Source organism: Coptis chinensis, chromosome 2 (assembly GCF_015680905.1).
Source record: "Coptis chinensis isolate HL-2020 chromosome 2, ASM1568090v1, whole genome shotgun sequence".
NCBI lineage: Eukaryota > Viridiplantae > Streptophyta > Magnoliopsida > Ranunculales > Ranunculaceae > Coptis > Coptis chinensis.
The window spans coordinates 56,385,460-56,457,548 of NC_141457.1; the positions used below are offsets into that span (position 1 = coordinate 56,385,460).

A 72,089-nucleotide genomic window follows, 5' to 3' on the forward strand; every position below is an offset into this window, starting at 1 on the left:
TAGTATATTTACATCACAAGTGTAAACTTGGTTTATTTGAATATTAACATGGAATTGATTGAGCTTGTGCAAACTGTCGCTCTTGGGAGTGTGTTACAAGAAATATTGCATGGAAAATATTGTTGATCGTGGAAATTTATTTTGTTTTGTATAACATATATACTATATGGATGTGAAATTATTAGAAAACCTATGATACTATTAGAATAAGATGGACATTTCCTATACTCATGATGATTACGTATTCCATCTTTAGGAGATGTGACGTGAATGCGGGTAGGGTACATTTGATGTTTAGACGCATTTCATCCTTGTGAGATGTGATGTAAACGCGGGTTTGGATATGTTTTATGATGCATTCCATCCTTGTGAGATGTGACGTAAATGCGGGATTAAAATTTATAACAAGGTTCCATCTTTTAGGGGAGGAACTAAATGTCATTTGCCTCACTAAGAGATGTGACGTAAACCTTGGATATGTGGATTCATATGATATTTTATGACGCAATCCATCCTTGTGAGACGTAACTTAAATTTGGGATTAAATTTATGGCAAGGTTCCATCTTTTAGGGGAGGAACTAAATGTCATTTGCCTCACTAAGAGATGTGACGTAAACCTTGGATATGTGGATTCATATGATATTTTATGACGCATTCCATTCTTGTGAGATGTGACGTAAATGCGAGATTAAATTTATGGCAAAGTTCCATCTTTTAGGGGAGGAACTAAATGTCCTTTGCCTCACTAAGAGATGTGACGTAAACTTGGTTATGTGGATTTACATTATATTGGTATTTCACGTGGTTGTTCACACGTGTCCAAGTGTCCGTTGTGTTATTGCATTTCTAGTTGTAGCTTCAACAGAAATGTGAGCACGAAATGGACTTGGGTGTGAATGAGAGTCATGCTTGGGCAGGGCATGTTCCGGCACGAGTTCAAAGTGCGAAAATGGTAAATGGTCCTTTAGGAAATAGAAAAGATGTTTAAGATAATTTAATAAATCGTAGGGTATAGTCTTAATTAAAAAGTGTATTAATAATTTATATAATACTCGAGACATTATTTTTATGTGTTATTGTTATCATTGAATTAACCCTGTTTTGTAGGAGGGTGGGCTACCTAATTCTTTTTGCAGGGATGAAGCCCACTCTAGACTGTTAGACGCTAAGGTACTATATACTTCTTAAAGTTATTATTTAGATAGTTGGTTACAATGTTATATTAAAATTTATGTATTATATTGGTATGTGCTACATGGATTGCACGTTAAGAGAAACTAAGTTTCTCTTGTCAGTTGGTGACAAGGGATTGATGTCTCTAACGTAGCCGAATGATGTAGACGTGGTATACGTAATTTCATGGTGGTAATGTGTATTGTTATGAAAATATGAACTATCATGAGCATTGCATTTAGGACACTCACACCAGCATTTTTAATGCTGACCCCAGTTTGCTTTGCATTCGGGGGTATGTTCCTTATGGAACCTAGACCCTTTGCAGGAACCACAGCAGTAGTAGCTATTTGAGTTGAAAAACCGTGGAGCTACAGTTGGAGTAGCTGGCTTTGCTTAGGAGTTGTTTTTTTTAGAGATTCTACCTTTTTGATTATATGTTAGATTTTGAGTTAATAAGTTGAGACATTCTCGTTTATCTTTATTTCGGTTTGATATTCCTTGACATATCAGGATGATTGAAATATGGAGGTTATTCATTTTGGATTTATGCAAGTATTCTTATTCCTATATTTGTTTTTTTACTGTAATTAAATGCATGTTTATCCGAAAGGTACGATCTCGGTTCACGCCTCGGGATTTGTAGGATTTGGATGACGTGGAAATAGAGTAAATATCTATTTATTGTCGATTCAGATTCTACAAAAAATTAGGGTGTGACAATATGTATATATATATATATATATAACTTAAAATAAGTACGTAAGTAAAACTTCACCTATAAAATGAATTTAAACCCAATTATTTTTGTGGTTATAAAGAACTTACCATAAAGACCATCTCCATAAAATTTCAGCTTATTTGGAAACCTCTAACATAGATAAAAATTGTTGACATTTTTAAAAATAAATCTAACGGTCTAGAAATGTCAAGTTTTTGCAATAATGTTTTGCTAATGTTGGAGGTTTCCAAATGAGCTGAAATTTTATGGAGATGATTTTTATATTGGGTATATCATATCCACAAAATATTAAGATTGAATTCATTTTCTAGGTGAAGTTTTACCTACGTACTTATTTTAAGTTAACTTAAATAGCTACTTTTTAGAGAATGACTATATATATATATATATATATATCGAGCAGGTTCCGTTTACTACACTTTTTATACCATAGTTTATACCACACCCGCTTATAAGATAAATTAAGTGCTAATAATTTCTAAATATAATCTACTAACCATAGATAACATCTCCACAAATATTCATCTCATTTGGAAATCTCTAACCTAATTAAAAGTTGTTGTAAACTTTGATTTTTTTTTAACAGTTTAGATTTTTCGATTTTGCAATCATCTTTTGGCATAGTTAAACATTATCAAATGAGGTGAAATTTTATAAAGGCGATATTTATGGATAGTTGAACACATCCACAAAAAACTAGATTATAATTCATGTTATAGGTAAAGTTGTGGGGGCATGGCATAAACTATGGTATAAAAAGTATGGTAAACGAAACTTGCTCGCGATCGTATATATATATATATATATATATATATATATATATATATATATATAGGGATACACCTACTCCAGTCTCGTCCACTCCCAGCCCACTCCAAATCGTGCCCACTCAAAATCGCGAGATAATCCCAAAATCTAATGGTCGAAATTAAAACAAAACAAAGGATCGAAATAACAAAAACAGAGCTAAAAAACCCTTCATCTCTAGCCCACTCCCCAACAAAGACAAAAACATGTTCCGACCTTCTCAAACCAAATTCTCAAACTTCTTAAACCAAATTCTCAAACCAAAAATCTTATCATATTTTCATTCTATCAACTTTTGAAATAGATACTACTTCCGACCTTCTCAGACCAAATTCTCTATTTCCCAAATAGAGTTCAAGCTGCATTGCTGTCTTCAGGCTTCAGGCGAGTAAAAAAATTTTGGTTTCTACAATGTTGACATTTTTGTTGTATTTTCTGTATTGTTCTAGTTTTTGTTGTTTTGATTATGTAAATGTATTAGATATTAGAGTAAAATTCAAACTCATTCATTGATAAAGTTATTATTGTTTGGAGAGCGTTGAAATCGGGACTTGGACTGGGAGTTTATTACAAATTGAATTAGTGTTTGGATGGGAGGAAATTGTATATGATTGATTGTATTAGCATTTGATTTGTTTAAGCTATTGAAAAATATGTCAGAACTGAAAATGGCCAGCTAAGTACTTGAATAAACTCCCAGTATACTGATAGGCCACTGCAGACCATTTTCAGTTCAGTTCAGTTCATTGGGGTTTTAATAGTTATTTCTATTAGTTTTGGGTTCAGTCTTTTGAAACTTGGATATTTTTTTGCTCGCAATTCTTTTGTTTGATTCGGATTATGGTTGATTTGTTTTGTGCTCATCCATTTATCAGGTAATTTTGTCTTATGCTTTTTTCTTTAATCTTTACCCCATCTTTAATTGTTATTTTGGTGATTCAAATTTCGTTTTAGGAAGTGGGTGTATGGTATTGCTAGTTTAGTTATTTTGGTGATGCAAATTTGGTTTTAGGAAGTGGGTGTATGACATTACTAGTTTAACTGAAAACTAATTGTATATGGGTTATTTACTGTCAATGTTGTCCATAAATTATTTACTGTCAATGTTGTCTATAAATTTTGAAGTTTGTCTAAGTATTAGGTGTGAAATTTGTTTGTTTTGTATTTTTTTGTCTTATTTTTTGTTTTGATTTAGTTTGAAGGTATTGAAAACAATTATAAAGTTACACAGAGGTACTTGATATCCATGCATGTTATCTATATTGAAATGGGGGCCCTTGAAATGGGATTGTTATGATTACACTATCTATTGTGAATTTGGTTCAGTGTGTGCATTGTCATGACCTGATTTTCATTGGTGGTTGTATTGCGTTGTCATGACTAAGTTTGCGAATGAAAAATGAGGTTTCCTTGTGTTATATAGTCAGTTCCATTTGCCAAAGACGATCAATCCTATTTTTGGTTTTGAGTTGTTTATTAATTGAATTAGTAATAGAATATACATATCACGGGGAAACTCAGAAAAGAACTGTTGAATTCATACAAAGAAGGAATTGTTGTCATTTTCCGAAGACGACAACTATTTACCTTGTTAATAATATTTGTTTATTACTATTTTTTTGTAGTAATAATGGCTCATTGATCAAAGAATGAGAAAAGTGTAGCGAAAACCATCTACATAGGCGCTAAGAAATTACTTAATGGCAACAGTAGTAGTTCGGGTCGTGCTGACCCGCCTGAGAAAAAAAGAGGAAGGGGAACGTCGGCATCCGCCCGTAGAGGGTATCGAGAAGCTACTGATCTGAGTAATGTAGAAGGTGTAGGTGATTTGGAGGTAGTAGAAAAAAATAAAAGAAGAAGGAAGAAAGAAATAAGAGCTCCTATTGTTGACGAGGACGTAGATTTAGATTTAGATTTAGATAAGGATATAGATGAAGATGAGGATGTCGATGTCGATTTAGTTTTTCCTAATAATTTAGATGGTGGTGATAGTGAAGAGGAGGATGATGATGGTGATGAGGAAGGGGAAGAGGAGGATGCTGATGGTGATAAGGAAGAGGAAGGGGAAGGGGAAGATGAGGATGGTGAAGAGTCTGGTGACGACGATGAGGAGGGGGACGAAAAGGATAACGATCTAGAGGAGGTTGACGACGATTTGGAGGAGGATGACAATGTGGAAGAAGATGATGATGATGTGGAAGAAGATGATTTGAAAGCGGTAGAGGAAACAATGGAGGCACCGGTGGTACGTCCTGTTCAAACTTTTGTGAGAAAATCGAAGAAAGACAAGGAGTACCAACTAGGCACATATGGTGGCGGCCCGACTAGAGTGCGAGGACGTGTCAATGACCAGCTTTTGTATGACAATGTTGTGCACGTTGCTCGCGATGTTTGGGAGGGGCAGGTAATATTAATATTAATTATTACTTTAATTTTTTTTTTTGACGAAATTAAATATTCTCCTCATTGACTCTTTGTTGTCTTTATTGTTTTAGGAGCGCGGAGTTTTGAAGTGTGGTCAACACCTAACCAAGTTAAATCAATGGAATTTGGAGTCAGAATTTAAAAACTCTCCTAGATTTGAAAACGAGCTTAGAAGGACGGGTTTGTGTGATCTCGTGATGGGAGTATACGAGCATCAGGATTCAGTGTTGGTCTCTGCGTTTGTGGAGAGGTGGCATCTGGAGACCAACACATTTCATATGCCGTTTGGGAAGATGACTATCACTTTGGATGATGTCTCCCAACTCCTAGGAATCTCGATAAAAGGAAGAGCCGTGCAAGGGAACATTGATATGAAGTTGGAACAGACTCAGAATATTCTTAACCGTGCTCTTAATATATCGTTGGGAGCGATTAAGGAGGAGTTGGAAGCCAACCACTTCATATCAAAAGTAAGGTTACAATTCCTGAAGCATCACATGGCTGGGAAGGTGCATGATAGTGCGATTAAACTAAAAGAGGGTGTGAAGCAGGCGTCGACTTTGGTAGAGGTACAACGTGTTGTCAGAGGTTATTTGTTATTCTTTTTTGGATGTACTATTTTCCCCGACAAGTTTGGGATTGCAGTGTGTGTTTGTTACTTGAGGTTGCTGTTGAAGTTTCGTGAGATCGAAGACTATGTGTGGGGTGTAGCAATACTTGCATACTTGTACCTTGGTCTTGGGGCTGCCACAGGTGGCAAAACCAAAGGCATTTTAGGCTATTTCACTCTCCTACAAGTAAAATATTTAGTATTTTCGTTTATATGTTAACACTTTATCTTATTAGTATTTTAATTGTGTGTGTATTTTCTCATCTAGGCATAGATCTACGAGTACTTCTCGTGCTTCAGGCCAATCCCAAACCTGGAGTATGAGTTGGCCCAACCTTGATGTCGCAGGCACTCAATTGCCGCTCTGCACTATGTTAACACAAAACATGCATTGCAGTGTTTATGAAATTTCTTGATGAGACAACTTGTTTGATGGTAAGTATATGAGCTTGTTTAATATTTTGTTGATTAATTGATGGTTGGAGTATGTGATTACTGATTTATTGAACTTCTCATATGATAGGTTGAATGGTGGCCCTACAACAATGTTAGAGCTTTACGCCCGGTGGATGATATTGTTTATTTTGAGGGCTTTATATGCTTTTTTGGTGTTGTGGAGCTTTATGCTATTTGTAGGGCGGTCCGTCAGTTGGGTCACCTGTTGCTTATACCCGCTAATCCTCTACAGCCAAATGTCGCGACGAGAACTACCAACGGATGCGGGTATGAGGCCAAATGGAATCTTGCTTCGGCATATTGGACCATATGGGAGAATCACGTGATCCAACCCCAAAATCGAGGACCCCTGGCAAGTTATCCATGGGAGTGTGAGTTTGGCTACATGGAATAGTATGAAATGAATACTCACATTTGAATGATAAATCCTCAGCTTCCTATTCATTTCTCCCTATAGACATTTTCTAGTTCCCTAGGAACTCGACTGGTGAGTTTTGTGCTTTTTAGAATTGTAGTTCCGCTCTTTTAAAACTGTATATGCTAAATTAGGTTTGTATTTATTTTTACAGAGCAATGTTCTCGACGAAACTACTCTCATGCTTGAGAAAGGTCTGCAATTGGGTGGGCCTGCGATTCAGGAAGAAGCAAGGAGATCGTTCCACGAAGTGAAAAGCTTGACCCGGTGCAAGTTTATTGGTGGGCATTACCGTCATGATCGTGTCTAAAGTTGGAGCTTTGAAGTTGGATTAGGGTTTTGTATATAGATTAGGGTTTGGTTAGAGATTATGGTTTGAAGTTGGATTAGGGTTTGGTTGGATTAGGGTTTGAAGTTGGAATTTGAAGTTGGAATTTATATGTTTGAAGTTATTTTATATGAATTTCGAATTTGAAGTGATGTATATGAATTTGAATATGAAAATGTTCGTTTGAATTTGAAGTTGAATTTGAATTTGAATATGAATATGAATTTGAACGTGAATTTGAGTTTTAGTTGGAATATGGTTTGATGTATATGAATATGATTTGATTTTGAACGTGAATTTGAGTTTAAATTTGAATATAGTTGTATGTATATGAATATGAAGTTGAAGTTATGTGCGTATATGAATTTGGTTTGGATATGAAATGAACTAAATCAAATAGTAAATTTACTTTGATTTTGGTCCAAACGACCTACCCAGGTCGTGGTCGTTCATCACCATATAAAACAATCCCCACATATCGTTCACAAACGAAACTGGCATTAACGGCGTCTTCAGATCGCTGGTCTATAGAGCCAAACGATTTGATGGGGTCGTTTAGGTCATAATTGAAGCGGTCTGAAGAGGTCGTTTAGAGTGACTCCGAGCGGTCTGCCAAGATCATTTACAGTGATTCTGAGCGGTCTGATAAGATAATTTAGAGTGAAATTCAAATTCAAATGTCAAATTCAAATTTAGCGTTAAATTCAAATTCAAATGTCAAATGTCAAATTCCAATGTCAAATTCAAATTCAACGTCAAATTCAGATTCACGTCAAATTCAAATTCAACGTTATATTCAAATTCAAATGTCAAATATCAAATTCAAATTCAACGTCAAATTCATATTCATATTCAAATGTCAAATTCAAATTCAAATGTCAAATGTCAAATGTCAAATTCAAATTCAACGTCAACGTCAATTTCAAATCCAAATTCAAATTCAACCTCAAATTCATATTCAAACGTCAAATTCAAATTCAAATGTCAAATTCGAATTCAACCTAAATTTCAAATTCAAATTCAACGTCAATTTTAAATCCAAATGTCAAATTCAAATTCAAATTCAATGTCAAATTCATATTCAAATGTCAAATTCAAATTCAACATCAAATTCAAATGTCAAATTCAAATTCAACGTCAAATTCAAATTTAACGTCAAATTCAAATATCAAATTTAAATTCAACGTCAAATTCAAATTAAAATTCATCGTCAAATTCATATTCAAATGTCAAATTCAAATTCAACGTCAAATTCAAATTCAAATGTGAAATTCAAATTCAATGCCAAATTCATATTCAAATTCAACGTCAAATTCAAATGTAAAACGTCAAATTCAAAACCCTAGTCTATATAACGAAACCATAATCTATATACAAAACCCTAGTCCCTAATCCCTAACCAAACCCAATTCCTCAAATACAAAACTCTATTGGTTAGTGAGTTTAGGGTTCAACAACCAATCAAGATTGCAAAATTGCCAAAAATGAGCTGGTGTCAGTTTTTTGTCAAAAATGAGCTGGTGTCAGCTTTTGTATACACCTAATTAAACTAAAGCCATGAAGCCAATGCCCACACCAATGGAATTTCCTATAGAACTTAGAGATCAAAACATGCATAAATCAACATTAGATAACATTGCAACAAAATATGTACAAGCACTAATTACAAATTTATATAAAAAACACATCAGAAGATGTCTTACTTACATGAACAAACATCATTAGACATCTCTTACCTATGTACAGACAAAATAGAGATCTCTTACATGAACAGACAAAATAGAGATCTCTTACATCAACATACAATATAATTTACATACATTAAACACCTAATTAAGGGTAATTAAACCAAAACCATCCAGCAAATGCCTACACCAACCAACAAACTCATAATTGAGAACAACACAATTTTGGCAGTAAAAATATTTTTCTTCATTGAATCATTTTTCTTCTTCAATTCTTCAATACTCTTTAAAAAGTTTATTTTTCCTTCTCCGCATACGACTAATATTTCCCTGATATCGGTCATTAAGTATCTCCAACGTTTCATTGCGCGTTGAAAATCACTCAATGTATTAGTGCGACTCGACACATTAGTGAAGCGCAACTCGTCAAACGCACATTACAATTCCCATGCAAGGAAGTAAAAAATTGTACATATTTAGGTGAATTCATCATTACCTTTAAGTCTAAACCTGTAAGTTTAGCAGGCCTTTCACTCCACCACGAAGCCAATTGATTCAGAGTGATGCCATATTTTTTCCCATATGACTATGTCACCGGAAGGACATACTACAGGCAACGAGGCATAACATTGTGTTAAATAATCAAGAGTGATTCAACAAATAATGCACGTAGGAACAAAAAGGTTCTTCTCATTATTATACGAATGTGAACAAGCAGACTACAGAAACGAGTTATTTATCGAACATATAACAAATCACCATTTTTAAGTGAAAAATAGGTTTTTTAAGAGATTATATATACCCGCAAGGAGGAAATGCCACCTCAAGCCTTCAAGATGAGTAGCCAGCATTTATGGACTTTAATCGTCTGTACAATTTTGTTTGGACAATCTGGACAATCCTTCCACTTTTGTGAATTTCATTTCTTGGCAGGATACAACAACTCCACCTTCGAGAGAGAGGTGTGCTGCGAGAGAGAGAGAGAGTGAGAGGTGCGAGATGTGCAGAGAGAATTGGGGAAGAAGGTGGAGCAAGGTTTTTTTTTTTTTTTTTTTTTTTTTTTCTGGATTTTTGGTTTTAATTTTATATTTAATTTACTATTTTACCCTTGAGTGTTTTGTTTAAAATCAACCCAAGATATGACAGACATAATTGGCTATATCTAAATGAGATGTGTGGTGGAGATTTGGAGTGGGCATGGAGTGGCTACAAGATGGAGTGGGTGTATCCCTCCCATATATATATACTAGATTTTGAGAAGAAAAATTACCTTTCTTCTCCATTGTTGATTCACTGTTGAACGCTTTGCGAAAGGATCAGTAAATATCCATTGTCAAATTTGAGGATCATCAAATCTCCATTATCAATTTGAGTGGAATCGCCAGAGAGAGAGTGGAGGCCTATTTTTGTGAGCGAGGGTTTTTTCTTATTTTTGTGAGAAAGAATGAAAGAGTGAAGAAACGGTTATTTTTTTGGGACCCTGTTTTTTTTTTGTATGGTAGCCAATTGGAATATTGACTACCAATCAATTGAGATTAGAGAGCAATGCTATTTATGAACCAACAAGTTTGTAGCGAAAAAAAAATAATATATGAACCAACAACTTACTTTAATGCTAAGAGTTGCATTATGCATATCTATAATACAAAACAGCTCAATTTTTAAGCAAAATTATAAGGGCTTAAGTGGTGGTTTTTAAGCAAAGTTACCTAATACTTGGTGAAGTTTTTCTAGGCGTGAAGAAAAGGTCTTCAAGCATTAGCACAGATCCCGAGAAAATCAGAGCCACCACTTAAGCCCTTATAACTTGCTTAAAAAACTGAGTTGTTTTGTATTATAGAAGCAAAATTATAAGGGCTTAAGTGGTGGTTTTTAAGCAAAGTTACCTAATAATTGGTGAAGTTTTTCTAGGCGTGAAGAAAAGGTCTTCAAGTATTAGCACAGATCCCGAGAAAATCAGAGCCACCACTTAAGCCCTTATAATTTGCTTAAAAAATTGAGCTGCTTTGTATTATATATATATATAATTCTCAAAAAACCATCCATAATTTAATTACATATTAATGAAAATTGAATAATGAAACATATTTTTATCGAATGAATCAATAAAACAGCTAATCCTTCTCCTTTTAGTAATTTATTTTAGGTAGTTGGGATGATAGATGGGATTTTAGATCAGTTTCGGATCGGATTCACAGACAACCTGTATGCAAAATATTTAGTATTTCATGATTTTATTTATAAAAAAAACATATATATATATATATATATATATATATATATATATATATATATATATATATATATATTAATTCTCAAAAACTATCCATAATTTAATTACATATCAATGAAAATTAAATAACGAAACATACATTTATCGAATGAAGATGACGACTAGTTCTTCTCATTTTAGTCGATTATTTTAGGTTGTTCAGATAATGAGATTTTAAAAAATAATGAAACTTATCTTAAAACAAGTTATATAGGTCACGGGTTGATGACCCCGATCTATTAGACCCGAGAACTAATCGGGTCTACTAACAGGTTATTCGGGTTAACATATGTGACTCTAATCCAATCCATTTATTTGACGAGTTCGGCGGATCAACCCTTAAATGACCCAAAACTTTTTTTTTTAAAAATTTGAACTCGCTAATTTCGTGTCGGGTTAGCGGGTCGTGAACAAATAAAAACTGCCACTCCTATTCTAAATAATTGGTATTTGGGGTTTGATTTGCACTAATCGATTTATTAGGGGCTTTTCCTAAATCATTTTCACTAATGGCGTATAAACAGTTAATTTGGACGGTTAGTCAAGACGATTTAAAAGGATAAAGCATAATAAATTGATTAGTGAGTACCAAATCCCAAATAACTATTATTTAGGAGAATCAAAATCTAAAAGGCGCAAAATGAAACAATGACTACCCCTCATGGCCGTCAGTATCCAAATGCGGGACTTGAGTTTTGGACGGCTCATATAAGAAGACAATGCACTGATATGATTTTCAAAGTTTATTGCGTTGTCCTCTCATATCCGTGCCATTTGTAGAAGTACGAGTAAACATCACACTTTAAACATTGGAAAATGAGAGAAAGAGCAGTCGATAAGATCAAGAAGAAGAAGATAAGAACAAATGTCAGCTTTGTTCAGCTCAAAAGATAATCAAAGGACAGATCAATTTCATCGAGCATCACAAAAGGTCCCACCTCCATGCTCCATGGCCCTTGCCCCTCGGTGCACTCTTTCTCCTTTCAAAATTCAAATACTCAACGGTCCAAAGTGTTCAATAATCAGGCATGCCTACAAATTACTTTCATATATCTCGAGAAGTTTAAGCAAAAACAAAGACAAACAGGAAACAGCTGCTTCAGAAAAATGGTTGTATTATTTTTAGAAGACAAAATTTTGTGCTAGACTAGGCTTATAGAGTTATTAATTAAGCCAAAAGATTATCTGTGCAGTAATGTTCAAGATAATTGAAATCCGTAAAAGTTCAAAAAGAAATAAGAGAAGTGACACATTTTTACTAAAATTAGTAAATAATAACGAAAACAGCATGGAGTGACACCATTGTTTTCTGTTAAGCGAGATTAATTAGACTATATACATAGTTCCTTCTTTGAAGGAAGTTTGGTTTTATTTTCTTTGAACTAATTAACTGACTAATTGGAAGCAAGACCATTTCAATGCATTGACTTGGTATTCGGTGAATAAATATTGACAGTACACTGAGAGAGGCCAGAAGAGTGACTAAAAAAAGTGACGTATGGAAACAATGATATAATTTCAATCAGCTGAGAGCCTGAGAGATGAAATTTGAGCAAGCTCATCAAATGACACTTAAAAAGTTGTCCTCATGAACAAGATTAACCATAATCTGAATATGAAAATTTTGGTTTTTTTTCTCAATTTGACCAGACGTAATGTTCAATGGTCTTTGGGCTCAATTTGAGCATTTGACTCTATCTCAAACTTCCATTGCCCAAGTCGACCGGGTCATATTTGTCATTTCACGAAGAAGAACACATTTGTATTCTCGTATATATAAAGTTATAAACTATAAAGGCAGAGGCAGAGAGAACGAGAGAGGACAGAGCCAGAAATGGACAACAGAGAAGTAGTATTGTTTGTAGAAAAGTTGTTGGTCTCAAAAGCATCAACAATTTCACAGTGTAGAATTTGCCATGAAGAAGAAGTTGAGAGTTGTAAAAGCTTAGAAGCTCCTTGTGCTTGTTCTGGAACTGTTAAGGTGTGCAACAACAACAAACTGACCAACTTGCACTTCTGTATGCCTCTTTTTTGCTCATTTCTGAAATCTTCAAAGCTTGTGTAATATCTTGTTTCTTTTTTCAGTTTGCACATAGAGATTGTATACAAAGGTGGTGCAATGAAAAGGGAAATACCATCTGTGAAATATGTCTTCAGGTTAGTATCTTGAATGAAGCCAAAGTATGGTGTATGTTGCTCTGTAATCTCAAAAATGTTCTTCTTGCTGTGTTTTTGGCCTTTCATAAAAGTTTTTAGATATTTTTAGTGCTTGTATTTTGTATATTTTTGGACTGTTTAAGACTATCTCATGCCTAATAGGAAAAATTTTCTTTGCATTTTTATGTGAAATTTTGACTTCTAATGTGCTTCTTGCATGAGTTATAATGATTTGATTTAAAAATGAAAAATATTATTTACATGTGGTATTTTTCATGTTTATTTCCCCCTGTTTTTAGGCCTATCTCAGTTTGAAATTCAGATTTTTAAAATTTCAAGTGTTATTTCAAATTTTTTACTCCTTACAGAAATTTGAACCTGGGTATACTGCACCTTCCAGAAAAGCTCAATTGGATGATGTAACGGTAATTATTAGGTATTAATATATCTACTTCTATTTCTCCACTACAATGTATTTGTTTTTAAATATGATCACCAGTCTTATCTATTAAAACAGTGACTTTATAAGCATTAATTTGGATGGAACTTGAATGAACGAATGAAGATTTGTAATGCCGTGTTGTATTCTTCATTGTCATTATCATTGTCATTGTCATCTGTCATTGCCATCTGTCTGACATCAAACTGTAGTCATTTTGTACGAATCCCAGTCATGAAATTCAGAACTAGGATGTTGAACAAATTTAAATGGGGAACAGGATTGCTTCAGCTGATTTTATAATTTGGGATAAGACGTTTTCGTCTATGTCATCTTACCTTGTTCAAAGTATTGCGATTGGGTAACGGGGCCAAGTTGAAAAAAAAGTGTTCAGTCTTATTAACATCCTAATCAGTGATGATGACATTTAAGTGCACACTTGTGTTTTAGTGCAAAGAATTTGGTCTAGTGGAGAACACCATAATGTTCAAATTTTGCATGCTTATTTGGAAAATTTACTACTTCCCTTAATTCATGATCAAAAAGAAGAACGCCGTGAATGGAGCTTTACTGACTTTACATTTTGAAACAGTGGTAGTTTGGATGTTCGAAGAGAAAACCAAGAGCTACTTAATCCTGGACTTATGGCCATTGTTGCAATCGATAATGATACGAGTGAACCCGACTACTCTGAATGCTCATCCGCGGCTGAGAGAAGCGCAAATTGCTGCAGATCAGTTGCTATCACTGTAAGAATCTTTTTTCAAATTAAAGTACTAAAGTACTAAACAAATACCCAACTTTGAAAAAGGAAGAAACAATGAAAGAAAGTTCAAGTATGGAGCATTAGGCAGTAATTATGTTTTGCATTAGGTTGGGCCTAATTTGTGGAAGCATGCCTCTAAATGTTTAATTATGACAAATGCACAATGATGCATCAGTATTATTGACCCATATGCAATAATGGTTTCAGTCCTGCCGAACTTTGAAGCTTCCACATTATACTCTCCAAACTAAAATAATATCAGTCCTGTAGTTGATTGATCCCCACCTTCCAATAGAATATATGTATTGTCTATGTAGTTCCCTTCTATTAAGGTGTTTTTTTGACTTTGTTCCATAGGAATGCTGAATGCACATTATGCTGTTTTTCAAAAAGTAATCTAGTACAAGTAGATTATTATGCCCAGCAATTCATCATTGTAGTTCCACTGGAAACGTGGACTGAATCGATTAACATATGAATTTTGAAGTCGGGATTAAATTAATTGCCTGAAAAGTTACTTAAAATTCAGTCTTTGGACATGCTCGATCAAAAATCAGAGTTCACGAAGTGTGATTTGTTAGAATGGTGGTTTAACAGACCGTTTTAGATCGCATTTTGAAGCACACAAGAGTTTCCTCATGATTAAGGCCCTGACCAGCATTGCATTCCCTCCACCTGGAAGATGATGTGTGAAACGTTGCTTGAAATAAAAGTTAGGATACAAGGAATAATTATTCTTTTGTTCCATAATCATGTTTGGCAGTTTTCAATCCTTTTGCTTGTGAGACACTTCCTTGTCGTGCTTACCAGTGGAACAGATGAATACGCGTTCACACTTCTTACTGTAAGTATTCAATCATCCTAACGGCCTAACCTCTCAAGTCTCAACACTGTATGATCTTTTATGCAAAATGAGTTGATAACTTGATATACTTCCTTTTGGTTAAATTTACAGTTATTTCTTCTAAGAGCTGGTGGGATTCTTCTTCCCCTGTATATAATGATCCGAATAATTTCAGCAATCCAAAATAGCCTGCAGCGTCTCTATACTGTAAGTTCTAAATATTCCTTATTAAGTTATATAAAGAACTTCACATAGCTACATTTTCTTTCTCTATCCACTCGAGTATTACTTTTTCAACCGCAGAGTCGCACGCTATTAATATTAATGTTGCGTTGCACAAATTAGTGGGGAGCCATTTCCTATCGGTTTATATTAGTAGTCACAATTATGGAGAGTGCCTATGGAATTTCTATTGTCTGCCCTCAGTAGTATCACTTCTTATACTTTTGATGGGCCAGTAGAGAACATAGCCGAGCCTTTCCCCACAAAAATTTCAGATGAAAAAGAATGCATTTAAAAAGAATAAATCAAAGATTGTATATAGTCAGCTAGAAGGCATGCAATCATTAATTCCTACTGTCAAGGCATTTAATCATGAACATTAGAATAATAGAATGACAGATTCAGTTCTATAGTTGGTAATACAAGTAATTAATTTTTATTTGTCTATGTTCGTATAACAGGAAGCTGATGAGACATCATCCGAAGGTGATGAAGAAGAGCTGCTACATCCGGCAACTCAAATACACTCCTAACAGTTCAATCAATGGCACCTCTCCCCTTTTTGTATCTGAGCACCATGCTTGTGCTCTTTCCTGTATTCCCGTTTCCGTTCTATTCTATTGAAATGCGAAGAGAAATTTGTATACGAGTATCTGATGTTGTTACATACTTGCACTAAAAGATGACTTCAATATCAAACTAACAAAAGATAAAGCAATCACCATCTTTTAAGGACCAGTAAATGTGTCTTTATCGAAAATAAAAAAAAAAGGCTAAGCTAGCTTCTGTCATTGTTAGACACTGGTACAATTTGACAATTTCAGTCTCTCAGTCCAAAGTATCAGTGTACAACTATACAAGTTCAACCTGTTAGAAACTCCAAACTCGTACCCCTGAAAACACTGGACACAAAGTTTTTATGCAAAATGTTAAAAATGATGATTGTCCTACATAAACGATACTATATTCCAACAAAAAAGTAATACCAATTAAAAACCATAAAAACAACACACAAAACAGTGAAAACACTCACTTATCAAGAACTTCTAATTAACTCAGAGAGTCAAGGGTTCGAAGCCCTCCACCTCCACAAAATATTTAAAGACACGAGCTTCTAGCTCAATTGTCTTCATAGGAGAGGTTGCAAGTTCAAATAGCACCAAGTGTTAGTTGAGATTTAGCTCAATTGTCTTCATAGGAGAGGTTGCAAGTTCAAATAGCGCCAAGTATTAGTTGAGATTTATTTCTTGTGTAATTATGTGATGTCAGCGGCAATATAAGCTTTTCGACTAGGGTTTTTAAATGTAACCGGTGTGGGTCTATTTTAACTCTCTAAATATTTCAAAAAAAAAACAAAACTCAGAGAGTCAAATATGGGCCCAGAAACACTGTCTAGCCCAACATAGGCACATGGAGCTGAGCCCAAGAAAAGAAGCCCAAGTACTGTCCTTCCCAAAAATTTGGTTGATACTCAACTTCAGTCACCCACTTAACAGCAAAAGCTCAACTAATGTTAATGGAGCTTGCCTTAAAATGACACTTTTTGTAAGAAAACTCATTAAAGATACAATCTTTAACCAACGCGGCTTCAATATCAACTCAACAACAAAACTATACAATGGAAATGAGACACACAGAAGAGGAGAAAGATGGGTTTGTCGACAGCAAATGTGCTTTCTTAATGGTATCTCTTTGCCCATGTCTCATTTTATTCATTATTCTTTTGATAGTTATTTCCATTGTTCTCTTGGTCAAGTTTCATGTCTTTTGCCACACTCCTTTTCACACTCTTTTCCACAAGAACAAATGTTAACTCCACTTAGAACAAAAATAACAGTAGCCTATTTGAGTACTGGTGTTGTTAGTTCAAGGGGTTTTTGTAGTGTGGGTAATGATGATTCAGATGTAGAGGGAGAGAGAGAAGAGTTTGAGGGTGAGTGTGGGGGTTTTGAGTCGAAGGCGGATGGGAAAGAGGTTGAGAGAGTGTGTAAGGTTATTAATGAGTTGTTTGCGTCGGATAGGAACATGGAAGGGATTTTAGACCAATGTGGTATTGATTTGTCTCATGATCTTGTGTTGGATGTGTTGGATCGATTTAAGCATGCGCGGAAGCCAGCTTTTAGATTCTTTGGTTGGGCTGGGGAGAAAGAGGGGTTTGAGCACGATTCAAGGACTTATAATTCGATGATGGGGATACTTGGGAAGACTAGGCAGTTGGAGAGTATGGTGGCAATGATGGAAGAAATGGGGAAAAAGGGGCTTCTTACGATGGAGACGTTTTCCATTGCGATTAGATCTTTTGCTGGTGCGCGAGAGATGAAGAAAGCTATTGGGATTTTTGAGTTGATGAAAAAGTATAATTATAAGGCTGGGGTGGATACGTTTAATAGTTTGCTTGACGCTCTAGGGAGGGCGAAGCTTGGTAAGGAAGCTCAAGCTTTGTTTGAGAAGTTGAAGGATCGATTCCCACCAGATATGAGAACTTATTCAGTTCTATTAGCAGGTTGGTGTAAGGTGAAGAATCTAATGGAGGCTGGGAGAGTTTGGAATGAGATGATAGATAAAGGTTTGAAACCAGACATTGTTGCTCACCACATAATGCTTGAAGGGTTGTTAAGGGGGAGGAGGGAGTCTGAAGCTATCAAGCTCTTTGAGCTCATGAAGGCCAAGGGCCCTTCTCCAATTGTTCGAAGCTACACCATCTTGATCAGGGATTTATGCAAGAGAAATAAAATGGAAGAAGCTGTTAAGTACTTCAACGAAATGGTAGATATTGGATGTGATCTGGATCCTGCAATTTATACATGTTTAATGGTGGGTTTTGGAAACCGGAAGAATTTGGAAAAGGTCTATGGCTTGCTTAAGGAGATGAAAGAGAAGGGTTGTCCCCCTGATGGACTAACTTATAATGCTCTCATCAAACTGATGACCAATCGACAAATGCCAGATGATGCAGTTAGAATATATAAGAAAATGATACAGAATGGACACAAACCAACAATCCATACATATAACATGCTGATGAAGTCTTACTTTCATTTGAAAAACTATGAGATGGGTTATGCTGTTTGGGAAGAGATGGCATCCAAAGGGTGTTGTCCTGATGATAACTCCTACATTGTTTTTGTTGGGGGTCTTATAAGACATGGGAGGTCAGAAGAGGCTTGTAAATATCTGGAGGAGATGATTGAGAAAGGAATGAAGGCTCCTCAGCTCGATTACAATAAATTTGCTGCAGATTTCTCAAGAGCTGGGAAGCCAAATATACTAGAAGAACTGGCTCAAAAAATGAAATTCTCAGGCAAGTTTGAGGTTTCCCATGTGTTTGCAAGGTGGTCCGAGATGATGAAGAAGTCCATCAAACAAAGAGAACCTTCTCATGTTGGAAGACGGGCTGCCTGAGGTATTAGCTGATTCCAAAACTACATTACCATTTGTCTTTGGTACAATACTTCTATTGTATGTATGATCCTTAATGTATCAGTTGGTGCTCCAACAATAGAATTGTATTTTTCCTGTTTGCATTTTTCTCTCTTGTATGTTTGTTCTTTTGATTTATTCAGTTCTCAATGTGGGTTTCTTTGTTCTTTTGAGTTTGTAATGCATTAGATCTAGAGGACGTGGATCTTTTTTTCTTTTGCAAAATGTAAGTGGCTGTTTTGTTCATTTGATATTGGAATTCAAAACGAAAAATGATAAGCCTAAGCCTTACAAAAGCGAGATTAAAACATTACATCCTGTCTAGAAACTGTGGTATATTGCATATCTATTTTGCTGTATGTAATCTTCTATCTTTATGTCTAAAGGAGGAGTAAAGTTACCACGTTTATAGGACCTTTAAGTGAAACCCCAAGTGTTTTATGTTTCAATGACTGAATGAACATAAGAAAGTTAAAGGGCTTAGCAGTGGAGTTGATTATGTGTATTTTCTATGGCATCTTAAGCACTTGGAAGGCTAGAAAGAAGGATGGTCTCTTTAAAGTGATGGCTAATACGAGGTTTTGGCAGTGCATATATATGTGGCTTTTGTAGGAGATGCAATCAAGTGGCTGCATGAAGAACTAAGTTCAGAACGAGGAATAATTTTCATTGATTGAGTTGCAATCTAGTGGCTGCATGAAGAACTAAGTTCAGAACAAGGAATAATTTTCATTGATTCAGTTGTCTAGTGCAGGTTTCTTTTCTCTTTTTTAAGTTTAATGCACTCGAAATACAATATACACTTCTTCTTTTTTCTTTTTTGCAAAATGCAAGCGGGTGTTTGTATTCATTCAAAAATGGAGTTAAGAATCATTAGCCCAAGCTTGCAAGAAGGTAGTATATAACTTTACATCCTATCTAGAATTTATCGTATGTCACATATATATTTTCTTGTATATTCTGCACCCAGTAGGGCTTTTAAGTGAAGCCTCAGTGTTTATGTTTCAACGACTGCTAGAAATTAGGATGTTTAACATACTGTACTGGCCAGTACAAGGTTTTGGCAGTGCATATCTTTGTGTCATTTATAGGAGATGCAATCTAATGGTTGCACGAAGAACTAAGATCAGGAAGAGGAATCATTATTTAGTTTTCCCTACAGATTCAGTATGGTAGGAGCCCTGAGCACAATACATGCTTCAGTTTTTTGACGTCTCCATTAAATCTTCTTACAAATGACTACGGATCATCCCTTTCCTTGGAAGGTAGGTGTCACCTGTGTCCAGATATAAAGTAGATGTTTTCCTGGCAGTTTGATCATGGAGTGGTTAGAAACAGCATAACAAGACTGTTTGTATAACAGTCAGACTAACGACTACGTATTTAAAAAGAGAAGAGGGCTCGGTTTGTGAGGGCCTAAAGAGGGGTTACAAGCTCTTGCGCAGGCTTTATTGAGGGCCTAAAAGAATCTTCCATATGGGTCACATGGAATGTGATGCTAACTTTGTTGAAACTAATCAAGAGGCCAAGAATAGACATTCTGTAATGGCTTCCAGTGAGCTTGTTTTTGATAATGGAGATGTTCTTGTTAATTCACGGACTGGTACCACTTACTGTCCTTGTGGTTTACTATTTGTTTAAGACCAAGATCAACGATGAATAGAGCAACAGGACTAGTAGAGTCTTCTTATGCCGTAGTTGCCAGTTCAGCCTTGATTGCTTTGCTTGAATAATGGCAACATCAGTCTTAAGACATCATTAGGATAGTTTCATGAGTGCCCATTGTAAACAGAGTGTTGGAACTTTGACACAGTTCTTGACATTGTTGGTGAGACTGTGAAGTGTGGTACTAAGAATGTTTCCATGCTTTTGTATCCTGTGCTAGATTGATTAATTTGGTTTTTAGTGTCTTCAGAATGTATACCGTGGTACCTGAGCCTTCACTGAAGTTATTATATATGGAGAGGATAACAGGGAGAGATAGGTACTGCCTGCTTTGTGCAGGTCTGTTGAGCGGCAGCAAGAATGGAAATGGTATTCTCCTTGTTTTCATTTCGAGTAGTCTGACATTTTGATAGTAATTGTCAAGCACAAGCCTGCATATTTCATCAGGTTCAGATTTGTCATTTTGAGTTACCAGTATCATTCCAAAAGAAGAGCAGAGAAGGGACATGTAAAACGGCTGCCGCTTATATTTTATGTACCCAAATGCAAGACAAATTTGAGTTGAATTGAACAAGATTTCATTATCCTGAAAACTGGATTACACCAATAGTACTTTTTCTTGTTCGCTCTAATATGGAGCCAAGATACAAAGAGACACAACAACAGCCTAGTAAACTTCAGCTACAGCAGCAGGCCACTTTTTAACAGGATGTGAAAATAAAAATAAAAGCTCAATAACACCCAGCTGTAAACTGATGTTCTGATGTTATATATAGGTAGGATAATCAACAGTGATTCACGCAACCAATTGCTTCAGATATCAATGGCTTTGAACTGTCTAAGACCTACCTTTCTGTTTCTAATAATGGCCTTGACCATCTCCCATGTGGTCCGTGCAAGTGACCCAGACATCACATCAGATTTCATTGTTCCGGCGAACTCTAATGCTGTAGATGGTGCATTCTTCACCCACACTGGTCTACGTGGAATATTTGATGGCGGAGCCCCAACAACCTTCAAGGTGACAAAAGCTAGCTTGGCTGAGTTTCCAGCTCTTAATGGTCAGAGTGTGTCTTTTGCAGTACTGCAATACCCTGCAGGTGGCGTCAACCCACCTCACACACACCCCCGTTCGGCTGAGCTTTTGTTTGTTATTGAAGGTAGCCTCGAGGTTGGTTTAGTAGACACCACTAACAAGTACTTCAATCAAACACTCCAAGTAGGAGACATGTTCATTTTCCCCAAGGGTCTAGTACACTACCAATACAATGCCAGTCCTAGTGATGCAGCATTTGCGGTTTCTGCCTTCGGCAGTGCTAATGCTGGGACTGTATCAGTTCCCCTCAGTGTATTTACCACTGGCATTGATGACGGAATCCTCGCATTGGCTTTCAAGACCGATGTAGCGACCATTCAGAAGATCAAAACTGGTCTAGTACCAAAGTAACTTTGAAGTTCCCCTGTGATTCCCATAAACAATCCTGCCATTTCTTTCATTCCGTTCATTTTTTTTATGCTCACTCCCATCTATATTTGATTTCGTGTTGTTATGTAATAAAGAGTGGTGGAGAGTCTTGCTTTCATTTCTGCTTGTCAAATAAAGTGACAGTGAAGGATTAACATTCTTTATCAATTCTATCACTTGCACTTTCCACTTCATCATCCTACAATGCTCTAATTTCTAAGTTATACTGGACTAATTTGATGTAAATTTACCTATCCAACGATTTTTAACTACCTATTATCCTCCATGACGAGATTCGGAGATTGGAAAGATTTCTATCCAAGGAAGGGATGCAGTAATTACAGTCTTCTAAAAGTAATGTGCACACCTATCAGAATCACCATTTACGTGACTCAATTATATCCTTTGAAAGTTTGAAATGCAAGCATACTAATAGATTCAACAAGATCATCACAAAACCATGTTCGTTTTTCACTGTCCTGGATATTCTTACAGCTATCAAAGTGCCAGAATCCACAAAAATGCCCTCGTATAAATCTGTTCATATTAGTCCAGCGTCGATGCATTTCAGCTTTTGTAGCAGTATACATTAACATTAATTTAATACGACATTTGGTTAGGATATGAATGGATAGTCTTGTTCTACTTATTACGTAGTTTTTGCCTTGAGGAGTCAAATTGCTGTGTCTGTGAAGTCATTACAAAGCGAACAGTAACGACCGTCCTTCAGGAGATCGTAATTGAGTACAATGTAATGTGTTTCGAAATTTCATTCAGAAAAGAAATTATCCTTCATATCTGAATCTTCCATTCAGAGCTACAACTCCGAGCTCTCAATGCATTTTTTTTTTCTTTGTACACATTTTTTTTACTGATAGAGTGATAGTGCAGAGAACGCAACTTTCAATGGCTATAACGAAATTACAAAGTATTCCAATTTTACCTTTTTGCCAAATCATGCTTGGTTTTGTAACCAATGTATTTATGGGAAAGGCGAAATTCTAATGCTAGGAGTGGTCCTCAATGGTTTTGCATAACAGAACCATTTTTCCAACAGTGGCATTCAGGTTACCAAAAAAAGTATTCATTCTTATCACCTTCATCCATCTTATGTATTGCTTAGTATTATGCATCCAGCACTCCGGTTACGGGTTTGTGCACTAGCGCGTGGGTCGATGGTTATAACAGGAAAAGTTGGAAACTAAGTTGGTTTTATGAACAGGGATTATTTATAGTTCACAAATTCCGCTAATAACAAACAGAGAAAATGGCTGAGCATGGAGAGGCTCCGTCAAGACATGCATTAGCAAGCTCAAGTGCTAGGAATACTCTTAAGAGCTCAGAATAATCAAAGCTCTATCTGGACAATGCATTAGTAGCAGGCTCAAGTGCTAGGAATACTTTTTAAGAGTTCAGAATAATCAAAAGGAAACAAAACACTATTTGAGCCGAGAAAGATTAACATGTTATTAGCTAATCTAAATTATTTCTTTGGAAAAAGTAACTCCATCAAGTTGCAAGAACTTAAATTAGATTGAAATAATGAGAAATAATCACCCAAATATTTTCTCCATCTAAATGGCGTTTAATCTAAAGAAGTTTCCCTACAAAAGAGAAAAAATTGGAAAATTTTCTTCCGCGAGAGCAACCACCCAGACTTATATCTATACTACTCTGCAACCAAGATTCATCTCCTCTGCTTAAAGCTCATCCTGCAAAACAAAGTGTGGAACGGTGTGAATCAAATGTGAAAAACAAATATGGACTCCATAAGAAAATAAAATTTGATTAAAACAAAAATAAAGGATACATACATGTACTTCTTCATCATCTGAATCCTCTTTGGCTTCAGCATCATCACCTTCGGTGTCCTCAGCTTCCTCACCATCTGCCTTGTCATCCTGTGAGGAAATACAGCACATTTATCAACAGAAATGAAGCGAATTGAAAAATGAACCTCGATTGGAAACTGTTTCAGAAAATTACATCAGAATCAGCTGGATCGTCCTTGGATTCCTGCATGAATGGGTAGAGACAGATAGTATTAGTATACCCACATTGAAGACATTTCACACGGCTACCAAGTTAAAAACTACCATTACCAGATTTTAGATTCACAATTTTTCTCATTGCAACATTAGGAAAAGACCCAAGCATTTGATGGGATCATGTTTGGTAAATATGGTTCAAACTTAAGCAGTATATACAAATTAAGGTTCATTTAATTTCCAAATCATATCCCTCTGCCACCTAATGTTGGGAGTCAGAATTGAGCAAGTGATGTTACCTCTTCTTCTGTCTTTTTCTCTGCCTCTTCAAATGCTGCCTTTTCAGCCTGCAAATTACAAACAATTAGCATTGTGCATAAAGAACACTCCAGAAACACCAAAAACATAGAAAGGTAAAAGGCATCATACATCCTTGTTCTTGCCCCAGGTTTCCTCAGCCAACTTCTTTGCATAATCTGGATCATCACTGACCAAGACATTGTCAAACAAGGTCCCTGACTTCACCTGAAAGTTTATGCTTTATTAAGCGATTATCACATTTATATGTAATAACGAACTAAAACGTAAAATGTAAATGTTATACCTGCCACAACTCAATGCCAACATATTTCAACTTGGGGAAGACATAAATCTCTGGATCATCCTTGAATTCTGTAAAATCGATGGCATCTTTTAGTTTCAATTAAAAATCCTCGATTCAAACTTAAAGAATGCATTTGAAAGTAATAACACATCAATACCTGGGTTATCAATCAGAGGTGCCTTCCATTTTCCCTTGTAGTTAGGGTTCTTGATTTTCTGCAATGGCAATATCATTTAGAAAAATGTTGCTCTTAAAACTCTATTATACACTAAGAGTTACAAGTTCCAAACCTTTTGCTTCCATGGTCCCTTGTATTCAGGGTTAGCAATAGTCGGTGCTGCCCACTCACCATCTTCCTCGTCATCCCAGTCTTCGGGCTACATTAATCAAGGACATTATTCAATGAGTAAACTGAGTAGCTTCATCATATGAAAATGTGTACACAAAAACTCTTTTTTCCTTGATTACAACGAAACCACAATAGCAAAAATAAAGAGCATAATTTGGTACCTTTTTGGCATCAACATCAGGAATCTCAGCTGGAATTTCATCGTAACCCTTTGCAAACAGAAAAGCAGTTAGTACTCCAGTAATTCTATCAATCTAAATGAACCAAGGAATACACTGAAAAGGGTAGTACCTCGGGCTTAACATCTTCAGGGTCAGGAATATACTCCTTGTCATCCCAATCTTCAGGCTGTTTAATAAGAATTGGATCAGTATAAAGATTCACAAAAGAAAACGTTACTAAGAGAAATAGAAGATATAACTTACTTTTTTCGCTTCAGGATCCTTAATTTTCTTTGGTGGGAGAATATCCCAGTCTGTATATACACTTCCAGTCTGTTTCTCTTCATTGTCAATATGGATGCTATATGTAGCATCTGGACGGAGGATGAAAGTATACACATGAGTCAGCTGGTCAGTCTCACAGGGAACTTCCTTCTTGATCAAGTGGTTTGTTTCATTTTTGGTAAGAATAGCATGGACTTTTTTGGTGCTATATCCACAAATATCTGGTCCAAACATTATACTGCAATCGAGACACACAAAATGATCACCAAGTTAAAATACTACAATAGGGAAGTTAGTGTGCAACCTGAGATTAAATTCACCAGGGAGTTTTATTTAATTACCTATAGGGGGTATCACCACCAAACTTCTTCTGATCAACATCACCACTAAGCAGCTTCATGTAGCCACCACCACAATCAAGTTTTTGCTCGTGTTTGACAGAGAACTGGAAAACCAATGTCTTCTCCTTGTTACTGAACTCGGGAAATTCAGCAGATATAGCATAGAATCTGTAGTCTTCACTAGTTTGAATACCTATACCAAAATACATTAAAAGTTATTAACACACAAAATGCATTCAAGTAAGAAACATTTAATTTGTCATAACTGAGAATATGAATACCTTTATCATTAGCATCTCCATTCCATTTACCAGCAGTGAAGTTCCATTCACCAGCTGTGTTTTCATCCTTCTTCCATTCAGATTTAACCCAACGGCTTTCCCATCCATCTGCAAATTTGTAACATTAACATAACATACACAAATCTTGCAATATCTACAAACATGAAAACTTAAACCAATATAAGAACATCCCCCCCTCGGCACAATCATGTCTTTAAAGAAAGGCATTAAACATCACCCAGATCCTGAGGATGAATGGGATATATTAGCAAAAGTATTTCTTACGTTAATGTTTTTGACAAGTCAATTATATGATTCAATTGGTAACACATACAAATGGGTCAAGACCCTGACTTTTAAATTGTAAAAGTGACGTGTCCAGTTTTAATTGGTACATTTGCAATACTTAACGATCAAACACACAAGAATTTCACACAAATTCTATAAATGTCCAACGTTGCAAGCACTCAAATCCATGATTGAGTCTCACTGTTTATATCCCCAAAAAAAACTAGATCATCCTATAATCTCAAAAAGTTGAATTAGACTTGTGACATTATCCAATTTGAATCCACAAAGTCAACGCTCAGAATCCGATCTCAGTCAAGAGCTGAATAATATTGATAGATCTACAACCAAATTTATCACTAACCAGTAGATCCAATCATGAAAAGACAAAATTTCAATGAAAAAAAAAAAAAAAACAGATCAAGTAATGATCACAATGCTAACAATTGATCAAGTAATTTATTATACCTTCGAAGCGTTCTTCAAAGAACACTTGAGCAGAAACAATTGCAAATAATAAAACAAAACTTAAAACACGAATCGCCATTCTTTGTCACCCACTGAAAACGAGAAAGAGGAAAAAAAAAGTGAGCTCTCCAACCAAAACTCTGTTAGAAGTGAGATTAATATAGGCCTTTTATGTGAATTTTTAGATTTTGTTAGGGTTTATGTATTGGAATGAACCTTGGGTTTGCGTGGTATTTACATGTTTGGTACTAAATGTAAGGGTAGATGTGGTATTTCAGTGGTCAGTGAGGTGGAGTTGTGTTTTTATTGGTTGGAATATTGTGGACAGCAAACATTGACCAATCAGAGGAATATTTTTTACCTAATTTGAATAGAGTTAATTTGAAATTACTGGAAACTCCTTCTGTTGAAATTTTCATTGGAGTTAACTAATTTGTGTGATGATAAGAGATTAGGAAAGGAGTGTTAATATTCCATATTCCACCATTTTATCTTATTTTGTACCAATTTTTTAATCACAATAGCTACATTTGATGCCAATGTCGTCAGTTGGATTTTGGATCAGATTGGGTGGGTTTTAATAAGCAATATTTGATAGAAATTAGCAATTAGTCGTACGGTGCAAGGGTGCATTGGGTCCAGTTAACATGCAGAGTAGACTGGTAGTTAACAGCTTGAATGTTGAACAATTTTGATGCAACTGACAAATTCGTGAAAAAATAAAAAAATGATATTACAAGTTTTCTAGGAGTCTCTTTCCCGAATATATAAATTACACAAATTGTTATTGCTATTGTCTGTTTAAGTGAAGAAAATCACTTTAACTCTTTAGTGGCAAGTTATTTGGAATTTGATGCGGAAGTCAGTTATGAATTTCCCTAGCTTCTTCAAGTAGTTAGTATACTTGGTGATCGAGTCAAGGGGTACTTTGTCCTTTCGGATCTTAAGAGGCGTGACTCGCGTGAGTACAAGAGCTAAACCATTCTTATACTATGCAACCACATATTCCCCATTCAAACCAGTAGTTGAACATAAATTTAGAATTCATTTTAATACTTGTAAAAAATGAAAAAAATATCTTCTACCTTTAATCACTAGCAAAAACAAACCATTTTTCTCCTAATCCATTCCAAACTCCAGCTAATGATATATTTTGATATACTATTAAAAGGTTTCTTTTGGTAAATGATACTATTAGAAGCTAGGTAGAATCTCCTTTTTAACACTAATGTCTTAAGAAGAAAATGTCAAATGAATGAATGGACGGCTGTTCTTATATGATGTCACTAGATTTCGGTGCCATTAAATGGATTAATTTACACAATTGTTTTTGTTGTTAATTGAATGCCATTAATTTGGTTAAATGATTTCAATGAACGTTAAATATTTTAATTCGCATAAATGGATAGTGTTGCAATACAGAGTCTAGTGTTGAAATATATTGGAATTGTGGTTTTTGATATTATCTGAATTCCATAAATTTCAAATCCCATAGTGCATACGCACCAAATGGAAGGAAAGACTATTTTAGTGCCATGGTGCATACAATCCAACTTTATTTGTTAGGCTTATAAATCATACAATTTATCTTTATTGGTGCACTTAGTTTTGGGTGCACACGTTACTGACACCCGTTCCTATTTTCCAAACCGAAATGTGTTGAAGTTCGCAAGTATATGATGAATTAGGTATTATTTATTTAAATTTCTTTCAACAACATTTTTTGTCCATAATCAATTTCTTTCAGCCTATAAAGTTTTTAGTGAACCGTACTATGATATAAACAATCCAAAATATGTGCACAATTAAGATTGCAGTGATTCATTTTCTCAAATAAGAAAATGACTACTATGCACGCCTTAAGGTTTTAGTTCTTTCCAATGGGTTAAACCCATGTGTCTAACATATATAGTACACTAGATTACAATTTTTTTTTTTTTTTCCTCCGAGTAAAGAATCTTAATTATATCAAGTGGTGGAATAGAATATTCACGACATAAATATGAATGAAGCCAACCAGTTCATTATATATCTCTGATAAGGATGGATTCAGTCAGGTGGGGAGTGCTATAGGAATACCAATGTTTACATATCAACTAACGGAGAATATATATGACTAGAACAACATATGCAAGAATGCGCATAGAGATAGATGCAACGCGCCCTTATCCAGAAAACATTCCTGTTATGTTAGATCAAAGAAGAGCATACAAGGTATCCTTCGAGTACAATTGGAAACCACCATGTTACAGTGCTTCCAAGGTTTTTGGGCATACGAACCTACACTGCCCAAAAAAACCATTTCCAGCAGTGACTATAAAGAAAGTATGTCTTCAAAAAGAAAGCAAAGCTGAAACTACAAACACAGTGTCGGGAGGAGAGGCTGTGAGGGACAAACCAACTGAAGCAGTTATGAAAACTGACCCAAAAGTACATGAAGTGCATGCAGTTCGTGAAGACAATGGGTGGCAATCTCCGAAAAGGAAAAACAGCTCCAAAGCTAGAAACAGAAGTGTGGATAATTAGTCATATGAGGAAGGAACTTGAGTGACAACTAACAAGAGCACTGGAAGTGGTAGTGTTGCAGATGGAACCTTGCCATTAGAGCAAACAAAGGAAGATGCAGAAAATGATAAAAAGAGACTTCTACTGTTGCAGCATGGAGATAATAGATTTAGGCACTTATTTATGGGTGCTGATGAGAGTGAAGGGAGGAATGCAGTGATTAGTGATGGCATGAACCCCGAATGAAGCAAGCGTGAGAAACTCGACAAGAAATACAAAGAGCGCCAGGCAGCAGATGATGAAGGACCTAAAGCGAGGCAGTTTATACACCCTCATATCCATAAATGATTGATTGTGCTTGCTGGAAGATGAGGGGTTTTCAACATTTGACACACCTCGCCTGCTGGAATATGAGGGGTTGTAACAAAGCGATTCTGTTAATGAAAAAGATAGGATGTAACAGGAGGATGACAACTACTTGGTGGACGGTAGTAGTAAATGATCTATGTGGGTTAAGTTGGAGAGAGATTGAAATAGAAGAATACCTTGTTCATACATGCAATGTTTCAAAGGCAATATGGAGTACGCGGTGGCAAAGAATGGGATACAAATCTTTGGGTATTTCGTGGCAAGGCAAGAAGAGATAAAATGGATGGGTACACAGCAGCTAGAAGAAACTTGGAACTTAGAGGCTCAGATCAAGAAGAATGAAAACCAGCTCAGTAAGTGGGAAAAGGGAGAAACGGGGGTCCACACTAATGGGCCGCTACAAGGATTAGTGGGTGGCTGGGTTGCAACACTACACAATGACAAAGGTGAGGGTATAGCAGCAAGCCATGGCTCGTCAGTTGAACTGCGAGCAGTGGTACATGATATGGGCATGAAAATTATAGTACAAACTGATGCCTTGGCAATAGTTGCATTTATCACAAAGAAGAGCAAGCATCTTTGGCAAGCAGAGAAGATGAAAATGACTAATGAGCACATGAAGGAAACATATGAGTTTTTTTAATATTATTCATTGTATAAGGAAACTGAAAAACTAGCCGATGCTTTAGCTAGTAATATTCCTACGGTTAGTTATATAGAGTTAATCCCGAGCTCATTTTCTGAAGATGTCATGAAAATCATTTATCATGATGCTCGGGGTAAACATTATGTGAGAATGTAACAAGCACATGAAGGAAGCATATGAGTTTTTTAATATTATTCATGTGTATAGGGAAATTGAAAAACTAGCTGATGCTTTAGCTAGTAATATCCTTACTGTTAGTTATATAAAGTTAATCCCGAGCTCATTTTCTGAAGATGTCAAGAAAATCATTTACGATGATGCTCGGGGTAAACATTATGTGAGAATGTAACAATATTTTTATTTTATTAATAATAAGGGGTAGGGGACCTCTATAAAAACCTTGCTTAGCTTACTGATAAAAAAAAATAAAAAAATAAAAACAAAATGAGCTTATAATGAGCATCTTTATTTATTTATTTATTTATTCATCTAATAATAATAAGAGACAAAGCCTACAGGGGAGTGCATCCTTTGGTTTCTTTCTCCTAAGCTTCCCTAAATAGAAGTACAAGATAGATAAATAATAGGGACTATGCTCCTACATGCACCCCACCGTCTGGGGTAACCCCCTGACTAAATGTTGAATCCCAATAGCCCCTGATAGCGACAATTCGTATAAAGTCTTACATTGTTGCATGGGGGGGTAGTGGGGCACTCCCCCTATGTCGATTGCCGGTAACAAATCAAGAAATAAGCGGGGGTCGCTTGGTGGGACAAACCCAACCAGTTCTTTTCGGCAAGTCTTTCTACTGCAGCTACAAGCCCGACTTATTATTGGGGTTAATATCGATACCAATCGATTCTCCACTACACAGATAACTTGTATTTGAGCTCACTTCAACTCCAGACAATAATCTAAATATTTACTACAACCAACCTAACATGCCCAACTTATTAAACAACTATTAACAACAGATAATAATGTAAAGAAGTAAAACGCATACCACAACACAAAGATATTATGTGCATGGTTCAGCCAATGGTATCTACTTCCACAAGAGCTAATCCTTTTATAAAGTGGAAAAGAATATTACAATCACTCATTTCTGTCTCTCACATTACTAGATCACTCCTCTCTCTTTACATGCTTGTCTCTCTGTAAAAGTTATCTCTCAATCTTGATAGCTCTCAAAATTGGGTTTCAATTGTGCTGCTTAGGTTTTCCAAAACCTTATTTCTGTTTATATACTGCCTTTCCAAATTCGCGGTTACTGTAGCAAATTAGAATGCAAATATAGGCATGGGCGCGGTCTCAGCAATTAAGGCCAATGTCGAGCGCGCGCGCCCTAAAAATACTGGAAGTTGTTCACAACACGGGCGCGGGCGCACCTTGGGCAAGACCAATCTGAGCGCGCGCGCTCCGACTTCTTCATGCAAGCAGAACTTCAGTTTCTCTCCTCATGTGAGGGATAACTCCAACAATCTTCCCCTCCCGAACAGTGAGGGGGGATACCTCCATGCAATTTCCAAATCAACAGGAGGAGTGTACTACCATTCCGGCGGTAGCACAACAAACATCAAACTTACATTTCAGTAAGACTTTGGTCATCATATCCGACCCGTTCTTGTCGGTATGGATATTCTAGATACACAAATACTTGTTTTCGAGTACTTCTCTAATCCAATGATAATGCACATGCATGTGCTTGGATCTAGAATGAAAACTCAGATTCTTACTCAAATGGATGGCGCTCAGACTGTCACATAGAACTACAAACTGTTTCTACTTTAGTCATAGTTCATCGAAGAACCTCTTCATCCATAACATCTCTTTGTAACACTCAGTGGCTGCAATATACTCGACTTCTGTAGTGGAGAGGGCAACACACTTTTGCAACTTAGATTGCCAAGAAACTGCTCCCCCTGCAAAAGTAACTAGATAACCAGAGGTGGACTTCATCGAGTCAACATCACCTGCCATGTCTGTATCAGTGTAACCTTCAAGTAAGGGCTTACTTCCACCAAAATACAAACACGATTTGGAAGTGCCCTTGAGATATCTCAATATCCACTTAACACCTTCCTAATGCTCTTTACCCGAATTTGACAGAAATTGGCTTACAACACCAATGACAAAAACAATATCTGGTATTGTACACACCATTGCATATATCAAACTGCCCAATGTGGATGCATAAGGAATCTTTTCTATCTAACTCTGCTCACGCTCACCCTTTAGACACATCTCTTTGGTCATGTGGAACTGGCCACCAAGCGGACAACTGACTGGCTTCGCTTGATCCATGTTGAATCTCTTTAACACCTTCTCAATGTAGCTTTCTTGAGAAAGCCACAACTTCCCACTCTTTCTATCATGAGTGATCTGCATCCTAAGTATCTGCTTTGTTTGACCCAAATTCTTCATCTCAAAGGACTTACTCAAGTCTTTCTTTAGCTTGGATATCTTGTTGATGTTTGGGCCAACTATCAACATATCATTTACATACAACAAAAGCACTATGAAATCCCCACCTGGAAATTTCTAAACAAACACATAATGATCGGAAGTAGACTTCTTGTATCCTTGCTTCGCCATATAGGAATCAAACTTTATATACCACTATCTTAGTGCCTGTTTCAACCCATACAAGCTCTTTATCAGCTTGTATACTAGGTGCTCCTTGCCTTTGACCTAAAACTCTTTTGGCTGGTCTATGTAGACATCTTTTTCATGGTCTCCATGAAGAAAAGCTGTCTTAACATCTAGCTACTCAACCTCTAGGTTCATACTTGCGGTCATACCCAATACCACCCGGATAGAAGTCATCTTCACTACAGGAGAAAAATCTCATCAAAGTCAATACCTTTCTTTTAACAAAATCCCTTCACAACAAGGCGAGCTTTGTGCCTTGGGTGTGGATTGTTCTCCTCATGCTTGACTTTGTAGATCCACTTATTCTTGAGAATTTTTCTTCCTTTTAGTTTCTCAACTAACTCATAAGTGTGATTCTTATGTTAAAAATCCATCTCATCATGTATGACCTTCAACCACTTCCCTTTGTTTATACCTTCAAGAGCCTCTTGATAGTACATACGTTCTCCACCATCAGATAGTAAAACATACGTATGTGGTGGATACCTGGTTGAAGCTAGTCTCTCTTTGTTAGACCTCCTTACCCCAGCTTCTTGTGGCTCAGGAGGATGCACTTCTGCTTGCTTAGATGGTGGTTTATGCACTTCATCTGCATCTTCTATACCAATAGGTTCTATCCCATCATGAGCAATATGATTCTCATCATGAGCTTCAAACTCATGGTTCTCTGCATTCTTAATGCCTTCTACACGTTCCACAGTAGGAACTTCTGGTTCTGAATCAACAAAATCATTAGTGAAAGCCTGTAGCTTCTCACCCTCCTTAAAATCTGGTATGGTTTGGTCTTCCAAGAACACAACATCTCGACTTCAGATTACCTTATTGTTAATCGGATCATAGAGTTTGTAAGCAAACTTTTCATCTCCATAACCCAGAAAAATGCACTGCTTGGCTTTGTCATCAAGCTTGGATCTCTCATCCGCTGCTTCAGAATATGCACAAATATCCTGCACCCAAATACCCTCAAGTATCCATAATCAACATCTCTGCCTAACCATACTCTCTCTGGATAATCACTATTCAGAGGCTTTTACGGCGATAGGTTGATCACATGCACGGTTGCACGCATTGCTTCTACCCAGTAGGTTCTAGGTAGCTTAGAGTGAGATAGCATGTATCTCATCCTCTCTACAATGGTATGGTTCATTCTCTCTGCTATTCCATTCTGTTGCGGTGTCTTGGGAACGGTCTACTCATGACGAATCCCATGACTATGACAATACTCTTCAAACGGCCCTATGTACTCACCCCTATTATCTGAGCGAATACACTTTAACAACTTCCCTGTTTCTCTTTCTACCATGCTATGGAAAGTCTCAAACACGCCAAGTACTTTATCTTTGGTCTTCAGACTATATGCCCATACCTTTCTCTACACATCATCAATGAAGGTCATGAAGTATAATACTCCCCCGTGGGACTTTACTTTTATAGGACTACATAAATCTGTGTGCACTAGTTCAAGGACATTATCCTTTCTGTGAGACAGGAATCTTTGGAAAGATACCCTATGTTGCTTTCCTACCAAACAGTGAGTACATCTATTTAAATGTGTACCTTTGATATATGGCAAGGCCTTTTGCTTGGCAAGAACTTCCATGCATTTTTTGCCCATATGACACAGTCTCTTGTGCCATAGTTCAGAGGAAGCTTCTTCTTCTGCCGCATTCAATTCTGCTTTATACAAACTAGTTTGTGTTTTGTAAAAAGAGCAAGTTTTCTTCCCTCTGGCTGCTACAATGGAACCTCTGCTCAGTTTCCATACCCCGTTACCAAACGAGTTTACAAAGCCATCATCATCTAACTTCCCAGCCGAAATTAGGTTTAGCCGAATGTCAGGGACATGTCTTACATCTTTGAGTGTCAAGGTGTAGCCGACATTAGTTTCTACATGAACATCACCAATGCCTACAATCTTTGCGAGTCCAGTGTTATCCATCTTTACCTCACCAAATTCACTACAGCTGTAGGTAATGAAGAATCCCCTGTGCGGTGTGACGTGATAAGATGCTCCTGTATCTATCACCCACTTTGTATCTTGGCATGAGGTACTAAGACAGCACACACCACATTCTGACACAATTCCCACTAGATTGTCGACTAGTGTGGTAGTATCTTTGCCTGTATTTCCGTTCCTTTGTACCATGTCTTCATGTACACAGTTATTTTTCTCATCCATCTTCAGTGTTCTGCACTCATACCTGAAGTGACCCTTGGTGGCACAATAGTAACATCGCCTCTCTACCTTAGGAGTTCTAGCTTCACCCCTAGATTTGCTTATGTCATCACCTCTAGAATGAGATAGTTTTCTGCTCTTACCTTTCCCCCACTTCTCTGTGACAAGTATCTCTGAGTGAGAGGAGCTACTTCTAGAACCCCTTCTTGACTCCTCATTTAACAATGCCCCGGTAGCCATCTCCATGGAAATAACTCCATTCTTTACGGTTCCGTTAAGAGAAACTGCTAACGTCTCCCAACTTTTGGCAAAGAGGTTAATAGGAACAAAGCCTCAATTTCGTCAACCATATTAATCTTCATCAAATGCAGCTGATTGATGGTATTCTGCAGTTCATTAAGATGCTCAGACATTGAAGAACCTTCTTTGTACTTTGTGTTGGCAAACTTCTTAATGAGCAGCCCTTTGTTTCCAGCCGACTTCCTCTCATAGATGTCTTTGAGTTTCTTCCATAAGCCAAAAGTAGTAGTCTCTTGGGATACATGGTGAAAGACACTATCGTCAATCCACTGTCTAATGTACCCTATTGCTTTTCTGTCAAGCTTGCTCCACTCAGCCAAAGGAATCTCTTCCGGTTTTTCCCCTCCATTTTCAATGGGTTGTGCCAAGTCCTTGCAGTATATCAAGTCTTCTATCTTGGCTTTCCAAATGGTGTAGTTAGCTCTATTCAAACTTATCATGCGAGTGTTTAAGGAACAGTCCATCTCTACAAGTTATTTAAACTCAAATCTTCTCTCAGGAATTTCGTCAAACACCTTCTGAGCAAAATTTGGATAACCCTAGGTTTAATCTAACCTGGCTCTGATACCAGTTGTTGGGGTTAATATCGATACCAATCGATTCCCCACTACACATATAACTTGTATTTGAACTCACTTCAACTCCAGACAACAATCTAAATATTCACTACAACCAACCTAACATGCCCAACTCACTAAACAACAATTAACAACAAATAATAATGTAAAGAAGTAAAACGCATACCATAACACAAAGATATACCGTGGTTCGGCCAATGGTGCCTACTTCCACAAGAGCCAATCCTTTTATAATGTGGGAAGGAAGATTACAATCACTCATTTCTGTCTCTCACCTTACTAGATCACTCCTCTCTCTTTACAGGCTTGTCTCTCTGTAAAGGTTATCTCTCAATCTTGATAGCTCTCAAAATTGGGTTTCAATTGTGTTGTTTAGGTTTTCCAAAACCTTATTTCTGTTTATATATCTTTGCTTTCCAAATTCAAGCGTTCTTGTGAGCGAATTAGAATGCAAATATAGGCATGGGCGCGGGCGCGCTCTCGGCAAGGCCAATGTCGAGCGCGCGCATCCTAAAAGTACTGGAAGTTGTTCACGGCAGGGGCGCGGGTGCGCCTTGGGCAAGACCAATTTGAGCGTGCGCGCGCTCCGACTTCTTCACGCAAACAAAACTTCAGTTTCTCTCCTCATGTGAGGGATAACTCCAACACTTATATCGTATAGAAACTCTAGCTTCAAAAACCTTAACATCATTTAACCGATTTCTAACTACTGAATCTCTCTAAATCATAATTTAAAAGAGCCACATAAGAATCATAATGTATCCTAACCAAGTCCCTTGTCTCTTGACAAATTTATGTTGCTTCTACTCATCTATTAATTAACCCCCCATCTCTCTAAAAATAATATTTGCTGTCTTGAGCAACCCAAACTTGGCAAATGCATCAGCCAATGCACCAACAACATATAAGTCAATCATAATATTTGTTGTCGACAAATTTATGTTGCTTCTACTCATCCATTCATTGACCACCATCTTTCTTAAAAATAATTTTTGCCGTCTTGAGAAGCCCAAACTTGGAAAATGCATCAACCAATGCACCAACAACATATAAGTCGCTCAAAAGACCCCTAATTGCCTCAACAAAAACTTGGCGAGCGCAAATTCAATAGATTCCACATAACACATTATCAACTGACCACAAAATCTTAGAGAACGAACCACTATAGAGTTTACAAATAGAGCATAATGTGTCGAAAAACGAAGGAATCATCTCACCAATGGTAAGAGAAAGGTAAGAGAAGTTAACAAATTGAAGACAAAAGCCAAGGAAAAAATAATAATATTCAAGTACTAAAAAGAGTAACGACACATTTCTTTTCTTGATAGCAACCAGGGTAAAGGGGGGACCAATTTGTGCCGAATAAGCAATTACGGGGTGATAAGAGCCCAAAACTATAGTTTTAATCCCTTAACAATATTACTTTTTGACCAATTATGTGATTAATAAGTAAGAGTTAGTACTGTTATCGTGTTCTTATGTATTTCAGGCATTGGAGTCGAATATGTGCAGAAATGTACCCCTTTTGTGAGATAATGGAGTAAAGGTTGGTTGCTAAGAAGTTCTATAATTAAAGGCCAAGATTCAAGGAGAAAAAACCTTTTTAAAGCCCGGTCAAAGCTGAAAAGTCAAAGTCAACGTGGGCAGAAATAGCGCACAAAAGTCAGTAGATCTTCCGAAGGCCGTATCTTTGGACTTAGACCTTGGAATTGGGCCTACCTTATGTCAAAACGACCGGCTCGGAACGAGATTTCTAATGGTCCAAGCCTTGACCCAATCAGAGGAGCAAAAGTGGACGAACAGTCTGTTGAAGTCATTTCCAGCAAAGGTTGGGCTCGATTTTCAGGCCCAAAACATGGCTCCTCAGCCCATGCACGAAATTGGAGATCTGGTCTCCTCCATATGAAGAGAAAAAGACTTAGCTCTTAAGCTACTTAGTTTTTACTTAGGGAAGAATCCAATAGTTAGTTTTTATGTAGTTAATTATCATCAAATTAGTTTTTAGAACAAGATTTAGTTTGTGGAATCAATAACTTAGTTTTTATTTAGTGAATTATCAATAAATTAGTTAGAACAGCAAATTTAGTTGTTGGAATCCATTACTTAGTTCATTTCATTTAGTTTGTCTTAAATTGATAATTAGTTATTCATAATCTTAGTTTTAAATTCAGTTTTAATTCATTTTGAATAATTATTATTATTGTTCAATTAGATTAATAGAGTTTAATACTTATTCAATAATGACTCGTTCTTATGGGTCTTGTGTTAGAAATGATAGTGTAATGATTCAAGGCTAAAACCTCCATTAGAGGGGTTTAAGGAAACCTTGATGAAACTTGATTTCGATTAGCGTAGAAATGGTTGTAGTAATCTATTCCATTCTAGAAAGTAATTAGTTCTCCATGAGAATGGGTTTGATTGCTTCACATGCTGATTGTTAGTTGGTAGAGATTACCATGAATGATTAGGGATTAGATAGACCCAATTGTTATGCGAAAACATTTCAATTCGGATTACGACAATTCTTCTTTAGTTAATCAAGTCGAATCAAGGTGGAATAAAATTCCCCTAATTCCTCCCCATATTGTCAAGTTAGTATTTCCGTAGTTTGATTTATATCATCTTGATTGTCGATTCACCATCGTAGTTAAATTTCAATTCCATTACTCTCACGACTTTGTTAGCTTACACGAACTAGAAATCTTCACATTTAAACGACTAGGAGTGTAACGAATTCTCTACTCTAGATATATTGCATTGATAAAGAGAGTAGAAAACTTTGATATATACGCAAGAAAATAGTTTAGTTTTACTTACATTTGAGTTTCATCGCTCATTTGTAGGTAAAACTATCGTTTTTAATTTTATCAAATGGCGCCGCTGCCATCTTAGTTGTGTTTAGTTTCATTTTCTTTAGTAGTGATAATCCTACCAAAGTCCCATTAAACCTACCCACCCTTGTTTGGTTCTAACTGTGGTTGTTTGCTTCAGAACTGATTTTTTTTCGCAGGGATACACTGAGCGCACCTCGCGCCCTCTAAGGCAAATTCAGAGCGTACCCTGCGCTGAAGGCTCTGGACATCAGCCAAGGCACGAGCACACCCTGCGCCCTCCAAGGCAAATTCAGAGCGCACCCCACGCTGCATTGTCTGGACATCAGCCAAGGCACAAGCGCACCTTGTGCCCTTCCAAGGCCAATTTAGAGCTCACCTCGCGCTGACTTGTCTGGACATTAGCCAAGACACGAGTGCACCCTGCGCCCTTGAAAGGCAAAATCCGAGCGCACCCCGCACCCTCTTTTGAACAGCCCGATTTCCATAGGTTAGTACAAACTTTCATTTCTTCAAGTTATTCAGTGTTTCTAACTTGTTAAATACACTGAGCTAGCGTATACAAGACGCTATTCATAAGCGAAGCAAGGAGGCATTCAGGTACTTCTTTCTTCCACTCCTCGCATCTTTTGTTAGAGGATTTATACTAGTATATCAGGGTTGTCTTGACTGTTGTCGTGTTTCTTTAATATTGGACTTAGCCTTGCATGAGATTAAGGTCAGGTAGAGAAAAAACGACTAACATAATCTATCGTGAATGTCAACACACAAACCTATCTAGTATACCACACACTACACCTGAAATAATGGCTAAAGAAAGAGAGTCTCCTCTCTCTGACTTTTACAAAGTCCTGAACGATAGCCTAAAATCTTGCATCGTTCTTGCAGACCCAGTGGGGGATTTTCGAATCCCCCCAAATATATTTAATTTGTTACTAGTTTTTCATGGGTTCGACCATGAAAAACCTTATCAGCATATACGTAGGATTGAACAAGTTCTTACCACATTCCATTATCCTACGGTAGGTGCGGAACAAATTAAACTGAGGGGGTTTCCTTTCACCCTAGCCGACAAGGCGACGTCTTGGTTAACTGCCCAAACGCCTAATTCTGTGGACTCATGTGCCAAACTTGTTCAATTGTTTATGGAACATTTTTACCCACCATTGAAGACAGATGAAATGCTTTCCAAGATTCATTTTTTCCGACAGAATCCTCATGAATCTTTTTCAGAGGCTTGGAATCGTTTCACTGACCTTCTTATAGAGTGTCCACATCATAACCTTACGAAAGACACGTTAGTTTGTGCCTTTTTCAAGGGACTTTTACACCACCATAAAGAGGTCCTTGATATAATGAATGGGAGTAGTTTCCTCAGTAAAGGAGTCTCAGAGGCTTATAGGTTTTTTAGAAGATCAAACAAAGCGCAATAATAACTGGGTGGGGGTAGTGACGATATCCCCCGCTCCGCTAGTTCTTCTTCAACAGTTAAGGCTGCCGGTATATTTGAAATTAAACCCAATCCTGAGCTTAAAACTTTAATCGAATCTCTCACTAAAAAGGTAGAAGCTATTTCTATTCAACAAAAGCCTATCCTCGTCATGAATGTCAACTCTAATCCATGTAATTTCTGTTTGAGTCCTGAGCATCCCGACTCTTATTGTCATCTCGCCTATGAACAAATACAATCACAACCAGATAATGTTTACTCCATTAATAGCTATCCTATTCCTAACGCCCCTTGGATACAAAATCCCAACTTCAGTTGGAGAAATAACCAACAAGTTACACCTCCAGGTAATAATCAAATGTTAGGCCAGCAAACAATTACAACCAAGCTCCACCACAATAAGGACAAGGACAAGGGAATTATAATAATTATAACAATAATAATTATAATGCTAATAGAGGTATCGTTCTGGTTAATCATAACTATCACAACCCACCTGTTAATAATCAACATGACATAGTTCCTGTCATACAACTTGTAACAAACACCTCCACAACCAGATCGTTTCGACGCCTTTATGCAAACCCAACAACAGATTTTATAGTCCATCCAACTTTCCTTACAGCAGTTAGCCCAAGAGAAAGTACAACCCAAAGGTGTGTTTCCAGGTCAAGCGATACCTAATCCTAAAACACCAAACACAGCCTTTAAGGTAAACGGTAATACTAGTAATGAAAATGGAAACGTAAGTGAGTTGAATGCCATCACCACTCTCCATTCTAGTAGAGTGGTTGATAACGCCATAACTATGCCTGTACCAGTAGTCCCTACATTGGATATTATACTAGATACCGAAGTAATAACTGAAGATCCTACCCCAGTAGAGGTACCAGTTAAACCACAATCTAAGAAACAAAAAGCCAAGGTTAGACATCCTGTTGATCCATATGCTAAATATAGAGAGAAACCACCGTTTCCCCAGAGGCTAGCCATGTTAAATAAAGATACAAATTTTGATAAGATTAGGGAAGTTTTTAAAAATCTAACGATAAACTTACCTTTTCTTGAAGCAATTAAAAAGTTACTTCACCATGCTAAGTTTCTCAAAGAGTTGTACACTACTAGGCGTAAGACAAATATTCCTAAAGACGCCTTTTTAACTTAACAGTTTCCAACTTTAACCGAACATAATGGAATCGTTAAGTACAAGGACCTTGGTCGTCCTACTGTACAATGCACCTTAGGAGATTCCTACACGATGACTGCGCTATTAGACCTGGGGGCAAGTGTTAACTTACTCCCTTATTATTTATATAAACAAATAGGTCTACAGGAGATGCAACCTACTAAAATGACGTTGCAATTAGCTGATCGGTCTATTAAGTATCCTAAGGGTGTGGTTGAAAACGTGCTTGTTAAGGTTCAGGATTTCTACTATCCTGCTGATTTTGTTATCCTCGATACAGAAGTCGCTAACGACTCTGTTCCGATCATTTTAGGGAGCCCTTTCTTGGCAACTGCCAATGCGCTCATAAACTGCCGCGATGGTTCGATGTCTTTGTCCTTTGGTCATCTTTCTGTTGAAGTAAATGTTTTTAAAATGATGAAACAATTCCCAAATACGACTGTCGATGGAGAGGTTAGCATGATCGAGAGCTTAGCTTAAGATTATTTCGACAATACGTTTCCTGACAATCAGATGCACCAAATTCTTTCCTTCGGAAGTTCAAACATTGACGCCATGATAGAAGAAGAATTTTTCACACAGTATCCCACTGATTCTTCTAATTCACCTATCAAAGAATGTCTTGCATATCTAAAAACTTATGATGATATAGACCTGAGAGCTCTAGCCGAGCACCGTTCACTAACCGCACATTATCCTGTCACTCATTCACCTTCCATCAATGTTCCCTGCCCTCCACCTTTTGAAAGGAACCTTGAGTTTGCACTTGACCCTCTTGTTTCTCCTGTGCTTCATGATTTTTTAAATTCTCCTAGTACGAAATTACTACCTACAGAGCCACATGATACTTTCATTCTCCGTTGTGTGATTATACCAACCCACTCCACCAATGAATTTTGTGATAAACCCACTATTTCATTTCTTCAATTTCTTCCATTTCTTACTTCTACAATTCATCCATATCCACCATATCTTCCACAACTATCCATTTACTCAAAATCATTCACTTGCCCACCCTTTCGTTAGAAAAACAAGAAGACCTTGTATGCTAAGTTAGATTCTAGATTCATCAGTATTTTCTCTCATTTTGTTATGCTACGTCATGGGAAATCATGGTGCTTGATGGTGTTTGGATGTGTTTCCTGTGATAATTATTTATGGCACGACCCATAACTATTTCGGTTGTTGATATATGGCAAACTACAGGGTATGTATATATATCTAGGTATTTGTTAAAGTATCGAGTATCTGACTATAAACGGCTCATTTTATTCTTCGGTGTACTCCATTATATTCTTATATTTTGGTAAGTGCACCATTTAGGTAATCGGGCCCTCCTATTAGTACCGGATCCTAAGTCCACATTTAACGTAATTCACACTTTCCACTCTCGCATGTTTTCTCAGTTTTTGAGTCATGTTTATCTATGGAGTGACTTACGTCTTTACTTCTTATTGTTTTCCTTATATTAATCCGTATTTATAAAAAGTAAAAAAAATATGAAAACCATAAAAATAGTAATTTAGGAAGTTTCTCTGCTTTCATAGAAGTTTATTTCGAGTTGTTTAGTTTATTATTTACATTTGAATTATGTATTTGTTTTCGAATATTTGATCCTTAGTTGAATTTGTAATCTAATTTAGTTTTTGTCCAAGCATGCAATGGTTTTTGAATGAATCCCACCTTCCTGAATTGTTTGGGGGTGGTATTATTGTATTTTTTGCATTGTTTTTATTTTATCCACTGTTTTAGAAGTTAAATCTTGCAAATTGTGGAAATACGAGTGTTTAAGAATGTTGCCGATATTGGTGTGGCTAAGAATAGATATTGTTGTAGAATGGAAATTCAATGAATAGAATTAGGAAGTTGCTATTTTGAATTTAACCAAAAAGCTATTGGTTTATATTCGGAATATGCACCTAACTTGTTTCCGTTTTGGTTTTTAGAATATTTTGTTTTCGGCAATTGCCTTAAAATTTTTGGCAACTTGTGGATATTCGTTTTAGAAACTAAAACCCTATATATACTTGATTCACTCTACACTCACAACCCACACCTCTCACTTTGCACTTTCACCTTCCACTCCTCACTTTTCTCTTAGTTTTCCACTACAGAGCACTCAAGTTATATGGAGCGCACTTCACTATCTATACAAAGCAAATCCGAAGCACCCTACGCTAAAAGCGCTTTGAAACTTCGAGTAAGACAGACCCTGCCACCCTACGCCTATACAAGCCAAAGCACAGCACACCCCGCCTTGCCGCCTCCCACCACTTAAATTTCTAATTTTTTGTGAGTTTTTCCAGGGTTGTTTGCAGCATTTCTAGAGAGTATTTGTGATGATGACATCGCTTCGTATCATACCGGAGCAGTCTTTTGAAGATTTGTTCCATAACGACACCTATGGTACTTGGTTTTGCGAGGTGATCATACACGTATGCTGGGAACCGCTAATGGTAATACCTGATAAATTTTATTATCCTGCACTTACATCTTATTTTTATGATAATTGTAAGTTCTTTGATAGACCGGAAGTGTTCTCCATCACCATTGAGGATGAACCAATGGAAATTACCAGGTTCTTGCTAGCCTTTGTTCTTGGACTTGCTATACCCGCTGAAATACAGACTCATGGGCCTATTTGGTCGATAATATGTACCTTTATAACTATGAGAATTTGCATGAGCATTATTGGGCAGGAATCTTTAGGATAGAGGACCAAGGGGAATATAACGTCGCCCTTGAAAGCTTGTCCATGAACGTGGGCACTGTTATGTTTTGGATTATGCTAAACATTAGAGGGGAATGTTGTTATTCTTCTGCGAATGATGAAACTTGTGATATTTTCCTTGCTTTAGCTGGGGGACGTACACTCTATGATATTCCCCAAACCCTAATGTCTAGTTTAGCACGAGCCTATAGCATAGGGCATAAGTACCTTCTTATGCCTGTTTTAGTTTGCCGTATTATGCTATGTTTCTTCCCTGTTTTTTGTACCCACTTCACAGATTGGGTTGGAGTCGACATTGTGAGACCCACCAATTGTATTATTCGATCTTTCTGTGCAATGACAAGGGTGGAGGATACAACCTCATCAGGTTGCACCTTACACCCCATCCGACCAAGAGGCGCTTAACAGGTTAGCGATCATAGATGGTAAATGGCATGAAGCCTGGCAAATCATCATGGCGTGGCAGGATGCGAAGGAACCTCATTTCTATGTAGACGAGGATGATGACGCCTAAATGCTAGATAAGAGGTAAGTTTTTATTTTGTTCGTGTCTGCTTATGTCCCAAGCAATTTACTTCTTGTAACCCCATAACGGGTGGAACTCATATAGAGTTGCGTCTATTTTTATTTATCTATATTAGTATGTTTTAACTTTGTTTTGCAGATGTTCCAAAATTTCAAGCGTTTTCATGGTATTTTTCTACCCTTTTTATTTCAATACTTTAAGGACAAAGCATGATTTTTTGTTTGGGGTTGGCATATAAACACGCGTAATTTAAGGTATATGTTAGGATATAGATAGTATAATATACACTTGTTTTCTAGTAAAAAAAAATCAAAAAATCAAAAATATAAATAAAAAGTTTATGCTATACATTTAAGAATATTGGTATTGTTTTCTTTCTATGCTCTTAATAATCTAGAAGTTTCACGTTAGCTTTTGCATTAGAATAGTTTTTAGAAACCCAAGTTAATATGTAGGCAATAATCATTGCATCTTTCTATAAATATATTGCATGAGCATCTATGTTTGTATTGACAGTAAGTTTCTGAAATCTAGGCTAGTATACTTATTCTACAAATCCTGTGAGAATATAGCCTAAAGCCTTATATGAGTGAAATATTTGAGAAATGACACAAGGGAGAAGTAAATCCCGGATAGAGAAATCACACGTCCACTTGCTTGATCACTATGCCATATCCTAAGCGAGAATTTAGGTCCTCTTTGGATTGATATAGCCAGAAATTCAAACCTTATGAAATTATTTTCCGCTAGTCGCCCCTCTGAACCTTTTTTTAGCCTTTCATAACCCGCAAATCCTTTACCCTTTTACAAAACAAAATAAAAATAAAAATCAGCCTACCCATTCTTTGAATAAGTTTGAGAATAAAGATGAAGAATAGAAAAGAGAAAGACCTTTGAAATCAAGAATTTGTTAGTTGCTTCAAATAAGAAAAGGAAGTTCCATCCAAATAAAAAAATAAAATAAAATAAAGAGTTAGAACTCCAAAAACAGAATCAAATGAGTCAAAAGTCAAAGAAAAAGAAAAAAATGGCTAAGGATGGAAACAAAGTGTAAAAGCAAAGTAAGAACAAGGTTTTCTCTAGTTACATAATATGAAGACTTTATTGTCTCAGACTGGTTCTTTTTTAATATCTATTTCCTTCATTCTTAAACCCTCACCTAATCCCCGCAACACTTAATAAAGACCTCTAGCTCAATTAGGAATATGTTAGTGTGATAGTAAGTGGCAGATGTGTTTGATCGACTTCGGCTTCCTTGTGTGTCATTGAGATTGTAAGGTAAAGTGTGCCCACTGCACACTGGAGTAGCGAAACTTGAGTGGAAAAATCAGAGTGTTTTTGTCTTGATATTTATGTGAGGACCTACTTAATGACGCTATTCCAAAGTTTCAGAAAGGGACCTGTTAGTGCATTATATAGCATTACTCATTGTATATATGTTTATTCGTAGATGATTGATTATTATGCATATATTAGCTTAGATTTCAACTTGATTATTCTATATTTATTGCTAGTGATATGGATAGATATTGAGAATAAATAAGGAAATAATAGTTTTATTTCTTAGTCGTTGTAGTATAGGTGAAGTTTGTGAGTATCTTCACTGGAAGACTCTCACGAGGCTACAACTCGTCCAATAGGGAATTCCTAGTGGTTTAAGGCCTTATTGCATATGGTCAATGCAATCGCACTCGACAGAATGAGATTAGTTAGAACTCTATTTTTGGTCACTTATTCTAATTTCTCATATTTACTTAAGGACAAGCAAAATGCTGTTTAGGGGTGGTTTGATAAGAGCCCAAAACTGTAGTTTTAAGCCCTTAACAATATTGCTTTTTGACCAATTATGTGATTAATAAATAAGAGTTAATACTGTTATCGTGTTCTTATGTATTTCAAGCATTGGAGTCGAATATGTGTAGAAATGTGTCCCTTTTGTGAGATAATGGAGCAAAAGTTGGTTGCTAAGAAGTTCTATGATTAAAGGCTAAGATTCAAGGAGAAAAAACATTTTTAAAGCCTGGTCAAAGCTAAATAGTCAAAGTCAACGTGGGCAGAAATAGCGCACAAAAGTCAGCAGATCTTCCGAAGGACGTATCTTTAGACTAAGACCTCGAAATTGGGCCTACCTTATGTCAAAATGACCGGCTCGGAACGAGATTTCTAATGGTCCAAGTTTTGACCCAATCAGAGGAGCAGAAGTGGATGAAAATACTATTGAAGTTATTTCCAACTGAAAACCCCTTTGTGGACTGAAGTAATGAGGTTTTGGGCTCGATTTTCCGACCCAAAATATGGCTCCTCAGCTTATGTGCACGAAATTGGGAATCTGGTCTCCTCCATATGAAGAGAAAACGACTTAGCTCTTAAGCTACTTAGTTTTTACTTAGGGAAGAATCCAATAGTTAGTTTTTATCTAGTTAATTAGCATCAAATTGGTTTTTAGAACAAGATTTAGTTTGTAGAATCAATAACTTAGTTTTTATTTAGTGAATTATCAATAAATTAGTTAGAACAGCAAATTAGTTGTTGGAATCTATTACTTAGTTCATTTCATTTAGTTTGTCTTAAATTGATAATTAGTTATTAATAATCTTAGTTTTAAATTCAATTTTAATTCATTTTGAATAATTATTATTATTGTTTAATTAGATTAATAGAGTTTAATACTTATTCAATAATGACTCGTTCTTATGGGTCTTGTGTTAGAAATGATAGTGTAATGATTCAAGGCTAAAACCTCCATTAGAGGGGTTTGAGGAAATATTGATGAAACTTGATTTCGATTAGCATAGAAATGGTCGTAGTAATCTATTCCATTCTATAAAGTAATTAGTTCTCTATGAGAATGGGTTTGATTGCTTCACATGCTGATTGTTAGTTGGTAGAGATTACCATGAATGATTAGGGATTAGATAGACCCAATTGTTATACGAAAACATTTCAATTCAGATTACGACAATTCTTCGTTTATTAATCAAGTTGAATCAAGATGGAATCAAATTCCCCTAATTCCTCCCCATATTGTCAAGTTAGTATTTTTGTAGTTTGATTTATATCATCTTGATTGTCGATTCACCATCGTAGTTAAATTTCAATTCCATTACTCTCACGACTTTGTTAGCTTACACGAACTAAAAATATTCACATCTAAACGACTAGGAGTGGAACGAATTCTCTACTCTAGATATATTGCATTGATAAAGAGAGTAGAAAACTTTGATATATACGCAAGAAAATAGTTTTAGTTTTACTTATATTTGAGTTTCCTCGCTTATTCGTAGGTAAAACTATTGTTTTTCATTTTATCAGGGGGTAAAAGGGGGCCCCAAGAACGAAACAAAAAAGAAAAAGCCAGTTGAGTACCTTTTGCGAGCAGACGGTGGGGAGACAATAAAATAGCCAATGGGTAAAGGGGGAACCTGTAACAATAATCAAGTCACAAAAGTTGTTGAGATGAGAAGTGAGTGGAGTTGAGATGAGAAAATCGAAAACTTGATCAAGGCAGACATTGAGAAATGAAAAAAAGGTATGTACCTGTATCTGAGTTGAGAGAGAGGAGTTATCGAGTAAGGAGAAAGAGAAGAAGGCATGAGTTCCTGACGCGAGAGAAAGAGAAAGAAGGAATGAGTTCTTGGCGTGAGAGAACGAGTGAGGAGAAATTAGCAGAAGTTTGTGCGAGAATGAGGACAAATAGAAACCAACCAAACTAAATTTTGTGCCACATACCCCCCACCCGGCCCAAGAACGTTTGCTCCGCTCACTTGATAAATTAGTTAGACCTCCCTAGATTTGTTAATTCCTCATTCTTTTATTCTTTATTTATTTTGGCCTCCTCAAATAAAACTACTAATTATACGTTCTTAGAAAAGATAGACACTTATTAAAATTCTAAACACCTCCCTAGATTTGTTAGTTTCTAGCTCCTTCTTTTATTATTTAATTACTATGCCCTCCTCAAATTAATAAACCAAAAATAATTACACGTTCTATTAAAACCTTATTAAAAGTCATCCTTTTTCACACGTATTAGGAAAAACTTGCTTTTGACCGTCGTTTTTGTTTCCCTTCTATGCCTCCTCCTATACCTTCCCTCTATCATTAGTTTAACCTTAGAAAACTACTTTATGTAAAGGCACACCACACCACAGAAGTTCAAATTGCCAGTCGATTTGGTAGGCAGTTCTTGCAAACCTTATTAAAAGTGATCCTTTTTCACATGTATTAGGAAAAACTTGCTTTTTACCATCCTTTTCTTTTCGATCTTTTCTTTTTTTCTTTTTTTTTACCTCCTCTATACCTCCCCTCTATCATCTGTTTAACCTTAAAAGGCACATCACACCATAGAAGTTCAAACTGCCAGTCAATTTGGTAGGTAGTTCTTGCTCCTGAAAAAACTGCTTTGATAGAACAAAGACATACAATGATATAATATAATATCTTTATTACACCTAAAGTGCAAGCTCTAATCACTGATGGCAACTGGAACTCGATCTTATGTTGATCTTATACAAAACCATGAGTTGTCGAGTTGAAAGCTCAAATACTATCTACTAATATCAACACCGCTATGCATCAAGACCTCGTAGTTTGGATTGCATCTCACATGGGGGAATTCACTACAAAATCAGCATACGATGCAATCAAAAGAAGAGCAATCCAAGTAAGATGGCTGGTCATCATTGGTATGGGGGAAATTGGTACACACCCTAGAAACTTTTTCTGTAGACGGCTACTCTTTTCAGGCTCTATTCAAACTCAAGATAGATTAATGCACAAGAAAGTTCTCACTCATTCACAATGCATCTTTTGCACTAACAGTCGAGAGAACTCAAAGCATCTTTTTTTTGAATGCTCTTACTCCAAACAAGCTTAGAATGAAGTCAAGAAGTTCATGGGGATACTAACAGATGAAGAAATGCGAATAGAGAATGGTCCAGTATTTTAAGAGCAGTTAATGGGAACTCCATAAAAGCTGAGATTATGAAAGCTTTTATATGTGTAACTATGAATGGAATTTGGATCGAGAGGAACTCTAGGGGATTCGATCACATGCAGATGCCAGTCCATGGAGTTGCTCTTAATGTCATCAGAACCACCACGTTATACTTACAAACTGAACTCAATTAGGAGGTGCCTGATATAGTGCAAACTCGAGATCGATTTTCTACAAAGGATTGGAGTAACAACAAGATTGAAGGAATGCACTCACATCACCAACACGTGGACAAGGCCCGAGGAGGATGTACTGAAACTAAACTCAGATGGGTCAGTAACAGACGAAAAAACTGGCTTGGGAGGTACTTTATGAGATAACAATGGAGAGGTAAAGCTAACATACACAGGAAGTTCTGGAAAACCATCAGTGTTATTTCAAGAGCTTCAAGGTATAAAATATGGTCTCATTAGCAGTCTCCATATCAATAATTACAAGCTCATAATAGCCTCAAACTCCCTAAATGCGATCCAGATTCTCACGAAGGAAACAAAACCACCATGGCACTGTCTGAACATCACAATGGAGATAAGGGAATTAACAACAAAATTTCAACAGATAACCTTTCAACATGTTTATCGAGAAACAAACAGGGCTGCTGATCACTTAGCCTCCCTCGGTCATTTCTTTTCTACCACTACATCTGAAAAATATATGTATTTTTTCCCTCTTTTTGATGATTGTTTGTCAAATTAAAAATCATAGAAGAGGACAAGGAAGGTAAAATGTACTCAAGATTTTCATGAATACAGGTTAGGGTCTACCAAAACCCACGCTTAACTTATATATATATATATCTTTATTACAATTAGATCAACAACATAGTATAAATTATCAAAGTTATGCTCTATCAAAGTTTTGAATACTCTTCAGTTTTCTGGATTACCAAACCATAACATTGAGCTGAAACTTTGTGTTCCTATAATGTTAATGCGGAATTTGAATCAGAGTGTTGGGCTTTGCAATGGAACTAGGTTGATTGTGATAAGGATGGGATCCAAAGTTATTGAAGTAAAAATTATAATAGGTACGAACATACGTGATCCAGTCAATATTCTTTTATTCAATGATATTTGGAACTTTACAATCATAGAAACAAATTCATAATCATAGGTACGAACATAGGTGATCCTGTCTATATTATAAGGATTGTCCTATCTCCAGCTGACACAAAGTGGCCGTTTGTCTTCAAGAGAAAACAATTCCCCGTCAAAGTGTGTTACACAAGGACTGTAAACAAGAGTCAGGGACAAACTTTCAACCATGTTGGTGTTTATTTACCGCGTCCAATTTCACACATAGGCAATTATATGTGGCTGTTTCAAGGACGACATCTAGACAGGAGCTAAAATTTCTAATCAAAAGGGAACGAAGATGATGAGCCAAAAGGATATACACAAAACATTGTGTATAAAGAGGTTTTTCAAGCAATCTGAGTAAGGTACTGTATTTATAATTTAACTTTTGTACATGAACATACTTGATGGTGTTTTATACTTAGTGTTGGTCAGTAATTCATCACTATTTAGTGTTGATCAACTCGTTGAATTTGTACTAAGCACTAAAAGTATCATTAACAAACAATTATTTTGATCGTTATTTGAATCAACCAAGCATATTCTAACTTAAGTCTCATGCAAGTCATCTGTTATTAAGTTAAACTAAGAAATAGGAATGGTTAGAATTATACAATAATTAAAATATTTTTTAAAATCTAATTTCTCACCACATTTCTAATGTTTTTGGTTTTCTTTAATGCAGGAGAACATTTTGTGCGATATTAGGTACTTCATTTACTCCGAGATTAATACAGGTACTAAATTATGTGCTTAAAGTGTATTTTATGGGTTGTTTAAAATTTGAATGCGCTTATCATTATGTAATAAAGGACTTACCTAAAACAAAACACATACAAGCTTTAGAAAAGACTGCATGTATGCTGGAATGATGAATCTATGACGATGCCTGAGATGTTGAAAAGAGAAGATAGTAACTTCATTTCTTGTGGTACTGTGAAGATAAACAGTTGTGACTCCCATGTAACATGGTTGTAATTGAGAAAATGAATTAATGATCTAATTCATTAGCTAATTTCATTAATCTCTTTTTCCATGTGTTGCTGTTTAGGTCTAATCAACTTTCTCTAAATTGTTTGTCCTACAACATATGACTTTTCTCTATTCCATTGTTAAATTAAGACATATGTTTAACTGTTACAGTTTGTTTGTTTGTTTGTTTGTTTGTGTTTTTTTTTTAAAAGGACCTTTCATACAAATGTTAACTAAGAATATTAGAAATTCAGGGTTAATAATGTGTGTGATACATACGTGTTCTACCATTTCAAGTAAAAGAATTTTAAAATTGCCTATGCGTAGATTTCATAGATTCAATTGTGTACAAACTAAATGTTATCATCATAAATATGAACTTTAGAGATTTTGCTTTGCCTTATCTTACTTTCACTTTGGAATGTTTTAGATTATGGAAAAAATGAATAGTCTCTATACATACTACAAAATGTAGTTCGTTATATATATAGTTGAAGTACTATGTCCCGCTTTAGACTTTACTCCTCCCCCCGAAAAGTTTTAGCTATTGTGATATTCATTCAAGTGGGAAAACATAACAAGTGTTTGGGAATGTGTGCAGGGTTACAGGAGTGAAGTGTGCATTTCAACCATTTCCTAAATCCTTAATCAGAGACATGACACACACTACAACTCCTAACTTCAAATGAGAGAGGTAATAACTTAAGGCCTCCAGAACCCTCATATCACCACACCAAGTACTCATGATCAAATATATATACAGATTATATTAGTGGGATTTATTGATTTAGGTGTTTGTTGAAGGTTTTGAGACATTAGATATTGCAAGACTAAAAATACTTCAACCAGACTCTTGCTTCCACAAGGAAATGAGATTCTTGCTTTTTCCAGAATTGATATGAAGGGAAACAAAAGTTCTAGATAATCTCAAGGATACTATCTAAGTATAAAAAATACAGACAACAAAATGTATATGTAGTTTTCAATCAAATCTCCCAATTTAGTGACTATATCAACTTTGTTTTGAATCATAAATCAAAACATCATATCACACCTAACAAAACTAAATTACAAGTTCAAACTCAATTCCAAAACCCAAAAAAAAAAAAAAAAAAAGTTGACAAGGAGTTGATCTTCACTAATATAAGTTGAACTATATTGCTTTCACAACGGAGTAGATCTCAAATGAGTTGAATTAAACAACAAATGATAACCAGTCTCTATTCATTCAACCCACTTCTTAAAAAAAAATGTTCTCAGTCCTCATATATGTTCCTTTTTGTCCTCTTTAAACCATTCAATTTTTCCTTACAATAGCACAAGAATAAGGTTCAAACTTGAAGTATGGACATACATTGAAAAGAAACACTTTGAACCGTGTGATGAATGTAACTTTACTCAGACCAGCTTATAAAAATAACTTGGGCTTATAATACTAAAAACAAAAGTGGGGCTTATAAAGTTTTGGCATTAGCACAATTAAACAAAGTTACTTTTCGAAAGAGAGTACGTTACTACATTCCTTTCTTCTTTAACTTCTAATAATGAAAAAAAAAAAAAAAAAAAAAAATTTAGATATGTACAAACTTAGAGTTCTACATGTACTGAACTTCTATTAATGAATGAAAACCTAATCAATTAACCTAGATAAACCTATATATATGAACAAAAAACTAAATCTCACGAATATCTATCAAAAAACAAGGTACACTACTATTTCCTCCATTATTTACCTAATAGATAATCAATGAAATAACCCTACATTGCATTTTGAAATAATAGTAATTGTACTTATGCGTTTTGAAATAACCTTACATATCTCTAATATTACACGGTTTGGAAAATAAAGACATATAGTGAGGGGAGAGAAAATCGCCTGAAGCTTTTAATATATATATATATATATATATATATATATATATATATATATATATATATATATATATATATATATATCGGCTCCTAAAATAACCTTAAAATAAATACCAAACTAAGTACTAAATCTAAAACAACCCACAACTTCACCTACAAAATGAATTAAAACCTAATTTTTTTTTTTGAATATGAGCTACTGACCATAAAGATCGTCTCTACAAAAATTCAGCTCGTTTCTCAATTTTTGCCTAAAACACATGTTTGTGGTAATTGTGATGCTGAAATTCAAAAATTTGGTACATAAAGTATTTTTAATACACACATACGTACAAACAATTACCACTAGAAAAAGTATAGCATATATACGGATTTTGAGTGCGATTTTTACCAAGGATGAATTCCTATTTTGAAGAAGTCAAACACTCAAACATAGTCATCTTTCTCTGTTTTGAGGCGATCATCTTGAGCAGTTGAACGATGCAAATAAGACCAACCTTAATAAATTAAGAGATGGATTATTGAATAACTAACTTGATAGAAAAAATGAAAAGAAATTAACAAAATAAAAAAGGAAGAAGAAAACGAATGTGCAAGTGTAACTAGTTTTATTTGGGACAAACTACTATCAACATCAAAACTGACATAGTCACCTAACTGAAATCACTGAATATTGGCAATGTAGGGTTGTCAATGGGTTTCAATAACCGACCCGAACCAAACAGATAAAAAAATGGTTTGGATTTTGGAAATTTAGTCGGCCTCCACTGAACTGAACCGATAAGATATTGGTTTGGTTTCAGTCTGCCCTCCACCGAATTGATATGAACCTGAACCGATAAGATGACATTTTAGTAATATTTATGATTAATTTTGTATATGTTTTATCAATTGTGTGTCAAAAATTAATTGATTTGATTTAGTATTTAATTAATTTTATAGTTTTCGGTTCGGATCGGTTCAGTTTCGGTTTGTAATATATCTTATCGGTTCTATTCGGTTTCGGATGAAATATAATATTATCGGTTCGGTTTCGGATACCCAATTATCTTATCGGTTCGGTTTTGGATATTCCAGAATCCTAACCAAACCACTCCATTGACAGCCATATCACCATGTACGCATTTTCAGCAAAGAAAATAATGTACATATATTCTCTACCTTACAGGCAGGACCCATATCTTGTCTTATACGCTAAGTATTTCCGAGCATGGTTTCTTTAAAATGATTTTGTATGTTCCATTGTTCCCACTTCCCAGTCCCTACTTTAAGCATTGATCCAGATCGGTATGTTGGAATCAGATGGACTTGGAGAGAGGAGATATCTCGTCCCTACCTTAATTTAGTTATGTCTGCCTTATTTGAACTCAACTTAAGCTCAAACTTACTTTATTGTCTATCCCACGCATAATCATCAGAGTGACTGTAGTAATCATAACTCATATTTCATTTATTATTATTATTTTTGTAAAGCGCTTCAAATGAGGAAAACTTTAAAAGGGCAATTTTTTCCTTCAAATAATCAAATCTCGAAATATTAAAAAAAAAGCCTTATAAAAACTTAAAAACTAAGAATGGCACATCAGCAGTTTAGAGTAGGGATGGAACTCGGGCGAGTTGGGTTGAGGCATAACCCGAGCCCAACCTGAATTTCAAATGTTTCAACCTGAGCCCGGGACCAAACCCTAGTCGGTCATTACATTTTCAACCTAAGTCCTAACCCGACTAATTCGGGTTGGGTCAGGTTAGGTTGGGTTGGTCAAAAGGGAAAAACACCGAAATTAAAATATTGTAATGAAATCAAAGAGATTTGATTGTTTGAAAGGAAAACTAACTTTGTTGATTACATTATTCTCTCTAAAATAGAGATACTCAACTTTATTTTTTACAAAAATAGAAGGAATGAAATATATATGTACATATATGCACATGGGATCGGGTTTTTCATTTTTTTGATATTCTAACCCGAGCCTAATCCAAAATCGAGTCGGGTTTTGATTTTACAAAACCAAGCCCAGACCACATATCTGACATATTAGCTCAGGACCAACAAAAGTCAGATTTTAGTCTATCGGGCTTGGACTAACCCGACCCAAGTTCCACCCCTAGTTTAGAGCAATAAAGCGAGTACACCAATTTTTTGGGCTCTATATTTAAATTAAAGCCCAATCCAGGCCTCTGCATTGTCAGGCCTAAGAAAGCTCGGGCTATAAATTGACTTGTAGGTTTGTTGCTTTAGATGAAGCTAATGGAATGAACATTTTAGTGGAGCTCCACTAACAAATTGATCTTTTCTGTGGAGCTCCTGATCTTGTACATTAACAAAACTAGCAACTATTGACCTTCAAGAAGACAATGTAGTTAAACATAATTTAAGTACATAACTGTCTAGTGAGGCTGGGTGAAGATTTGTTCAGAGAGATAAGTTAAGGAAATAAATGACTTTGTTCTTGCTCTGTCGTAGCTAAATATTGATTATTATATGTTAGTCAAGTTTTTCAAACTAAAAAGAAGATAGATGGTTAGAGTATTTATCGACTTATCGCCGGTCTAATTTCCCAACTTGAATCCATTGTTGTATGTATTCGTAATTGTGTTTTTTGTAATTATGATAAATAACTGTTACAGTATCGGATTGATCTTTTTACTAAGACGAAAGAAAAAAAATTGTTACTTTGGATGCACACATGTGTAATGATTAATGAGCATTTTTTCCATAAGGTTATGCTGGAATATAGAGGGGAATAGCGAATAGATCATAAAGAACACAACTGAAAACTAGTGCAAAAGAAAAAGCTTGTTGAAGAAGTAAATTTTATGAAACTATTGAGGCGTTCGTAACTTGTTATTCAAGCACTTGAATTGAAACTCGAAACTAGTAGTACATTTAGGTATCAAAAACATTAAAAGTAAATAGACCTCCTATTTATATATATTCCCATTGGGTGATTTAGCTTTAGATCCTCCCAATAATATGGGTATTTGCGTTGGATCCAAAGTTTTTCGTTTCTTAGCTTTAGGTCCCCCTACCGTTAGTTAGTTGACCGTCATTGACCAAGTTTGTGATAGGGTTACATACTAAAAATATTACTTTTGTATTAACTCTAATTCTTTATATTTTGAATGAGAATCATATGAGCAAATATTATGCATATTATATATGTTATTAGTTATATGCATGTGTCTATGACTTTATGTTATAGATGATATGGTGTGAACACTGATAAGCACCCAAAACTGTAATATGAAACCCCATTGAGACATATAAATTTGGTTAATTATGTGTTTAATAATCATGAAATAAATATATTTTTGTACTTTTGCAGGTATTCGCAGTAAACATGAAAATATTGGTTAAACCTACGTTAAAGCACGGGAAACGACGTATATATGAATTCTTCCAAATCAGCCATGTAAAGCCCAACAAATCCGCACAGAAGCATCAAACTTCCGAAGCTCCTACCTCTTGAACGAGGACTCCGAATGCGACAAGTGAGCTGCTTAGACAATCAGGGCGATGAACTCTGCGCATAGGCGAGAAGTTGTAAAATTACCAAAAGACCGGACCGCCACTAGACTGCACATGGACCCACTATGCAGGCCCGCAAGATTTGATAAGTCATCAATCATGGAGCATGTCAAGACAAAAATGCCAAATTATTGGTGCAAAGTTGGCACCTTGCATGTAATTAATTAGATTAGGTGTTAATAGTGAAAAAAAGGCAAGGTGTCACTTTGTTTTAATGTGGTGGATAAAAATAAAGTAAATGTGGTTTGGTGTTTCACGTAGGAGGAAATGAGATTTCTCTCAAATGGAGAAGAAAACAAAATAGGGGGACAATCCAATTACTCCCTTCACTTCTTTTCCTTTACTATGTATTATTTTAGTTCCTTAGCCTTAGTTTTTATTTAGTTTTTGGTTTTGAAAAAAAAGCTTGTAATAGTTTTAATGGAGGAAACTTTGTTTTCTTCTAGTGGAAATAAAATCTAAATGCAAGTGAGTTTTTATAGTTAGTTTTCTTTTTGTTCTCTCTCCCTCTTTTTACATTCTACATTAGTCATCTTTTAGCCTAAGGACCATGAGCTAAACCTCCCTTTTGTGGGGAGTTAATAATACTCATGTGCGGGAAAATCTTTGTTATTTGGTTTAGTGAGTTGTTTAAGAAGAACAACTAGACCTACATCCTATCCTAAAATAATAGTTGGTGTAGTGTCTAGTTGGTTGTGGTTGTACTGACAGGTTCCAAATACTAGGACATGGAAACTAGGCTACAACAACCACTAAGCTTACTGTAAAACATTTGGTCTGCTGTGCACGTTTCTTTTATTTGGTGGACTTGCGGGAAGCTTGCAGGTTCCAAATTTTCAATATTTTTGCATGCTTCACATGTATGTAGTTATTATGTCGTAGTTAATGGACTATATTTTATGATTAGTTTAGTAATATGCATGAATCATGTGAATACTTTGTGAATATATATATATATATATATATATATATATATATATATATATATATATATATATATATATTGTTAAGTGGTCATGAATTGCATATTAATGTATATATACATACAAATGGTACTGTTTTGCATGGTTATCTGTATATATATATAAAAGTCACATGTTTAGCATATATATTACCGTATGAGTGGTTATTTGCATGTTGGCATATATAACTTAGGAGTTATACATAGTAATTAGGGTGTGTTTTGGTATTTTGGCCATAACTTTGGCTACGGTTCTCTGAATCACGCGTGTGAGCTCAATTCGGAAAGATCTCGACGGCGCGCACGCTTTGCTCGGTGGAGGTCATTTTCGAGGTCAAAATCAACTATTTTCCCTTCCAAAATCATCATTTTAGAAAATGTGTTGTTTAATAAGTCGATTTTGTCATGAAAGAGGAGAACATTCCAACGAGGGTTAAAATTTGAGTTGGGTAAGTTGTTTCTAAACCCTAAGGGGTGAAACTGCTCTCTATATGACACTTGCAATCTCAATGAGTATTGACGAAATCGAATTATTATGCAATACAAGAGTCGTATTTTAGTCTAGGTAAAATACGTCGTTTGTTTAGTTTACGTTTTCACATATTAGTATATATATCCATACGTATAATATTTTCACATGCTACCGTATCTAAATACGTATGAGTAATTCAAATTTGCCTGTAACTGTAGATATACGTCTATGCAATATCGATTTACAAATTAGCGTACATATACGTATTACTAATGTATATTTGCCTGTACGTATGGAAATATTTATCGATGATACAACCTTGCCTATTCGTATAGCTATACGTATAATTAGAGTATCTTCACATGCTACTGCATCTAGTATTGTATGAGTAGATCGTATTTGTATGCTTATATTTTTACCCTTGCATAAATCTTAAAAAAAAAAAAAAAATTAAGAACGACCTTGCATAAATTTTAATTTCATAAATCTTAATCATATTCCAACGGTGTCTAGAAAACTTGACAGATTGAGGTTACTTAATTAGAACCGTGCTTGCTCGGAAAGCCTCCCTCATATCTCTCTTGTAACCTGGTCGTTGGTTTATGCACACGTATTCCTCACTTCACTGCTACATTAGCAGCAGCTTAGGCCTACGTTGTCCAACTCTAATACTTCAAGAGAATCATAAAACTCAAGTAATAATAAGTTCCTTCTGTAAATTAGATCTAATTTTATGCTTGCATGAGATTAAAGTCTGGTTCCACTAAAGAATTTGAACATACCTATTGTCGAAAAAAATACGATAAGTAATTGCGCAAGTTCTCACCTAAAAATTGTTCTTCTTCTGTTACTTACCTTCATCAAGATCCTTCGTCGCCATTACCTTCTGTCGTAATGGCCGACGATCCTCTACCAATTGAGAAGCCCCTGTCAGACTTCTATACTGCATTACAGGAAGGACCTTCATCCTGCATCAAACTTGAGGACATTGTCGGTGATTTTCGTATCCCGCTAAACGTTTTTAGTTTGTTACCTGTGTATCATGGTTTGGATCACGAAAAACCGTACAATCATCTTCGTAGGCTTCAACAAGTGGCCACAACATTTCACCATCTAGCCGTCTCTAAGGAACAACTCTTGCTTCGGCTGTTTCCATTCACGTTAGCGAAAAAAGCGTCAATTTGGCTAGTAGGACAACAGCCACAATCCATAGACACATGGAATAAACTTGTTCAAGCTTTCATGCTTCAATTTTACACTCAGAAGAAAACAACTGAAATGCTTCAGAAAATTCAATTCTTTCGTCAAAATCCTCATGAATCCTTTACGGAAGCATGGAGTCGTTTTACTGATCTTCTTTTAGAATGTCCTCATCACTAACTAGACAAAGCTGTCCTTGTTCATTCATTCTTTAATGGTCTTTCTGATCATAAAAAAGAAACTCTTGCTATGATGAATGGCGGTTGCTTCATGGACAAAGGAGCTACTGAAGCATATACTTTTCTTGAAAAACAAGAGAAAAAAGGTACACACTGGGGTAACACTGAGTCGTCTAGATCATCAAAGGATATTGTTACAAAAGCTACATCTATTTTTGAGGTAAAACCCGATCCTGAATTAAAAATTTTGATAGAATCCCTAACTAAAAAAGTAGATGCCCTTGCAGTTTAAGTAAACGATCAACTACCAAAACAGGTCATGAACGTTGACACCTCCCCATATGTTCTTTGTCTTAGTCCTTACCATCCTGATGCGTATTGTCCCTTATTATATGCTTCCCCTACTTAACAATCGGAAGAGGCATGTGCATTCAACATTCCTAATGCACCTTGGAGACAGCATCCGAATTTCGCTTGGTGCCAAAATAACCAACAGATGGGGGCTCCTCCAGGTTTCGCTAATCCACCTGTTTGACCAACCAACAACTTTATTCCATACCGCTAAGGAAATAATCAACAATACCAACAAGGTTAATTTCAAAATAATTCCAATGCTAACTATCAAACCAACTGCAGCCTTGTTCCAGCTAATCCATATCCCAACTATAATCAACAACTTCTCAGCATTAATCGTGAACTACTACCTGTTGTACAGCCTACGCCACTCGTTACGGATAGAACAAACGAGACTTTCTTAGCTTACATGAACCAACAAGCTCAAATTTTAATGTCTATCCAACAATCACTTCAACAATTGGCGCAAGAAAAGAGTCAGAAAGGCGTGTTTCCTGGACAAGCAGTTCCAAACCTTAAACCAGCAAACACAGCCTTTGAACTCACCAATGCACCTAGTACAAGTACTCCCAACCAAGGTGAGGTGCATGCAATCACTACTCTACGATTTGGAAAAACTGTAGACAATCAAATACGTATGCCAGATGATCAACCAAAGGAATCTGAAGGTTCCAATAAATCTATTTCCAATAATGAACCTACGGAGGATTCACCAGACCCAACAAAGTCAACCTCTCAGAATTTACGAAACAAGCAAGTGGACCCCTTTGCCAAATTCCGCCCTAAGGCACCGTTTCCTGCACGCTTGGCAAAGAATAAATCTGATGAGAATTTTGCGGAAATTCGAGAAACTTTTCAGAATTTGACAATCAACTTACCTTTTCTCGACGCTTTAAAACTATTACCAAAACATGCAAAATTTTTGAAAGATATGTGCACCACAAAAAGGAGAACTAATGTTCCTCAACAAGCGTTCTTCACTGAACTGTTTCCATCCATCACCGAACACAATGGTATAGTCAAATACAAGGACTCTGGTAGACCGACAGTTTCATGCACCTTAGGTGACAAAGATACAGCTATTGCACTACTAGACCTAGGAGCTAGTGTGAACTTACTTCCATATTGCTTATTTAAACAACTAGGTCTTCATGAGCTGAAACCCACCACCATGACTTTACAGTTAGCTGATCATTCCATTAAGTATCCAAAAGGAATTGTGGGAAACGTCCTTGTAAAAGTCCAAGACTTTTTCTATCCTGTCGACTTTGTTATTTTGGATACTGAAGTTGCATGTGATTCCATTCCTATCATCTTAGGACGTCCATTCCTAGCAACTGCTAATGCTCTTATTAAATGTAGGGATGGTTCCATGACCATGTCCTTCGAAAATCTTTCGGTCGAGGTAAATGTGTTCAAGATGATGAAACAAATTCCAGAGCCTGACATTGATGGTGAGGTGAACAGGGTTGATAACATTGTGCACGAGTATTTAACAAACACTTTTCCTGAAGATGAAGTATACCAATTTCTTTCCTTTACCGATTCTGAATTTGAGGACGATGATTATACACAAGAAGTAAACGAGTTATTAGAGTCAATACCATTATTTGACCCTACAACCGTGATGTCCAGCGATTTGGATGAATCTTTAATACCCACTCCATGGACGATGACTTTCCTCAAAAATCTTTAATACCCACTCCACCCGCCCTTGACTTAAAACCTCTTCTTCCGGAATTAAAATAAGTACATCTTGATCCAGATGGTAGTCATCCAATTATTATATCATCTCAATTGACTGATGATCAAGAATCCTGTTTAATAGATGTCATTCAACAACACCGTTCTGCTATTAGATGGTCCCTCGATGACATTAAGGGCATTGACCATAATGTATGCACCCATCGCATTCATCTTGAAGAAAATGCTAAGACGTCGCGTGAACCGCAGCGTCGTCTAAACCCAACCATGAAAGATGTGGTACGGGAGGAAGTTTAAAGATTACTCGATGCAGGTATTATTTACCCTATATCTGATAGTATTTGGGTGAGTCCAGTACATGTTGTTCCAAAGAAAACTGGCATTACAGTTATGCGCAATGATAAAGATGAATGCATCTCCGCTCGTATTCCAATGAAATGGCGAATATGCATTGACTATCGCAAACTTAATGCAGTCACTCGTAAGGATCACTTTCCACTGCCCTTCATCGATCAGATGCTTGAACGGTTAGCCGGTCATGCGTATTACTGTTTTCTTGATGGTTATTCACGATATTTTCAGATAGTCATAGATCCTGCTGATAAAGAAAAAGGCTACGTTCACCTGTCCTTTTGGTACATTTGCATATAAACGAATGCCTTTCGGCCTTTGCAATGCACCTGGTACTTTCCAATGCTGCATGCTTCACATTTTCAGTGATATGGTTAAACGTTTTATGGAATTATTCATGGACGACTTCTCAATATATGGAGATTCTTTCGATAGCTGTCTATCAAATCTTGAAAAGGTCTTTACACGTTGTGAAGAGAAAAACCTTGTTCTTAATTGGGAAAAATGACATTTCATGGTTAAAAAAGGAATAGTTTTAGGACATATAATTTCAAAAGACGGAATCAAAGTCGACAAAGCTAAGATAGAAAAAATTGCTTCACTTCCTATACCAAAAACAGTTTGCGATATTCGTGCATTTTTAGGACACGCAGGTTTCTATAGGAGATTTATTCAAGATTTCTCAAAGGTTGCTTGACCTTCAACCAATCTCTTGCTTAAAGATGCCGTTTTTTACTTCAATTTCAATTGCAAACAAGCTTTTGAGACTTTAAAATCCCCCTTAACTATCGCTCCCATAATTCAACCACCTGATTGGTCTAAACCTTTTGAATTAATGTGTGACGCGAGCGACTATGCTATTGGAGCTTTACTAGGGCAACGCTGAGAAGATAAGCCAATTGTCATTTACTACGCGAGTAAAACCCTTAATGAAGCTCAACGTAACTATACAACCACTGAGAAAAAGTTTCTCGCCATTGTATATGCCTTGGATAAGTTTCGTCCTTACCTAGTGGGTTCTTCCACAATTGTCTACACTGACCATGCGGCGCTTCATTACCTATTAGCGAAAAAAGATGCAAAACAAAGGTTGATCCACTGGATTCTCCTCTTGCAAGAATTTACTCTAGAAATTAGAGATAAAAAAGGTTGTGAAAATGTGGTTGCAGACCATTTATCAAGACTTGTCAGTGATATTGATACTGATACCGAACTTATCTGTGATTACTTTTCGGATGAACACTTATATTTCATTTTTTCGTCCCCTTGGTACGCTGACATAGTAAATTACTTAGTTACCGAGGAAGTCCCTTCATCTTGGTCTCGTAATGACCGAAAAAAGTTCTTATCCACTGTGAAATTTTATTTCTGGGATGATCCTTACCTCTTCAAGTATTGTTCCGACCAACTAATCCGTCGTTGCATTCCCGACTGGGAACACAATGATGTGTTATCCTTCTGCCATGAACAATGTGGAAAACAGCGGCCAAGGTTCTACAATGTGGATTTTATTGGCCAACACTGTTTAGAGATGCACATGAGCATTGCAAAGCATGCAATCACTGCCAGCAGCTAGGATGGATTACTCAACGCAATATGATGCCCTTAAATCCCATTTTGATTGTGGAAATCTTTGATGTATGGGGCATTGACTTCATGGGTCCCTTTCCAAATTCTCATGGTTTCCATTACATACTGGTAGCAGTTGACTACGTGTCAAAATGGATTGAGGCATTGGCATGTCGTGCTAATGATTATAAAACTGTCATTTTTTTTCGTAAAAGAAAATATTTTCTCTCGATTTGGCGTTCCAAAAGCTATAATTAGTGATGGGGGAAAACATTTTTGTAATAAATTTTTTGAATTATTAGTAAAGAAATATGGAGTCACGCGCAAAGTGGCAACTCCGTATCATCCTCAAACCAGTGGCCAAGTAGAAGTCTCTAATAGAGAGATCAAATCCATTTTAGAAAAAACTGTTAATCCATCTAGAAAAGATTGGTCTCTACGATTATCTGATGCCTTGTGGGCATACAAAACAACTTTTAAGACACCTATAGGGATGTCTCCTTATCGCCTCGTTTTTGGAAAACCTTGTCACCTGCCTGTTGAACTTGAGCATCGTGCTCTATGGGCCATCAAAAGCCTCAATTATAATACTAATGCGGCAGACGCAAAGAGAAAATTGCAGTTAAATGAGCTTGAGAAAATTCGGAGTGATGCCTATGATCTCTCGAAATCTTATAAAGCCAACATGGAAAGAGTGCATGACAAGCACATATTGAGAAAAGATTTCAAAGTTGGTCAAAAAGTTTTGTTGTACAACTAAAGATTACACATTTTTCCAAGAACATTAAAAACTCGATGGTCTGGTCCTTTCATTGTCTCTGCTGTCACCCCTTATGGGGCTATATCTTTGAAAAACGTAAATGATGACAGCGAATTTCAAGTAAATGGCTAACGCGTTAAAAATTATCATGAGTTGCGCTCTCCAGATGTTGAAGAGACTCTTCTCAAAGATCCAGTTTACACAGACTAATAGATTCACTGGTGTACTTCTTTCCATGTGATATAAATAGGGAAAGTACGCCATTAGGGTAGCCGGGCCCTCTTCTATTTTCTTTTCTAAAATCCCTAGAGTGTGTGGTTGCAAGCGCTGAAACCTTAGTCCACAAAAACTCTACTTCAGAACTGAGTATAAATGTCTTCTGTTAATCGAGCAAACGTGCCTTCTGGTAAACAATGGGTACCAAAAATTTTAACTCCTTCTTTCTCTTCCCTTTTCTATTATCTTCCTCGCGAACTTCAGCTCATCATTTGGTGTAAATCTCACCCATCTTGAATAGGTAATGGTTGTAGTACTTTTTCTCGAAAGTGACGGGAGAAAAGGATGGGGTGGTGTATGAATTGTCAAACACCTTTCTGTCCAGGTCTTGATCTACTATCCGATATGAGCCGGTATAAGGTATATTATTGTCTGACACCAGCTCAGCAGGATAAACTTCGTTGTCGTGCCGGTGCTCCCACATGTTGGGATTCGTCTTGAAGATCTGACGTTAAAAGACTCACATTCGTCTTGAGGATCTGACGATAAAAGACTCACATTCGTCTTGAGGATCTGACGTTAAAAGACTCACATTCGTCTTGAGGATCTGACGTAAAAAGACTCAACATGTATATACTCGTTTTTTTTTTATCTTTCCCTTAGCACCAAGCATGGTGCCCAAAGAGAGTCGTGATATGCAACATCGGACATTTCCTAGTTCGTGCGGGCAATGGATTCCACCCAGGCCAACCCCGATCGATTTTCTATGTGACTGTATTTCGGGGAGGTTTGAGGCTATACCATATGTACTAAGGGTAATATTATTATTAGACCATTGCACATTGGTCAGGGATGGTACCGTCCTGAACCCTAGGCCCCCAAAACATAAAGGTTAAGCCACAGTTTGGCTGGATTGGGTTCGCCCCAAAGCCGACATGAAAGTTGCCTGATTTAAGTTGTTTGTGGTGTTTTGTTTTTTTTGACTATCGGTGTTGTCGACACGTTCCTTTAGACTTGTACATTTGTATATAAAATTTGTAAATAAATAAAAACTTCTTAAAAAATAAAAATAAAAATGGGGGGTTGCGTTCTGTTTTTACAAGATTCAACCCCCCCAAATAAAAATAAAAAGGTTTGAATATGCCTTAGCCATACTCCATTGGATGACATTTTTAATGCCAATCATTTTCACATCTCATTCGTTCAATTTGGAGTTAAAACGAAGCGAAATTTCACGTTTGAAATTTCGGGACACTTCAGGACATAAGGGGAATTTCTGGAAATCATTTGGGCTTGGGCCGAAAATTAGAACCCGACCCAAATCACGAGTCAAAACCTAACGGATTGATCCCAACGGTCAGATGCCCAACGGTTAGATTTTCCATTATAAATCCAACTCTCCTCTTCCACTTTTACTCATCCCCTTCTCTCACTCTTCATAAATTCTCATTTTCTTAAACATAATGAATCCAATCGAGTGATGGGAAAAGGAGTAACGCGAATGGGCTATCACAGTATTCGTGATAACAGTGTTTATCATTGTACTACTGTCACTCATGCATAACATGATCTAGAATATCTAAATCTATGTAACCGACAACTCTCTTTCCTTCTGTCATTTTGTATATTAGTATGGCGTGTTAAATAATTCTCACACATTTGTACGGTTTACGTATTAAATGGAGAAGTTCCGTATTAACTATTTGTGTGTATTAGTTGTATTTTTACCTATTAAAAAAAAATCAATCAACAACTAAGAAAACCATAACAAAGAAAATACCATCCAAATCTCACCAAAATAATTCTATCTCTACTCATGGTGTTCAGAGAAGATCGCGCACACTACACGATACGCATAACACTTGTCACACACGCAGCTCGATTATTCTATCCATGTTCTATTACTGAGATATGATAATAAATTATGAAATTATGGGTAGGTCTAACTGCCATGTGAAACCTTCCCCCATACTTTCTATCATTTTAACATCTCATTAATTGTTTGTGGAAATCTGACATGAAAAGACTTACTATGGATACCCATTGTTGCTGTTCATAAAGGTCGGTGTAACAACAACACATGAGTCACTTGTGTTTTCATATATTAACTTTGGATTTAACTAAACTTGGAATCCTCATTGGTACAGACTCATAGATTGCCTATAAATCTCTTCTTTTCAGCCATTCACTTTCAAGCATTCTTCACTATACTTCCATCCGTAATACTTCCAAATGGATCAACCAAGAAAAATAATGCCTAAGAAAGACTACCTGAATTTTTTTGAAGATGGCCAGTTTTCTCCTTATTTTGACACTGAAATTGTACGTCGAGGATGGACGCCTCTTCTATATCATTCAGCAGCTGGTTATTCCCAAGAATTGGTTATGATGTTCTACCAATTTAGCGGAACTGAAAATGGAAAATGCTATTTCAATGCCTATGGACGAAGATTGGAATTGACTAGGGAAATTATCTCCGACATACTTCAAATCCTAATGAATACCCAGGAGTTCCTTTTTCCAGAGTCATCATTTGATTCAGTCAAAACTTTACTACGAGCTACCGTATCTCATGGCGAAGTCGGAAATAGACATCACGTTATTCTTCAACGCTCTTTGAAACAGAATCAACGAGTTGTGCTCCACTGGTTGGGACACAATGTGGTAGGTACATCACACCAATCAGAAGTCACAAAGTCTCAACTTCACCTACTTTGGGTTTTGCAGACTCAAAGGGATGATTTTTGTCTAATCCAACACCTCTGGAATGCGATCACCAAGAAAACAAAAAGGTCAGCACCTCTACCTACTTTAGTCACGCAGATTATGATGCGTTGGGGTTATCCAATAATTTCTCCAGAGACACCCCTTCAAAGAGCAAATATTAGTGTACTCCAAACAGACTACTCCATTGGTTTTTGGACTCCTGACACTCTGACAGATGAACAGAACGGGAACTCTGAACTTTACTTTGATGAAAATGCCATGCTAAACATTTTTAATCCCATGGAAGGTATTCAATTTCTTTATCACGGCATGCGGGAACTATACGCTCGTCAGAATATCATCATTACAACTCTTAAGGATTTCTAAGAACGTCAAGCAATGCATGATGTTGAACAGGAAGAAATCTTGGAAAGTCCTTGCAAAATCACGCTCTTCTAATGGAGAATCAAACTACACTCCCTGCTAGCCAAGGGGACATTCAGATGCAGCTCCGCCAACAAATAGAAGAACTAAACAGTGTGGTGCACGATTTGTGTCTCCAGAATCATCATAATAATCCATGATTTTCTTTTTAAATAAAAATAGAATAATAATACTAAGTCAATAAATAAATAATTGTATATATTATTATGTTTTTCGTCGTATTATGAATTTTGTTGCTATCTTTGTGTATTCTTTTGAAATGCTTACTAGAATTGTCATCATTTACGTTGTGACTAAAATAATTTTAACATGTGACTTTCAATGTCATTACAGGAGGGTCTATTTTCTTCCATACTCATTTATCCATCCACTTTGCCTTTATCATTGCCCATTTCTTTACTTCATCCACCATGGTATCTTCATCAAACATTGCATCTTCATCAAACATGACACCTCCAAAACTCATTCCTGAGCAATCCTTTCAGTCTATGATGGATTCCAATACTTATGGCCATTTTTTTTGTGAGTACATTACTAACATTGGGTGGTCTTCCCTAGTTTTTCAACCTGACCAAACTTATTCTCCGAGTTTGGCCACATACTTTTATGCTAATATGGAGGACACACTAACATTCAATCATGCGCATGGCTTCTACTTAGACGGGTTCACAATCCTAGTTGGTGACACACATCATATTTTTTCTGAACAACAACTTTCCCAAACTTTGGATGTTCCATATCACGAACCAGCCGCATCATGGCATTACATCTATCATAATTCTTACCGTTCCTTTCAGTGGCAAGTTTTTCGCAAAACTTACGGTGATGGTCTTGAGATTAAACGAGAAGGAGATGGCCATGTACCATGGCGCGACATCACCATTCCCTTAGCAAGGATGACCATGAACATGGGGACTGCGATGTTGTTTATACTCCTAAACATCATGGGAGATTGGTATTTTTCTACTGCCAATGAGGCTGCCTGCGTAGTATTCAGTGCACTGGTTCAAGGTCATACATTATTTAACATCTTAGGTTGTGTTATCTCCAACTTGAAACGAGCTCGCACTTTTCAGGATCAGTATATTCTTTTACCTGTAACCGCTTGCCGAATCATGAAGACACATTTCCCACAGTTTGTAGCTACTTTTCATGATTGGGTCAAGGTAGATTCTATGTGCCCAGCAAACAAAATCATTCGCTCATTAAGGTTTAGGTAATGGAAACGTCCTGCTCGGTACCTGAGGCATGTTCGTTGTTACCCAAAGGATGAAAATATGAAGAAACATTTGAACAAATCCGGAGACAAAGAATAGGCAGAAATTTGGCAGACTATTATCTTTTGGCGCGATGCTAAGGAAATACATTTCCTTATTGAGGACGTCAGACCTACACATCCTGCTGGATGGTAAATTTGAGCTGCCATTGTACATATATCTAGCTAAAAATTATGTTTCGTGTGCTACTGTCTTTCATTATTTCGTGTGCTATTATACATTTCATTGTTCCTTTCTGTATAATATAATATGTTCTCCAACCTTTCTGTTCCAGCAATCTAGCCCTAATTTTGCTCACGGTTCTCAGGTAATTTCTCTCTTTATTTATTGATACTTCGAAGACTAAGCATCATTCTGTTTGGGGGTGCTTTTAACCTGTAGCAAAAATTAGGCAAATTGTAGCTTGTATATAGTTTTTATTTTCTTGTTAATAATTGTACTTAGTGACAAAGTCTTGTTTCCTTTTCAATGATGAAAATTGTCTAGAAATCTCACATTAGTATCTGAATTAGGATTCGTTTTTAAGAAACTTAAGATAATACGTATGCAATAGTTTATACATCTTTTCATGAACATTCATGTACTGAGTATCATTGAGTGTACATAGCAGTAAGTTTTTGGAACCAACGGTTAGTTACTTAAACGATCAATCCTGTGAGAATCTAACCAAAAAGCCTCGATATGTGTGATATGTGAGTAATGACATAGAGGAGTAGTTTTTCCGATTAGAGAAAATCACGCGTCTACTTACTTGATCACCACCCGAACCCTAGGTGAGAATTTAGGCCTTCTTTGGATCGACATAGGTAAAAAAAAAATTCTTACCTGTTACAAATTTTACCGCTAGTCACTCTATTGAACCTTTCATCAAACTTTTCACTTTCACCAAAAATTCCTTACCCATCTATTAAACCAAATAAAAGAACCTACCTAAGTGATGAGTATGAGAAATATGATGAAATGTGGAAAAATAAAGAGAAAGACTTGTCCCAAATAAAAGTTAGTTACTTGCTTCAGGAAAGAAAAATAGAATCATGTTCTTAAGTTTAAAAAAAAAAAAAATCATCAGTATCTAGAGGCTTAAGAACAAGGTTGGAAAAAAGGAAAGAAAACAAGGACTTCTCTAGTATAAATATCTTGGAAGACCCTATTCTCTCATACTCGTAAACTTTGATTATCCATTTCCATTTTCTTCTACACCATCACCTAAGCCCCACAATACCTAATAAAGACCTCTAGCTCATTTAGGAGTAGGAATGTGTGATAATAAGTAGTAGATGTGATTGATCGACCTCGGCTCCTCTGACTGTCATTGAGATGTGAGGAAACGTGTGCCCATTGCACACTGGAGTTAACGAAACCTGAGTGGAAATTTTTTGAGTGAATTTGTGTTTCGACACAGACCTGTGAGAACCCATTTAGGTACGCTTTCCAAAAGATCCAGAAACGACCCTGCTAGTACATTTCAATGAAAAGTTCACTGCATGCATGATCATATGTAGATATTTTAATTATTGAATGCATATTAACTTAAGTTTCAAAGAAATCAATCCTCGTTCCCTGCTAAGGAGATGTATGGATATCTGAGATTAATTTAGGAAACGAGTTTTTGTCACTGAGTCGTTGTAGTATAAATGAAGTTTGTGAGTATCTTCTTTGGAAACTCTCACGAGGCTATAACTCGTCCACTAGGGAATTCCTAGTGGTTTAAGGCCTTGTTGTATATGGTCAATGCAACCGCACTTTGCGAAACAAAAATTAGTTAGGACTACACATTTTGGCCACTTATCTGTTTTAATGTCTCTTTTTTGCTTGAGGACAAGCAAAGTGCTGTTTGGGGGTAGTGTGATAAGCACCCAAAACTGTAATATGAAACCCTATTGAGTATTATAAATTTGGTTAATTATGTGTTTAATAATCATAAAATAAATATATTTTCGTACTTTTGCAGGTATTCGCAGTAAACATGAAAATATTGGTTAAACCTGCGTTAAAGCACGGGGAACGACGTATATATGAATTCTTCCAAATCAGCCATGTAAAGCCCAACAAATCTGCACAGAAGCATCAAACTTCCGAAGCTCCTACCTCTTGAACCAGGACTCCGAATGCGACAAGTGAGCTGCTCAGACAATCAGGGCGATGAACTCTATGCATAGGCGGGAAGTTGTAAAATTGCCAAAAGACTGGACCGCCATTGGACTGCACGTGGACCCACTATACGGTCCCGCAAGATTTAATGAGTCATCAATCATGGAGTATGTTAAGACAAAAATGCCAAATTATTGGTATAAAGTTGACACCTTGCATGTAATTAATTAGATTAGGTGTTATAGTGAAAAAAAGGCAAGGTGTCACTTTGTTTTAATGTGGTGGATAAAAATGAAGTAAATGTGGTTTGGTGTTTCACGTGGGAGGAAATGAGATTTCTCTCAAATGGAGAAGAAAACAAAATAAGGGGGGGACAATCCATTTACTCCCTTGACTTCTTTTCCTTTACCATGTATTATTTTAGTTCCTTAGCCTTAGTTTTTATTTAGTTTTTGGTTTTGAAAAAAAAGCTTGTAATACTTTTAATGGAGGAATCTTTGTTTTCTTCTAGTGGAAATAAAATCTAAATGCAAGTGAGTTTTTATAATTAGTTTTCTTTTTGTTCTTTCTCCCTTTTTTTACATTCTACATTAGTCATATTTTAGCCCAAGGACCATGAGCTAAACCTCCCCTTTGTGGGGAGTTAATAATACTCATGTGAGGGAAAATCTTTGTTATTTAGTTTAGTAAGCTGTTTAGGAAGAACAACTAGACCTACATCCTATCCCAAAATGATAGTTGGTGTAGTGTCTA

At 36.2% G+C, this 72,089-nt stretch overlaps 4 protein-coding genes and 1 long non-coding RNA gene across 7 annotated transcripts; 3 read left to right on the forward strand and 2 right to left on the reverse strand.

The window, feature by feature from the left end:
- Positions 1–8,708: 8,708 nt before the first annotated feature.
- Positions 8,709–10,097, reverse strand: LOC147516746 (uncharacterized). Its single transcript, XR_015213730.1, has 3 exons — positions 9,912–10,097; positions 9,444–9,608; positions 8,709–9,248 (listed from the first exon to the last, which is right to left on the reverse strand). It is a non-coding gene; the product is annotated as an uncharacterized LOC147516746 (long non-coding RNA).
- Positions 10,098–12,696: 2,599 nt separating this feature from the next.
- Positions 12,697–15,990, forward strand: LOC147516747 (uncharacterized). The gene is made up of 7 exons (XM_086589214.1): positions 12,697–12,894; positions 12,999–13,070; positions 13,439–13,506; positions 14,102–14,258; positions 15,039–15,119; positions 15,231–15,326; positions 15,803–15,990. Exons 1-7 carry the CDS (start codon positions 12,748–12,750, stop codon positions 15,872–15,874), a joined length of 693 nt encoding a protein of 230 aa, XP_086445340.1. The 5' UTR covers positions 12,697–12,747; the 3' UTR covers positions 15,875–15,990.
- A 787-nt stretch (positions 15,991–16,777) lies between these two features.
- Positions 16,778–19,589, forward strand: LOC147516748 (uncharacterized). Of its 3 annotated transcripts, none has more exons than XM_086589211.1 (2): positions 16,778–18,744; positions 19,148–19,166. In XM_086589211.1, the coding sequence occupies exon 1, from the start codon at positions 16,875–16,877 to the stop codon at positions 18,741–18,743; it is 1,869 nt and encodes a 622-aa protein (XP_086445337.1). In that variant the 5' UTR covers positions 16,778–16,874; the 3' UTR covers position 18,744; positions 19,148–19,166. The 3 variants fall into 3 exon arrangements, with proteins under 3 accessions (XP_086445337.1, XP_086445334.1, XP_086445335.1); XM_086589208.1 differs by lacking the exon at positions 19,148–19,166 and adding an exon at positions 19,286–19,589 and having other exon boundaries at positions 16,779–18,744; XM_086589209.1 differs by lacking the exon at positions 19,148–19,166 and adding an exon at positions 19,350–19,589 and having other exon boundaries at positions 16,779–18,744.
- A 1,092-nt stretch (positions 19,590–20,681) lies between these two features.
- LOC147516749 (germin-like protein 9-3) lies at positions 20,682–22,053 on the forward strand. Its single transcript, XM_086589213.1, has 2 exons — positions 20,682–20,795; positions 21,203–22,053. Exons 1-2 carry the CDS (start codon positions 20,720–20,722, stop codon positions 21,871–21,873), a joined length of 747 nt encoding a protein of 248 aa, XP_086445339.1. The 5' UTR covers positions 20,682–20,719; the 3' UTR covers positions 21,874–22,053.
- Positions 22,054–23,333: 1,280 nt separating this feature from the next.
- Positions 23,334–26,826, reverse strand: CRT1A (calreticulin 1a). Its single transcript, XM_086589212.1, has 14 exons — positions 26,657–26,826; positions 25,901–26,008; positions 25,620–25,812; positions 25,258–25,516; positions 25,124–25,180; positions 24,994–25,041; positions 24,774–24,860; positions 24,641–24,698; positions 24,484–24,551; positions 24,309–24,404; positions 24,179–24,226; positions 23,878–23,907; positions 23,706–23,792; positions 23,334–23,603 (listed from the first exon to the last, which is right to left on the reverse strand). The coding sequence occupies exons 1-14, from the start codon at positions 26,733–26,735 to the stop codon at positions 23,592–23,594; spliced, it is 1,230 nt and encodes a 409-aa protein (XP_086445338.1). The 5' UTR covers positions 26,736–26,826; the 3' UTR covers positions 23,334–23,591.
- Positions 26,827–72,089: the final 45,263 nt, after the last annotated feature.

Excerpts from the sequence above, each read along its gene's own strand:
- LOC147516748 (XM_086589211.1), top strand. The coding sequence starts at position 16,875 with ATGACACTTTTTGTAAGAAAACTCATTAAAGATACAATCTTTAACCAA.
- CRT1A (XM_086589212.1), bottom strand. The coding sequence starts at position 26,735 with ATGGCGATTCGTGTTTTAAGTTTTGTTTTATTATTTGCAATTGTTTCT. Across the intron at positions 25,517-25,619 it reads GGTGGTGATACCCCCTATAG|TATAATGTTTGGACCAGATA; the intron begins GTAATTAAATAA and ends TCTCGATTGCAG. Across the intron at positions 23,793-23,877 it reads ACGATCCAGCTGATTCTGAT|GATGACAAGGCAGATGGTGA; the intron begins GTAATTTTCTGA and ends ATTTCCTCACAG.
- LOC147516747 (XM_086589214.1), top strand. The coding sequence starts at position 12,748 with ATGGACAACAGAGAAGTAGTATTGTTTGTAGAAAAGTTGTTGGTCTCA. Across the intron at positions 13,071-13,438 it reads TCTGTGAAATATGTCTTCAG|AAATTTGAACCTGGGTATAC; the intron begins GTTAGTATCTTG and ends TACTCCTTACAG. Across the intron at positions 15,120-15,230 it reads ACGCGTTCACACTTCTTACT|TTATTTCTTCTAAGAGCTGG; the intron begins GTAAGTATTCAA and ends TTAAATTTACAG.
- LOC147516749 (XM_086589213.1), top strand. The coding sequence starts at position 20,720 with ATGGAGAGGATAACAGGGAGAGATAGGTACTGCCTGCTTTGTGCAGGT. Across the intron at positions 20,796-21,202 it reads CGGCAGCAAGAATGGAAATG|GTAGGATAATCAACAGTGAT; the intron begins GTATTCTCCTTG and ends TGTTATATATAG.